The sequence below is a fragment of the Dicentrarchus labrax genome, unplaced genomic scaffold, assembly GCF_905237075.1.
Source record: "Dicentrarchus labrax unplaced genomic scaffold, dlabrax2021, whole genome shotgun sequence".
NCBI lineage: Eukaryota > Metazoa > Chordata > Actinopteri > Moronidae > Dicentrarchus > Dicentrarchus labrax.
Window position 1 is genome coordinate 3,678,098 of NW_026136713.1, and position 72,089 is coordinate 3,750,186.

Consider the following 72,089-nt stretch of genomic DNA (forward strand, 5'->3'; position numbering starts at 1 on the left):
TTATATCAGCTTCATAAAATATCTCCCCTTCCGCGTTGAGCCGAGAGAAATCTAATTGTTTATGTTATTTACTAAAATATAATCTTAAAAAGCATTTGAATTTGTATTTCTTTTGAGCTGTGAGTTCTGCTCTGTGGACCGGCGACGTGCAGAGGTCACAGTCCGGACCTGCAGCGACAGATGTTTGTCCATTTAGAGCCTGAGACAGAGCTGAGTTCCACACTGCATGTTTAATAGAAATGTAAATAACGCTTAATAATGCAGCACGTTTACAGTTATATAACCAGAGGAGCCACATCAGGTGAAAGAAAACAAATTTTACTTTTACGCAGCAAAAATGCCAGCCAGAGAATTAATGCTCATATACACATCAAATATTCTGCTAATAAAACGAGATCATTTCACTTCTTCATGTGACTCTTATTTCCAGAAGGAGACGTCAGTGTTTATGGGACGTTGCACAAGCTGGCGGCTGCTGGAACGAATATATAAGTAGCCTGTTACCTGTTATCACATATTTCGCCCCGTTTAATGAAACATTTCACACTGCAGAGAGTCAACAGCAGGTGAACTTATTCCTTATTTAACTTATTTGTTCAATGCAAGAATTCGTTTTGCGCACAAGATGAGGCCTACCTGGCGGTTCATGGTGCAGGCTGCCAAGGAAGTGACAAAAATTAGCACTTCACTGACTTTAAAGATAACGTAGACAGAGTGAATCGGTGACAACTTCAAAGACGTCGGTCATTGCGCAAAATGTCACCAAAGAAAAAAACAGAAGCGTCCCATTACGCGTTACGCACCGGACTCCCAGCAGACCTGTTTGGATGATGAAGGGTTAAGTTGTAAAAAGATGACATATCCTACAATTTATTGTCCTGGTGCTGCATTCAAGTGATACGGGGAAAATGGGAGACACGACTTTCCCGTTTTATTTTCGATTTCTGCTCAAGTCTGCTGTTCAGACTCTTACGCACCGCACTCTGCTTTATCTACCTTCATGGATTTTGAACATCACCAGAACAGAATATTCTCCACTTCAGCCAAATCAATCACGAATCATTAATAAAAAATCACCGAGCAATGCTGTTATGAGAAGCCACGCAGAGTTACAGTCTACTCTCCTGTTTTGGGTGAAGTTGCAGCTTAAATAAATATGTGTGGTTGCAACCTGCATGTCAGTTTAGCCTCCTGTGAAAACTTCGACCAAACTTGTGTTGAACTTTTTCCCACCCGGTTGAAAGCAGCATGACGTCGTTTACAGTGCCCAATCGTGAAACGGCTTTCCTCCTCTCCAGGCCAATAGGAGACGGCGAGGAGTGCCTGTCAGTCACAGGTGAGGGTGGATGGTAAAAAAAAAAAAACTGGGTGAAAAGGGCCGGAGACTGGAGCGAGCCCGGGCTGATGGCAGAGCTATGCGGAGGAGAAGCATCGCGCCTGCGGATGTAGCAGAAACTTTCCACGGCTTCTCCCGCGGGGATGCGACCAGGAACCAACACTGGAGGGAAAAACAAGTTAAGCGGCAGCAGGAGGGAATAGCCTAAAATGTGGATGAACTGACATTTACTCCACTATCCGGCCCGGTTAATTACTCAACTTGAAGAACTTCGCTTTTTTGAAAATGGCCGTTCGTGGCAACTCGCTGATGCCTTTCTCGATCCAAGCCATCCTGAACAAAAAGGACGACAGCCGACACTTGCCAGATTTGGACATGTGCTTCTCCAAGACGGCGTGCTGGAAAATATTTGGGGAGATGAACGGCGGGTCTCGGAGAGACGATGGGGAGGCTTGTGAGCCGACGGACCAGAAAAGCTACGACTCGGACTCGGGACTCAGCGATGACGACAGCAAGACTACGGCCGTGTGCAAGTCGGAGAAGGACGGGGACCCTGCGTCGGACGTGCCGGAGGAGAGTTTGCAGGAGGAGACGGACCACGAGTCTGCAGCTGCGGAAAACGCAAAGAGTGACAGTGAGCCCAATAATGCTACGGGTGAGTAGGACAGAAAGACTAATATGAAACTGTACACAGAGTAAAAATAAAGTGTGGCTCTCTGATGCACAACGACTGAATGCAACTTCTGTCTTTAAAACAGATACATCTGACTTAAAGCCTTTTAATACTGCTGGTACAGTTCTCCAGAAGCATAACGAGTGCTCTGATTGTGTTATTGTGGGATATCAGGCCTATTTGCAAAACCTCTTTGCATCCTGATAACCTTTACGCACGAATTGTCCTACTTTTACGCACGGTTATAAATGGATGCCCTACCGCATATAATCAAACTGTGTCACTATAGGACTAACTGATGTGGATTTATTGGAGTCCCCAGGACTTTAAATTCATGTATTCTGCATTTGCACGATTTAATTCTGGAGAAACGTTATAAACTACCAGAAACACGCGGTTAAGTCTGTTTAAAGGAAATAAACTCCAGCTCGTACTAAATAAACATCTGCACACCAGTTGTGATCTTAAGGTCTGAATAAAAACTCAGATCAGACATTTTCCACTTTAATTTGAAAACTACAGCATCCAGTGACCTTTCGTCGTGCATTCGTGGCAGATCATTTCTGACAATTTGCTAAAGAACCTGGAAACACTTTTCTGTACAAGTGTGCACACTTGTTTGCATTTTTTGTTCCAGTCGCATCCAAAAAACACACGTGATTCCAGCTGTGTTAAAACAACAAACAAATACAGGAATTTACTTGCATGTTTCATCTCTCCCTCCCTCCCTCCTCCCCCCCAGACTCCAGCACCCTGGACGAGAAGGGCCTGGACCAGCCCAAACAGCGGAAAAAGCGCTCCAGGGCCGCGTTCTCTCATGCGCAGGTCTTCGAGCTGGAGCGCCGCTTCAACCACCAGCGGTACCTGTCCGGACCGGAGCGGGCGGACCTGGCGGCCTCTCTGAAGCTCACAGAGACTCAGGTCAAGATCTGGTTCCAGAACCGCCGGTACAAGACGAAACGCCGCCAGATGGCCGCCGACCTGATGGCGTCGACCCCGGCGGCGAAGAAGGTGGCGGTGAAAGTTTTGGTGCGGGACGACCAGAGACAGTACAGCCCGGGAGAGATCCTGCGGCCCCCGCTGCTTTCCCTGCAGCCGTCCTACTATTACCCCTACGCCTACTGCCTCCCTGCATGGACACTCTCGGCGTGTGCGGGGAATCAGTGAGAACTTGATGACTGTATTTATTCTTTTTTTTTTTTGTTTGTTTGATTATTTTGCTCCCAGGAAATCAAACTAACTATATATATTTTTTCCTGACAAGAGGATGAGACCTGATGGGACTGTTAGTTTGCTCAGCGTCTCTGATTGAACTGCCTCATCGTGCTGTGCAGGCCAGACCAGGGGTTCCCAAACAGTTTTTTTTGTTTGTTTTTTTTACATCCTCAAATACTTTAAACCGACTCCTTCTTTCATGTAGTAAGAGTCTGTCCCAAGGAACCCTGTTAAAGAAGATATTTCTCACGATTTAGACAATAAAATCACAAGTGTCTGAACTGTAGCTGAGCGGGGAGACTGGACCTCCTTATTAAATGTCAATATGTTAACCTCTGAGGAGTGACACAGTAATAACATTAAAGTATTCCTCTCTTTACTCGGGAGCCCCTCAAGGACCTCTGAACCCCACTGTGGGACCCTGCGGCCTAAATAGACTGAAAATGTCACCTTATGTTGGTTTATATTTTACATGCGCCTTCCTACCTCTGCAGTGATTGGAAATAGGCATATTCCATTGACGTTTCATATTAACTGTCTCTGTTACAGGTTGTGTTTTTTTTTTTTTTTCTTGCTGTGTTTGTAAAGGTAAGATATTTCAGCACTTTTGACCATATACGTTACATTATTTCAATGTAAAAAAAAATAATGCATTATAGTGTGGGCATGTACAGTGTCAGGCGGTTTCTTGTGTCATTGGCCTGAAAGTGACGGTGACTAAACCAACTTCTAATTGAAATGTACATGTGTTATTTTGTGTTAAATGACTGTTTAGATCGAAAAACATTAAAACATATCAGGCATTACCACCATTTGGAGGCAATTTTATTTACAGGTTTTTATAATTATGTAAGTGTAGTATTGGGACAGATACATTTTTTTCTACTTGAATAACAATAACAGAGCAGTCCGATTTGACTAAGAACGAAAAGAATTAACAACACGTTTACTATCAGTGACTGATTGGCTGAGAAAAAAAGACAAATTCACTATAAGTTAGTGTTTTAAATCATAACAAGCCTTGCTTTCTCTTACAAACGGATACAAACTGGATGTTTTGCGCTCTTCTTTTCAGACCAAACGGCACTCAGCGTTTAAATAAATGAAAGTAGCCTGCACATAATACTTATAAATGATTTCTCATTTTGTCAATATCAGACTAGTTTCGGGCAGATTTGTGTGTTTTGGGAGCACGCACACGAATAACAATATAATAAAACAAGAAGGAGCAAACATGCAGTAAATCGAAACCCATTCAGTTTCTTTTTTAAGTTATTTTTCCCGCGCATTGTCGCCGGTAAAGCGGGTTTCCACAAACTTCCCCAAGATGTTCGAGCTGTACGCTCAGACCTTGTAGGTGTCATCTGGGCCACTATGACTTTCTTTCCCAAAACACCTGTCAAACAATGATGAATAGCTCTGTGACTCCCGGACAGGGCAAAGTGACAGCTACCTTGAAGGCTGCATGTCAACACAAGGAGAGGAGTATTCCGGGGTTAAGGAGGCCCATGTCACTGCGACTGAACTGAAGTCAAAAAAGGGAAAAAGGGTCTAATTTTGGGTTGTTGGCAGATGGCAATCAATATCTTTTTTTCACACAGAAAAACTAATTAAAGCTATTGTCTTTTTAATTTTAGACCTAATTCCGGAATTGAACTATTACAGGAGTACTTTGAGCTGTTCTTCTGTCTCCAGTAACTGCCTGAATGTTAAGTCGGGGTCAGCAGGGAGCTGCTGTACATCCGCCATCCATCTTTGGCCTTATACAATACCTACAACCATTGCAGACTTGCACAGTCTGTGCGAAGCTGTGTATCAGGAATAAAAAGTTATATGTGTAGTTGGCACTGACAGATCAGACAAAGAATGTGTGACAGATGTGCAAGACAATCACAACTGCTACAGCCCAGATGTCACTTATAAGCTTATATGTGGACAACGAAAGCACCAAAGTGTTATTTATGTGGACACAGCCACGAACATCTGTATTTTAGCACTGCGCAGTGACACTGCGCTTTTACGCACGTATTACGCGCCAACACTGGGGTATGCGCAGGGTTTGGTTAATCAGTGCCCCATCTTCTTTAACCTTGTATGGTAAAAAAAAAAAAAAACTGTCTTCCTCCCCACGAACGGCGCCTATATCTCCTAAAATCTGATCTCCTTGATGCAGGTATTCACGCCACCCGAGGCCATCTCCAGCGGCACTGATGCTCCTCATTGGCTGCTCTGAGGCTTAACGGACAGAGAGGGATACTGAGGAGTGGACCGTCCCACATAACTTCCTTTCATACCTGCATGTGGAGATATCTGATACAGAGGGACATATCGCGGCTCTTTCTCCTTTCAACCTGCGATTGTTAAAATGCAAACACCCCCATCGGTGTGCATGAACCCCGTTCCAGCGTCTTATTGGATTTTTTCATTATTTCACGTTTAGTGCGTGGGAAATTATTCTCATTGTATTTATTAATTAGGCTGTGACTGTAGACCATATTTTCACAGAGATTTTCCCTGGAAAATCAAATCAAATTTAAAGGGGAGACTCCCCCACAATATGTAGGCCTAGTTTATTTAAACACTATCACATCCATTCCGCACATTAAGAAAGTTTACGCACTAACCCATTGTTGGCCATATTATTCAACAACAAGTTCCAATTTAGGGATTGTTTTTCAGGCACAGTCTTTTCTACAAAGTGCCGAGTTTGGTAATTTTGCTATTTAAAAAAAAAAACTCCAGTTGCTGGAATTTTTGTTCATCCCAACAACCCATCTTCGTTTGATTTCTGTGTTAAGTTGATTTGTATTGTAATTTCTGGCCTAAACTGATCTGTGCTCATGTGAGTGAAGGACAGTTCAGCCGTTTGCGTTTGTACTGAGCAGTAATTACTTTGATTCGCAGAGACTCTCCACAGTTGTTACCGATGATAGAAAATTACAGACAGTATTTGACACCTTATACAGAGTCGAGGTATGCTGTTTACAATTATAGATTCAAAAAAAGGGCTGATAATGGACAGCTACTGTTTCCTGTCCTTTTTACAACAGGTTTTTGTGGCGGAGCGACCACAGAAAAAGCAACCTTGGGAAAGTTAATGGAATTGTAAAATGCCCTGATGTCTCCTTTAAATGTCACTGCAGTTAACGGTTTACCACCAAATTACACTGCAAAAAAACCCCATTTAACAAAATAATACATTTAAATATTGTAGAATACAGTTGGTTTTGATTGTCTACCTATTTCTGAATTAACAATAGATTCACACGTACGGGAACACAATAGAAACAAGTGACACGATCAGCCACAAGTTTTTTTTTCTTTTTTGTTTTTACAAATTAAATACAGATAATTGTTTTAGTTAGTCGTCTAAAAATACAGTATTTCTCTCGCTGCAATTTCAGATCATACAACCTGTGAGCCTAATACCGTTTCAGCAACCTGGCTGTGTAAGTTATAAAATAGAAATAGACGGACATCTAAAATGTGTATAAATGTGTGCCCACAGGTCGGTTTTCATGTGCTGAAACGATATTATTTCATTTGCACCACAACTTACAAATATCTTTTTACACGTTTAATAGTGCTCTAGTTTGCTACATTTAGGTCTTTAAGGACTACCTGACAAACCCGTATAGGTCCAAATAAAACCTCAATTCAGCGTTGGGATTTTCAGCGGCATTGTCTCAGATATGGATCATTTTTGCATAAACATCCCAACAAGTGTTTACATTAACATTTAACAATTTTAGAAAAATCACAAAATGTGATTTGTATTTTCTCAGTTTGGGAGTATTTTCGCGGATCAGCTGAGCCCAGACTGCAGCTCACCATGAGTGAAGCTCTTCATTCATTTCTGCTTAATCCATTCTTTGTTCCTGATGAGATCAAACTGTTTAGACGAGGTCACACCAGAATAAACAAGTGAAATGAAAAGAAGTAAATTGGTAGCTTTGTTTTTCTGGCTGCTGTCTCTCCGCGGCCTTGATCATTTCTGCATACATCTTTTTAAAAAACAATTAGGCTTAATATTCCTTTTGGGAAGCTGTCAATCACACCCTCATAAGCATTTTGTAGTATACAGACCTGACAGTCACTGCCACCTGCTTCAAAGTGGCCCAGGTGCAAATTCCTCCCCATCCCTCATATTACAGCGACATCCTTCCCCTGCACTGAAAAGCAAGCGTGAAAGACTGGCCTGTAAAACATACTGCTCACGTTTTCGAGAAATATTCCAACAATAGATGGAAGTTAGTGACAAAAAAACATAACCAAACATACTAATGGACTTAGTTTAAACCAGAAGATAGATTTTCTTTGTGTGCATACAGTACATACAATACATCACACTTCAGCTCACACAGTTGAGAAAAAAGTTGTAGCCTATAGAGTCAGTGAGATATTCTTCTTAGTGTCCAGTTCACCAGGTTGGAGATAACAGCTTCTAATGGGGAAATTATTGCACAAAATCCTCTTTGTGTCCTAATCCTCCTCTTTGGCAGATTCATGTTTAATAAGACTGTAAGTAGGCGAGAGTTCAAGGTCACTGACACAAAGATTTATCCTTGTAATTACCAATGAATTATTTGATTCTTTACTTTACTGAATAGTTTTGGTGCATATTTTTAAAGGATACTCGGTGGTGCAGTGTGTGTTTAATCTCCTGAACTCCAAGCTGAACAAACATGAAAAAAAAAAAAAAAAGAATAAAGTGTCTCATGCAGAAACATTAAACTTAATTCAACCTTGAATTGTGATTTCTTATTTTTCTGCTGTGGGTTTATACATTTTGTTATGTTCATATTGCATTGAATCTTGAACTAATTGGAAATAATTCACAAATACACTAGAGAGAAATGTCACTAAATAATTGTGTTAAAATGTTCTATTTCGTCACTTTATCCAAGCCATTAATAGTCATACTTCATTTGGTAAATACATCAGTGTGTCATCCAGAGCGATCACACAGCACAGCTGGTAAGATATTCCTTTAGACTGTGGCAAATCGGGACTGTTAAACTTTGACTTGAGTAGTGCAGAAAAACAAACAAACAATGAAATAGATCTATGAACAGGATGTTTCAGGACTGATGTTAACGGTTGAAAAGTTGATTAACACTGCAGAGTCTGTGACAGTTTAAGTTAAAAAACACTTGAAAGTGTTTATTGGCCATCTTCAGACTTTACACTGTTTAACAGCAGAGATCTGTGTTTTCATTCAGGTGAACCTAAATCATCATTATCAGCACTCCAGATGAATTTGATACGGTTTGACATGACATAGTGCCTGTGTGTGTAATGTGTGTAACTGTGTGTGTGTGGGATGAAAGACAGCTCATAAGAAAGCAACTTTTTAAAGCATAACGCAGTTGGGTCTTGAAAGTACATTATAAATCGTATATATTACAGATATCTGCTACTACTACAGTCAAACTGAGTTTCCAGATAAAAATGTATATACTTGCTAATAAGCTATTACACAGAATGATATTAATATATTATTATTATAAATTCTTATTAAATATATATATTTCTATACGTCTATTTGTGGAAGGACTGTAGGCACTGAACATACACATAAGGGAGGCACAGTGTGTAAGAGTGTGTGTGTGTGTGTGTGTGAGAAAGAGAAAGCGAGCGAAGGAAGGATGATTAATTATCACTCATTTAAAAAATCATACTCTATTAAATTTTAAATAAGACCTATGCAGTGGAAGTATAAAGATCGTTTACTCAAGTAAAAGAAGCAATGCCACACTAGTCTATAAAAAATACTCAGTTTCTTTCAGTGTGTCATATATATGATTGGATTATTGTTGCTCATGCATGAAGGTGTGAGCATCATTTTAATGTTTGTGGTCGACGTGGAGCTTTTAATTGCTTGCTATAGCCTACAGTTTGGTAGTTTATTTTATAGCAATACATCATATTTCATAAGATGATCATATGTTGTGTAAACCCTGCAGAGTAGGGCTAACTACTAACCTGGCTACAGCTGTCAAAACCCTGCAGGTGAACTGTAGTGGAGAGAGTAAAGTAGCAGAACATGGAAATACTCCAGTGAAATACATAAAACAATGTACCAAAGTGTGGCACTGAAGTAAATTCTTGTGTTTTTTTGCTCTGCCTACTTTCTGTTGTAGTCCTAATGTTTTTATACTCACACTTTGACCCTTGTAGCCATGGCAACGGCGACGCGTCACAGACAGGACGCAACCACACCGCCGGTGATTGGGCTTCCGGTTCTGACCTTTTCCCGTGAAGGCAAAGGGCTTCGTGGCCATACTGAAAATATTTGTAAACTTAAATGCCAAAACCTGGCACCCGGCTGTGTGTTTTTTTGTAGTCCGTACCCCCGTTTTACCCGAACAACCAGTGTTCGCCGAGGTAGCAGTGTGTGTGTGTGTGTGAGGGGATCATACCGAGCAGCGCAGCAGTGTTAGTAGAGTCAAAATGGCGTCCGCTTGCCCACTCCACAGTCGTTTAATCCATCTGTGATTAGCCTGATAACCAGATTCAGCAACCTGTGACCGTTTTCTACTGCTTCGGTTTCCCACATACACAGTTGGAGCACATTTCGGCGTCATGTCGGACTCGGAGGAGGACAGCCAGGACAGGCAGCTGAAGATTGTAGTGATTGGAGACGGAGCGTGTGGGAAGGTGAGACCACCACACACACACACACACACATATATTAACTTATAGTCAACGCTACTGTAGAAGATAGTCATTGAACTTCTGCACACTGTCAGTGTCTTATTGTTTGTTGTTTGTTGTCAGTGTTGTGCTGTTTACATGTTTACATTGCTCATCCTGACGCTGCCCAGTCACCATGGCGACCGACGCTGGTACATAGCTACTTGGACTATTAGCTAACAACATCCGTGGCTAGCGGTGGTAGCAAGACAACATGAGGGAATATGAATGGTCGTTTAGGATTGTGGCGTAAACACTTTCTTAGCTTCTACTTCGCAGTGTGATGTGTTTCTGTCTTGTGTTGTTCACGTTCAAAGGAAACAAATCCACACGAAAGACACATGCAGTGTCTCAAATGCTAATAATATGCATATAATGCTTATATGTCTCCATGAGTCAGAGACAGTGCGGCCAGCTGACAGAAATATATTGATGCTCAGTGTGGGAGACAATTGTCCATGCTTATAAATGTTAGCGTACAACATTACAAGGAGTTTGACTCCTGGTTTACCTTGCTCTCAATGTACAAACACAGACTGACGGCATAAATAAAGAGGACAACAAGCTCAGCAAAATAGACATAATGTAAACAAACAATAACATTTGTAGACAGTAGACAATAGTGCAAAGGATGCTGAAACAAATATTTTACATGCAGTTTTATTTCTGTACATGAGGTATACAGTGTATGCAGTATGCGCAGCATGGATTGATGTATTTGAATGATTATATTTATGTTTTAGAAAAGAAACTGAATTCCAGCAATGGAAAAATAAATAATAAATAGTTTACAGATGCAGTAGAAGTAGTCTCAGGGTTATTGTACGCAGATTATTTGTAAATGTACCCTTTTAGGACCCCAAGTTGATCACTATAAACAGTTAATTGTACATTGCACTTATTCAGTCTTAGCAAGTTACTTCTGCTTAAAAAGTAACTCATTAGTACTGGAAAGCTTATGTGGAATAGTATGATAGTTATGAATATCACTGGGGAGGGCAAGGAGACGTTGCCAGTATTTTATGTTAATAATTATTGGAAAACAAGAGGAGTGATGGTATTGACTTTTGTCAACCTAATACATAAAACCTATTTTTGTACAGACAGTGAAGATAATTGTTTGATGGGCTTCCTTTGTTGTTGACCTCATGCGATTCAATAGATTGGTCATTATTCAGCTGTAATGTACAGGAGGACTCACAAAATGAAATTGTGAGGAAAAGGTCCATGTGGTGGATGGAGGTTGATGAGGTCTTATAGTTTGCAGTGACAGACATGGACGTTAGAGATTCTGAACGTAGGCAGCAAACCTGACATTATATTATTTTTATTGCGTAACTGTACCATTACTGCAGTTAAGTAACTATTATTAACAATTTTATTGATATGAGATTAAACAATGAAATAAAATTAGTTAAAATAAGTAAGTTGCTGCCGTCAACATCATACAGAAAATCTGTGATGCGATGGTATGCCTGAGCACAAGTGTGAGCTTCTGGTAAGTCTCCCAGAACTGATAAGATGTACATACTGTATATTACATAATAAGCTTGTCTGAGGTTCCTCATCCACACTGATGTCAGGTTGAGGATGAGGGTGTTTATCCCAGTCGGAGCTTGAGACTGTTGAATTATTGATAGGGGAGAGTAGGGCCGAACAATTAATCAAAACATTATCAAAATCACAATATGGCCATGTCCAATATGCTAGTCGCAAGATAAAAGTCAAATGTGTGACAAAACAGCCTTATATAGGAGTACTGTGGTGCTGCAGAAAACATGTTTGTTTGCTATAGACCCCCAAAAATTTTACATTATCAGGATTTTAGCAGTTTTTTTTAAGTGAAAATTCACTTTGTGGTGCAAAAGTGATCATTCCCACATAATTGTGAATCGCAATCTATATCTGTCAAAATAATCGCAATATGGACCTGAAATAGCAACCAGTAACTGAGTTTTAATCACACATTGTAATGACTGCATAAGTACTAGGATTAATACACAAATCATGCAGCACAAGAACTTTTTGTAAAATTTGTATCTATTTTTTCTGTAGTGTGAAGGAAAGTGTCACAACCTACAAAACATTTTTCTCACTTTTGAATTTATCTTGGAAATCCAGTAGCCAGTTTTACAAAGTTAAGGGACGTGTAGTTTTGAGTTTGAGGATTTTAATCTGGCACACATCTGTTGTTCTAAACCTATTAAGTCTACCCAGCCCTTAATCCACGTTGCGTGTGCCATTGAACGTAGCTGTAGGCCTTGTGCCGGTGGTGCTGTGTTTTGTAGTAACTGAGCTCATCGGCTTAGACTGTGAAGAAATAACATATTGTTGTTTTGTTATACTTTTATCTGCCGTTCTAATCCAGGTGTCTCTTTTAAAGGGGCTCATTTAAATGATTGGTGAAAAGCCTTTAACAGGTAGTTGTACTGTACAGATACTTAGTATAGACTGGACAAAATGTACCACAGATGTATGGCCTACTTTTAAATTATGTGACACTCACTGGGCCAGTTTAGACAGACAATGAAGTAACACACATACGTAACACCTTTAAGGCAAGCGCACAACATCGACTTAAAATTTCACTTTTCAAATAGTTTATTTAAATGAAACGCTTTTTTCAATTGTTTGGAAAAGGAAGTACGGCTAGATGATGAATTTTCACCACATTTGTCATGCACTTTGGGGCTGCAGCTACTGCTCAGTGATCTTGGGGTAAAATGCTGCACTGTACAGTATAACACAGAGTATGACAGTTACTTAGCCTGGCTCTTGCAGCTGATGGTTGTTTTCCATCAGTGTACCTCTCTTCTCCTGGCCAAGGACCCCTGTATGCATTTGGCTTCAGAGTGAGGCCCCATTTAAGAAAATCATGTCTAGACAGCCCACATGAGAAATGTTTCTGCTCTGCTCTCATTTGATAATAAAATAACATAAAACTAACAATGGGAATAGAGTCATGTGTGGAGACTTGTTTTATGAATGTCTGAACAGTGAACAAATATACCTTTTGTCATTGCATTTTCTCTGTCTTTGCTAATTCTACACAAGCTTTAGGACTGCTGTTAGTCTCTGTTCCCTTTCAAAACCACTGGACTGACTCATTCAGTGTGTTATTAAAATCATCTCAGAGGTGTAGATGAAAAAGGCCTAACTTACATCCACAACAGTGGAATTTTTTCCTAGTCACACCAAACAATCATTTGCAGTAAAGCAAGGAGGTTGTCATGACAATTCAGCTATGTTTCTTCTTCAGTGCATCTCCAATCCCGGAATGAATGAGTGTGAATGTAAGGCAGGGACGTCAAGTGCTTTTCAGCTACACATCCCCTTTCCTAACTAATCTCTCCTTCCTCTGGGAGAAAGAAAATGAATGTAGCAGTAATGGTGAGACCCAATGAGAAAAATGAATGTTCTCATTCTGGAAAGTCGACATTTTCTTTTGGGGGGGGAGGGGGTGGCAGAGAACACACACAACTCAGTTCCCAGTAGATACGCTACATTAATAACCCTCCTCACACTGCTGCCAGGTGTCAGCTCGTCACTGTCTGAATGACTTACCTGCTTGTCTGTTTTGGGCAGAAAACAGGAGCCCTGCCCCCCATTTTGAGCAGGCACCACTGACTGACATCTTGAATGCCGTTTCCCCCCTTATTAATGTCAATTTGCTCAGCAAATTGCAATCGGATCAGTTTTTCTTGGACAGCAGTTTCGGTGGTATTTTCGCTTGTGGTTGGTTGTCCATTCAGAAATATAGGGAGATGTGGGAAGGCTTGTCCACCTGAGCAAGATGTTTTTAAAATATGGAGTCTCACATTTAGCCAGGCTCTTTAAGGTGCTGGGCCTAACTTACACACAGGTCTATTTTTCAACCTGAGCTATAAGCCACTCAGTTTTTCTAAATATTTGCTGTTCTCTTACCCATAGGGTAAAAAGGAACTTGAGGTACAGGTCTTACAAATGAATGGACCCAGCACCCCAGCAATGTTATTTACAGTCAGAATACTTCATCAGAATACCGACATTTGTATCTGTCTTAACTGTTTAAGGAGAATAAAGAGACAGTTTTGTTGCGATGCTGCAGAAATGCACTGCATCTCTCATATGAGTTGCATCACATGGACATAGTCAGCTTGCCATATTTTTTTCCCTCTCTCCCAGTTTCTTGTTTCAGTAGAACTTCCCCTATTTCCCGGCATTGCTATCATTGGTGACCCTGTGCTGTTCTCTGTTGGAGTGTCAGGATTACGCCAGCTTTTACATTCGCTGGTTAGTTCCAATTGTACGTTGGAAAAAAAGGACTACGTTGAGGGAGGAGAGCCAAGCTACTGGAATGCCAAGACAAATGGCCGACTAGGCCAACGCGAGCATGTGGAATAAATTTTTGCTGTCCGAGCTTGTTATTTCTGTGTTGTCAGTGATTGTTTGGGCTACTTAAATGGCCGATTTTCTCCTTGTTGCGTCAGTCACCTCTAGTAATTTTTCAGTCACTCTTGAGCCTGTGACATGCTCTGCAGGCTGAGATGAAAATAAAGTCTGTAGGTTAGTGAACTTCAGGTGAAATTAGGTGGATAAAACTATATTCTGCACCTCCAAGGAAATGTTGATCAAGAAATCCACCAGCAAAAGTCTGGATTACACATTCAGTAGGTTTATTTAAACAATTACATTTACAAAAATCAGAGCTGGAATCAACATAAAGGTTTTACATTAAAGTTGTCATCCACAATGACAAATCAGTACTTTAAGAAAGCCAAATAGAGTCTTGTTTAATTAAAGAAGATTCGGGTAAACCATGATAAGGTTTTTCCTAATAATATTACGTTGTTCCTCTGGAGTCATTTAATAGAAATTCAGTCTTATTTGAAACATTATTTGGCAAAACGTAAACCTTCTGAGCATGAATCGAGGTAGATAAGGGCATAAACTCAAGTGAAAGCTTAGTGGATTGAAAGAAAGAATTTAGTTTTAAATCCTCTAACCCTCAGCGATTGTCGAGTGCCACATTAAAATGCATTTGCTGCCACATGAACACTCAGGGAATCCCATTGCTTCACGTCTCTGTTGTGTTTATGTAAGCACACTGCTCTAAAGATAGCTAATAGACATTCAGCACTTCATTTTTTTCCCCATCCTCATCCATCAAAATGAATTAAACTTGGCATGTCAAGCCTGTGCTATGGATTCCCATGGATTTCAGGAGAGCCCCTAACATGCTATTTTTTTTCCTCCTCAAACACAACAGTGACAGTGATGGAGGTTTTATAATTTGTGGCAATTATTAGGTCTGCAGTCTGGAGACATGACACATACTCCGACACCTGTTTTTGTAATTCACGTTGATTTTCACTGTCAGGACCGTGGCTGAGTAGTGAGACAGCAGAGGAGGCAGACAATTACATCAGCGTACCTTCCAGTCAATCATTGATGGTGCTTAAAATGGATTTGTAATGATAAAATTAATGTCCCGCAGACTACTTCTGTACTATACTTCAAAGTTGCATCGCATTGTGATGTGATGTATTCTTAAGACATTTTAGGAAAAGAAATATTGTTGGTCAGTATGAATGAAATCAACTTTTAGTTTTCTACTTCTCCTCACCACCGAAATATAACCTTTTCAAGAAGTTCTTTAATATCATCTTTATTTTCTGTGGATGGAGTTTTGCAGCATCTTGCATCTTGCCCTGGGCCATGCTGTGATATTGACTTGTTTTTTATGTTTTGCATATATATATGTGAATATTGTTAGTTATGCAAATACTATGCACTGAATCAAGCTTTCTCTTTCGTCCCGAAAGCATTTAAAAACACTTAACTGCTTTAATTAACATATTTTTAGTGCTGTTGATTGCTGCGGAGGTGTTGGCACTCATTCTTCGTGTCTCTCCCTTTGTCTCCCCGTTTCAGACATCACTCACCACCAGGTTTGCACAGGAGGCCTTTGGGAAGCAGTACAAACAAACCATCGGCCTGGATTTCTTTCTGAAGAGAATAAGCCTTCCAGGTGAGACACCTTCATAATCTTTTGGGAGGACTCGCTTGTTCAGAGACTCAGCACAGATACGCGTGTTGCACAAGCACATAGTGGCAGACTGTGGACTGTTCATTTAGTAAGATTGTACTTAGACAGACTGGCTTAACTGTTAGCGGCTGTTTGTAACGCTTTAATATTGACTGTAAGGTTTCGGATGTGTGCGTGTGCTTAAGATTATCAATGTTAAAAAAAGATCCAGAATATTAATTGAAAGTGTTACAAAGAGGCCTGTTGTTCCACCGTAGCTTTCTGTCATATTTTTATTTCTCATGTTTTCTTGTCCTACCTTTTTCCAAGCAGAGTTTGTTCTTCAGGTTAACTCAGGAGCTGAATGTGTCTTTTCTGGTAGCTCCTCATTGTAGAGTGTCTGCCACTTCTCAGGCTTATTCACTCTGAAAGCTCTTCTCTCCAGAGCAAACAGCACATTTTTTTTTGACTCCACAAGGCCAATGGACAGCTTATGTCCAAACGGGCGAGCCTTGCTCATAATTCTGTGGGCACAGTAAAGAGTAAATACATTAACATTTTATATCCATATCGCTGATCCCCGAGTTCAACTGATCTTTGTCCTCCACCACATAAAACATTCATGTTCTTATTTGTTTATGTTGAACCCGCAGAAATAAAGCCACACTCTGTATCCCCCTTAGATCTGTAAAATAAATGTTTATTGACTACTGCTATATTTAGACGAAAGCACTCCATTTTTACTTCCTACCATGTGAAATGGGGATTTTCAGCATTTTAAATGGCATTTCTAAAACTCTGCCAAGGCCTAAGCCCCAGAAATCTGCAAAGTGCCTCCATTCTTTCATTACTAATAAAACAACATTAAGCAAGGGCAAATTAAGTGCTAAAAGTAAAAGTTATGCTGATTTGTGAGTTGGCTGAAGGATCCTATTTTGATTTTGTGTCAGTTTCAGCTTATGAGACTTAGGAGAACTAAAGCCCCAAAAATGTTGTGGTGGAGTCAGGATGAAAAGAGCCAACCATAAGCACAGGCTGAGCTCAACTCCTTAATGTGAACTCGAACAAATGCTGTTAATCGTCTGACTTCTCTTTCCAGTAAGTTTCTTTCCTGAAACAATCAGCGATCTTTCGAGTGTTAAACTGTAACCTTTGTTTAAATATAGTGTACATACGTCTCTATCACTGGGGCAGAAACAACACTGGGTCCAACACGAAGTTGTTAAATGGCCCATTTTCTGGAGAATTGGGTGTTGATGAGCTGATGAAGAGGAGGGTGGCTCAGCGAGCTGGGTGGTCCCAAACTTCGTTAGGAGGACCCCCACACTGCCTTGTATTGGAGAGGTTGTGTGGCTCTCCGGGTCTCTATGGGGCTGTAAGGGTCTTTTGCAGCAGGGGGGAGAGTAGCCTATAGCCAGCGTTGGCCCCTCTCACCATGAAGGCCCAGCTTGTCAAACTTAATGTACATTTTCCAACGCAGGGAGAGGTGAGGCGAGGCCGACTGGCACACAACAGCCTCCTCTGTGTGTGCTTTTTATAACAATACCTCTTCCAGATGTCTCTGCCAAACCAATGAGGTACAGGCGGTGAAGGGGATTGACTAGAGGTGAAATTTACTTGATAAATTCTGTCAAATCCTAACTCTTGGAAGCGGCTTTGTCCACATCCACTTCATGTCACACGAAGAGGACATTTATCTTATCAGCGCAACTTTCTTGTGACCTTATTATTGTCAATTTGTAAGGTTTGTCTATTGGGCTCACATTCGCTGTTTTTACTTCTTGCAAAGCATAAGCAGAAAAATGTCAGCGCTGTTGAGTCAGCGTGAATCTTTGAAACATAAATAAAGCTAGTGTCCAAGCATGGTGGAAGGGCGGGGATGGCTCTTTATAACACCAAGGGGCCGTTCTTCATTGCGCTCCTCAATGTAACTTTACATTGACACTGTATAGTCTGGATGTAGTGACTGTGAACCTCAGCGTTTCCTTCCCTCGTTTTAAAAAAGGGACTTATGAAGGGGTTGAGTCGTCCAGCCGTGTCCACAGTGTACGCTCTACTCCCCATCGCCGCTCCAGCCCAGCGCAGGGCCCTCATCACACCAACATAAACTCCTCGCTGTCTGGTCCTCCCTCCTTCTCTTTTTTTGGGGGGACTTTTTTTTTTCAACCACCCCTTTCATTTTCCAGAGGAAGAAAATATTCATTTGGATTTGGTTTTTGTGCCCGTCTTTCTCTCTCTCCCTCTCATTCACTCCTTCTTTCTCTTTCCACAGGCATTAGACAGGAGTCTTCTTTTCCTCTTATTTTGTGTTTAATTATTGCTGTTTTCCTTAACAGCACATAAGTCTCCTCACTTTCCTAACTTGGCAGGATATGGCACAATGCAAACAGCTCTTCCCAGGCTAATAAGAAGTCATTTTTTTACTGCCAGGCTATTGAGAATGTTTAAATTAGAGGGTAGGCGTACCTATTCATCCCCCTCAATCTCTGGGATGGATATTCTTGGATGTGAGGTGTGGGTGACCTGCCAGGCAAGAGCGCTTAGCATGAAAGATTAATCGCTGATTTATTGTTTCCATTATGTACATCAACAACGCTGACATTTATTATAGAAATCGCTCACCCAAAATACAGGTTCCAGTTACAGCTGACTCTGTATTTCCTCAGGATTATGGACTTTGTTAAAACAAACAAGTTAATGATTAAAAAGGATAAAAACATCCGGAGTGGAAACCCACAATTTGTGTTTTTTATTTATTTAATTGATTAGCATACAAAACCATTTTTGAGAAAAGAAAGTGGGAATCTAAACTAATCTAAACTTCTATGGTACCTTTTATAGAGCTGATTTGTGCACATTTTTTGATATCTGAGGTATTTCTGTCTGTTTTCTCCCCTGCAGGCAATCTGAACGTGACCCTGCAGGTGTGGGACATTGGAGGCCAAACGTTAGGAGGAAAAATGCTGGATAAATATGTGTACGGAGCTCATGTAAGGCACACACACAAATTCACATCAAATGCTCTGTTGGTACTTTAGATTCTGCCTAACAATTATACATTCATCTCTGGTTTGTGCTGTAGTCTTTTATTCCTCCAGCATGAAGCAAAAAAATGCAATCTGTCTTAGACTCCCGTAGCCTGAGGATGTGCAACCAACTGCTGTAGCTTCTTGTGGACGAAGCACAGGAAGAATTAGTTTCCAATTCTCTAATAGCCCTGTAGGTGACCCTGTTCAGGTTGTTTTCTATTATAGTGTCGGCAGCTTCATTCAGAGCCTGCCACCCTCTCCTTCTGGAGCGTAATTCATTCAAACTCACAGAGAGTGAAACAGGTCATAAGAGCTTTGAAAATTTCTACTTTTTTACAGAGTTGATACAGTTTGGTGTTTTTATTGGCAGACTAAACACATGTTGATAACACAGTGCGCTGTAGGTCAATACTGAAAGCATTTTATTATTCAAAGTAATTCCCACAATTTGATAATACTCAGCTTATACATGAAGGAGTGTAGGGAAAAATAGGCTACTAATTGATCTATTTACTATCATTTAATGCTTATACTCAACGATGTGTTCATTAAAATGACAGCCAAACTCTCTGCAAACACTGCAATTTGTGTCAGCGCATACTAGTTTATACATGTGCCAGCAACATCAGTGTCCGCAGGTAGCCGTGTTGCTATAGTCAAGTGCTGTCTGTCACCTCCAGAATGTCTCTTGTTTGAAGAGGCCAACTTAAAGACCACAGTCTGTCTAATCCAAGACCCGTACTTCAGCACAAGATATAACATTTGGGCACAGAAACTTCATCATATACCAACTATATGCAAGTGCACTTTTGTCATGTATGTCTATAGATGCTAGACAAACATTTTTCTTTTCCATTGCATGAATCAGCCTGGCTGTAAAAATAGTGAAAGTGATTTGTTGAAAAAAATTAAATGTTTTTTTTTTTTTTGCCAATGTCTGTGCCCTGCTCTAAATTCTACCCTAATGGTGGTTCTGTATATCACCCATGTCTACAGCACTTCCTTTTCTGTCTCTCTCCTTCTCAAGCAAAATGCCACATTACGACACTTTGCCTCGGGAGTTTCACGTCAGCGCTGTATGGAACTTTCACACCTATTGTTCAGCACCGTGCGTCCTGTAATCAATCATGGCTGTTCAGGGAGACTCACAGTAATTGTCAGAGGCCTAAGCTGTCGTCACCAGCCTTGCGTGTTGTGACAGTGCGTGTCTTACCGAACAAAAAGCAACAGACACCCCTTCAGTCGTGTTGCATCATGCAGTAAAAGTGGAGACATTTACCTTGGCTCACGTTAATTTCCAGCAAAAGTTTAAGCAGTGATAGCAGATAGTTAAGCTGTGAGATAATTTGTCTTGAATTATGCCAGCAGATCTTGTATCTGTGTCTACTCTTTGATTAATTTATGTGTTCGTGTAAACAGCCCCTTCTGGCCTGAGTGTTTGCTCAAACGTGGGTCTGATGTTGTTTCATGAGTGTTTCTGCGCTGCATAGGCTGTTGAGGATTACATATGGAGAAGGAAAATGTCTCCAGGCAGACAACCTTCATCAATTAGCTCAGATAGCAGATAACTAAACCTCTATTCTGCACCAAGCTTCCAAAACTGGAAACTGTTCTGTGTGAATCTGTCCCCCACTCTAAGAAGAGGAGCAGTGCCACCTACTGTTCCCTCGCTCCCTCAATATTACTCATGTTAATGTGAATGAATGTGAAATTAGGCTGTCCACTCACTTCCAGGATTGTGAAGGTGAGCTGTTCAAAGACATCAAAGTCTGAGGGCTGTCTTGTTCCTTTACGTTTTTCCAATGCAGGGGGTTCTCCTGGTTTACGATATCACCAACTACCAGAGCTTCGAGGATCTGGAGGATTGGTTCAGCATGGTGAAGAAAGCCAACGAGGAATCTGATATCCAGCCTGTTGTCTCTTTGATTGGGAACAAAAGTGAGAATTACACATACATAAACACACAAACACACATAATCCTTTTTTTATTTTGAAAAACCAGTATAGTATATCAAGTTTAAAAATGGCTCATTATCAAGTCTAATAAGTAGATGCAACTGAAAATAGGTTGTAGTTTTTCTCGATTCGTTTTTTTGGCATTTTTCATTTTGCGTGTCTGTGTTTGTGTGTGGAGGAGTGAGTGTTTGATGGTAGCAGACGTGTTTGTTAGAGCACCAGATAACTGATCGGTGTGATAAGCCAGTTGATAAGGGGGCGATGGGAATGCTGATGTTTGTGAACTCTGGGGAGTGACTGACCATGATTTAAGATCCCGGGCCAACGGACCTAGGGCATCCCTTATCTGTGCCCCCCCTCCCAGTCAGTATCCGTCTGCCACCCCCCCCCCCCACCAACCCAAGCCTGCGCTCCTGTCCCGAGTCACTGGTTAAGGAGAGGAACTCGACGTTAACCAGACGGCTCTCCTCCTATCAGCCTGCACCCATCCACCCATCTCCAAAATAAAGAGTAATAATGATGACTCTTTTTAAACATCCCCCTGACAGATGTGGAGTCATGGCTGCCGCCGTGTTATTGTAAAGTGGGGCGTCAGTGTGTGTGTGTAATGGGGACTGTCCACCTTCCCAGGCCATGATGAACGGTCAACAGAGTGGTGTCTGCACACAGGAAGCTCTCGCTAATGTTACTCAACGGAGGACCACAGGTCACGGTTTAATTCGCCTGTCTAGAGCCGATTCTCTTGTCTTCGCATCCGTTGCATCTCCTAATGCCCCGGCTTTAACAGTGGGCGCCTCTGTATTTAGGCTAGGTTTTGGGTGTGTGGGTGAGTGTGTGTACTGTAATATTTAAGTAGTGTTCATCCTGCTGTCAGTCCCCTCTCCCCCACACTTGCACAGTCATTCTCCCCCTAATGGCTCTATTGCTGAGAATGGCCCATGTGTGTTTTTTCTGTTCCTACAGACTGAAAAAAAGAAAAACAAAATCCCACACAGATTGCCCCGCAAGGAGCAATCAATTACCTTGCTAGACTTTATGAATCCCTGAACCCTCCCATGGACTACTTTTTTTTAGGGAGCTTGAAGAGTTAGTCTAACTATGTAGCTGGAAATGTCCACACCTACATTTTTGTTTTACCACCCTATCTGAGTTTTTTTCTCTTTCTGAAGAGCTTCTAATCTTTTGCAGCATTTTTGCTTTTTCTCCAACTCGAATACTTGGCACACATTGACAATAAGCTGAACATACGAATACACAGCATTCTTTCGGGAGTGGAGTTTAGGTTTCTTTTGAATGGTTCCCATGATGTTGGACTGAGTGAGGCAACATGTTTGTGACAACCAAAATAGAAGTACAGACATAACAAGGAGCTTATAAAAACACTACAGATTTATGTCTCTGTGAGGACTTGTCTTAGGGGAAATTGTGGCGTTTTACCACTGTGATTTTTTTTTTAGCGTTTCCACTTAGATAAACTTAAGGTGAACACGGGCTGGAGATGTCATACACATAGTAGTACTTACTTCAGTTTCTGGTTAGAGCAGTATGATTTCTATATCTGCAGCTGAAAGTTTTTTTACCTGCACTAACATACCTGTTACAGTATTATACAATTTTAAGTGTTCTTTTTAACATAGCGTCAACATGGAGGCTTAAGGGAATCAAATGTGACTCTGTTTGGCTTATTAACAGTACATGTGCAACCATACACATTGAGCTTAAATTTCCTGAATTACCCTGTGCCTGCCTTCCAGTTTAATTTGAACACTTCTTTACCCAGTGTACGGTAATTGAGCTTATGGACCAGACTGGTTCATTAATGATGCTGTCCCCTCCTCTCCTTACCCTGGCCTGACTGCCCTCCTGTGCCATGTCACTGCTGGGGAACAACCTTTCCTTTCTTCAGGCTTAGCATGGCCGGCTGGGGTTAAGTGTGCTTGTTAAGCACCAGTATGCTGCACCCCCATGCCCTCTACATGCCGCCCAGAGCCTTGTGTTAAATAATGGCACCACTTGTAACAATTCAGAGAGGAAGCCAATGAAATGTTTTATTGAGGGCACACAATTATTTATGCAACTGTGTGCACACGCAGATACACACACAGAGCAACATGCACTTAGGTAAAGCGACACACTTGTGGAGTTTCTGGGAACACATGGGTAATGGAAGAATGCTAAGCTCTTGGTCTGTCTAAACATACTATAACTGTTTATTACAGCACAGCCTGGTGTAACACCGTATGGTACACAGGAACCTCTCAAGAGAAATGTTGGCCTGTTGCGCAGTCATCTCCTCCACCACTCAAGTGTTTCATTTTTAGTAGACTAATAAGTGCTGTGTGTTTTGAAAGGGCTCCAAACGATAAATTCTGTTGCTCTTTACTTAACAACAGCTGCATTTGGCCTGTTCACGACAGGCCTTTCAGATCAGAGATTGTCTGAAGTCACTGATATAAAAAATATGGTGTGCCATATTTGCAGTCTTAATCCATATTTTGCTCGTTCTTTGTTTGTTGTAACATACACATATTCTCACTGAATGGGACCATCAACATTTTAAAATGGCTTATGTTACTGTTCGTAATTAGAACACATATTTCTTTGAAAACATTAAGCTTGTGTCGTTTATCAAACCAATTTGTTTTTATTAAGTGGGGATCGTAGGACCCCTGCTCGTTCCCCACCCATCACCCTTCCCATTGCTAGCGCTCTCTCCCTCAGGAACTCCAGAGCATCCATCATGGGCTTGTACAGCCCTTATTTGGGTGACTTAAATGGGTTCAGTTCTCTTAACCCCTCCTCATCACTCATGGCTTTTTGCTCAGAGGTTCTAACACTGTTCACTGCTGATCCACTCAGGCCTGCCCTGGGAAACGTTCCCTTCTTTAGGGAGATAAGGTCCCCGCATGAAGACAATTTGTGCACTTAATTACGCCTTACCTGTCTTTCTCTTCTGCTCTGTTTCTTTTTCCCTATCTTGCGCCATCTCTCAAACACATTTGCACATTCATTTTCATCCCTTTGCAAACATTAACTCTTTCAGTCACACACTTAGACCTACTCTTAACGCTTATCTCTCACATGTGTAGACTAACACTTCTGCTGTAGCTGCTTTTACTTACAGTAATGTCTTTTCATTGGCTCCACGTCTCTGTTGTGTTAAACAACATGCATGTGTTTGCTTTCTGCACGCTACGGCAGATCCCACCACATACCGTTACCCGTCGCACTTCTCTCTCCCCAGTTTTCCATCCAGCCATGTGAAAGTTAAAGCAAAACATGGATCTCCCCTAACTCTTGATTCTCGTGAAGCATGTCCTTGCCACCAACATTGTTGGTCTTGAGTTGTTTGGCCTCTTGGCAAGGCCTCAGGTGGAGTTGAAGCCTTCCCCCTCCCCAGCTCTCTCACCCCCATCACCTCCCTGCCCCTGTAAAGCTGCCACAGTTCCTGTCTGTTCAGTGCAGGCCTGCACATTTCTTAATAGAGAGATGCTCAGAAGTCCAGGAGTGCAGAGGAGCTCAATGCGCTTCTGTTTTTGGTTTAGCTCAAAAATGTTTTTCCTGGCTCAACCCACTCGTACTTAGGTCCTCTTACAACAAACTAAAAGGTCCTAATTGCCCCCAAGGGAAAGGTTTAGCCACAATAGACATGTGGTGGGACAAAAGCCCAGTACTCTTACCCCGGCACCCTCACCCCTCCCCAGATAGAAGGGATGAACACGTCAGCAGTGTCTGTTTTGCACTGTGGGAAGCGCAACCACAGGTTCGACACTGTAAAACATTATATATACAGTATATAGACCTGGTAAGGCATGGTGTATGGTTGGGTAAAGACCTGGAATGTTTACAGTTTACAGCAAATCCAGTGTTTCCTGTTTCTCTTCACATTTTGTTAAAGGTAAAAGGTCAGCACAGACGTGTGTATCAAATTGTCTCAGTAACCACACTGACTGTAGTCTGCTGTCTTTCTGTAAGTCTGGAAAAGATGGGAAATAGAGATTCAGGTTACAGCAAGGATACGGAAGAATGAATGAAGAATTACAGCTGTATTACACTGCGGCTGATAAGTCGGTGTAAAATCACAGCTGCAGATGCTGAGACGTGTGTCCAGCAGTGATTAAGAAATACTTTTTTATGGTTTGTTTAAGGCTACTCAGGTGGCTGATAGGTGGTCTTTCCCACACAGAGCAATGCAACGACTGCCAAATCTGGTGCTCCTTGCAAAATGAACTAAATTCTAACAATTAATTGTAACAACTGTTTGACCCAACTTTGGTCCCTACTCTCATCTCTCTTGACTCTCATGCCTGTCGAAACATGGAAAGTCCTCATTCATTTTAGCCATCCATAAAGCAAATATTGTTGCACATGCAGTAGATGATCAGTCTTCGCATACCTTCTTGTGTGGTAAGTCATGGGCCATTTGAGTTGCACAGCACAGCTTAGCCACCTGACCTGAGTGCAGCCTGGAACCCTCATCACGCTCAGGCTGTACTTTATTTCTGTGCTGCTCCACAACATTGATATGGAGGAATTCCTGGAAAGGGGCCTTGCTGACACAGGGTTGGGTAAATAACCGATTGATCTTGATCCACAGGCATATATTATAAATATATGTGAAATATCAACATCGTTTTCCCTCCTTTTTTTTTTTTTTTTTTTTTTTTTGCTAAATCTACTTTTTTGTGGCGTGAAATATTACATCACTGTCTTTGCACCCTGTTCCTGCTTCAGGTTTTTAACTTGGTCGATGTTTGCTCAGGCAGTATGAGCAGAACACACTTTCCATGTAACAGTTCACTGATGTGGCTTGAAGTTGAATATGTTGGCCAGTCCAATGCACCATTGCTCATTGGGAGACTTTATAATTATGAATAGACTTATCGTGATGCGATGCGTACAATTACGAAGGCTCCCCTGTGCTCCGTATAATTATTATAGCTCATAGTTACGCAGCCGGCTCACAGAGGCATGTATTACTGCTCGCCCATAAAAGACCACTTAGTTTAACAGCGACAGGAGAGCTTGGAGGACATGGCCAGTGAAACCCCGGGCAGCGTCTTGTGCGGTCGGCTCAGAACTGGGCCTTTTGTTCACTTTTCACGAGTCCTGGGAGCCCGTTAACCCAGCCTGCATGGCCCTCGGCCCCATGTTTTACTGTAGCAGTGACAGCCAGGCACTCCAGCTCTCTCCCTGCCTGTAGAGCTACTGCTGGACACTCTGTTTTACATTCCCTGACCGGGGAGGAAGACCACATTGTTTTACTAGCCGCTGTGGACGATCTGATTATGTTCGAAAGTGTGAATGCATGTGTGTGTGCATGAGCGTGTGTGTTTGCACGTGTGTGTGTCTGCACATCGTTTTCATGAAGAACGATCAAATGACAAGATGAGCTGTGATCAATGAGCTGTCGACAGAACACTTCTGACCTAGTGGAAAGCGAGTCCCCTGACGGTCCCGGCCCGCTTCAGGCCACCGGGGCAGGGGCGCCACAGCACAAAGAGCGCTCTGTCTCTGTCAGGATCCCCCAGAGAACTCCTGCACGGGCCCCGCTCACCTCGACAACACCAGGCTACTAACAGCACTTCATCTGTCTGTACTCACTCAGAAAAGTCATGATAATATTATTAACTTACCTTCAAGCTTTAACATACTAATAATTATTTCTAATTATTCCATCACAAGTTAAATTCTCATACTTCCAGTTATACAATGTCCTGTGTCATCAGTAGCAGTATAGAATTGGCTACAGATTGATGAGGTAGTAAGGTCAAAGCCAAACGTAACATTAGAATCATTTTCAGTTACATGTACTTTTGCATTAGATTTGGATGTTCCAGTCATCAGAAAATAAACTTTCCCTCCTGTAAGCAATACCTATACTGTTAGGGTCTAATGAAATGTGCAAGAGTGTGGTTTGCATAGTTACTTGACTTCTGAATGACTGCATAGTGTCTTAAGAGTAAAGAAAACAGAACTTTGTCTGTGACACTTCTGTATGATACTGTATGATCCCCTTATTGAAGGGGAAAAGTAGTTATTGTTTGCATTTACATTACGTTGTCTATATTTTAATACACGTACAGACTTATAACATCCTTCATATTTCAAAACGCTCAGTTTTTATGAGCTCTCTCCAAGTCATGTAAACCAGTTGGTCCCAATCATTTAAATGCTTCACATAAATTCCACTAGTCATTTTGTTTTACTAGTGCTGTGGAAGTTAAATCAATGTCTAATTCAATCAGACATCACACGGAATGATTCATTTTATTTCTACTGACTTTTGAAGCTAGTAAAAGTTTCCCTGTATCTTGTACCGGAAAATTAAAGGGTAAATAAAAAGTCACTTGCAATTAATCTCACCTGTTCGCTATCAGACTGTAAGGGAAAATGATTCTGCTGCTTTTGCAGTTTAATATTAGTTTAGATGAATATGAAATTTAGAAAGTGCCCAAGTGTCCATAAACTTATTTTTGTTATTTGTTTTTGTTGCTTTTTTTTAGTTATCAAGTTGGTGGTGGGATAAATGACATTGTTTAGTAAGACAACATACTAACCTTGACTGATTCTTCACTGTAATGTGGGTGACTTGGACCTTAAAGGCAGGAGTTAGTGACAGTAATGTGCCTTTTAAAGGTAGCAGTGTACTAATAAAGGAAGAGCGCCACAAGCTGACGTGAACAATCCAGGTCTTCAAATATCCAAAACATTTTGCGAATGTTTTTAAGGAAGGAAAAGCATTCACCATGTTTGAAAGGAATGTATAGATGAGAAACACTGAATGTAAACAAAACCATGCTTGTTTTGAATGAAAATTCTACAATGTACGTTTTGAATAGAAATCATTTAATTTTGGGGAATATTAAAAGGGTTAAAATACACTGTCTACGCTAAACAGTTTTAGTCGAGTCAAGTCACATACATGTACAGATCCAAACATTTTATTTGAACCTTTATTAAACCCATAAGTCCCACTCATAGACATAAAGAAAACGTTGCAGACAACACAGCACAAAGTCAGGCAACAGATAAAACAATAGTTGAACTGAGACAATTAACAAAGGAGTCATTTATTATACCATAGACATTATAATGTCTTGAATCCAGCCAGAGATACCAAATTCCTCAAGTAAGTTTGCAGAGATGTAACTCTGTAGGAGTTATGGACAGAGATGGACAGCCAGTTGCTGTTGCATTCATGTAAAAGGCTGCTGTGAGTAGAAGCACCTTTTCTGCTTCAGAACTGACTACAGTGTGTAGCAGTAGAGACTCATAAAACCCCACTGAATGTCTGAGCTGCAGAAAAGTTCTGGGATGTTTTCAAACTTAGTGGTGCCTTGTGAACAATTTGCTCAGACAGTTGTAATTCATTTCATTCGGAGTTGGACTTGGTTTGATAATCCTTGCCCTCTCCACAAGGTTTGAATTGGTTCATGGTCGTCATTGAGGGGAAACTGAGGCAAACCCTCTTAACGGGGTCTTAAAGGCATAGTGTGAGGTAATGTTGGAAGTGATAGGTTCTCCCCTGGGGTTGATTAGGCTCAACCCTGTAACTTTCACTTAATGTGATATGACCCCTCAGAGCCCCAAGTCTCTGACAACACACACGCCCTACCATTACTACCACACACAGACACATAGACACACACACAGTTCACACATTCCACCTTCAGCCCTCACGCTCCCCACTGCACCAACTGCTGTTTAGTTTAAAACAAGGCTGCCGGCAATTAACTGTGTTATGTCAAGCATATTCTCTGGCTGTTGCTCGCTGGGTAAACTGTTCCAATTGGTCCCCAGCAGCCGACTCGGTAGAACAGTAAGTAGGTGTCTCTGTTATCACAGCATGGTTTTAAAAAGCCCACTGAGGATCACACCGTGCAGTGTAGGATTTCGGGCTGGTTAGCCAACGTAGAGCTATTAGCTTTTTGTTTTGCCATGGCAACATGTGTTAGTGAACTTTAAAGGAAAAGTCCATCCTTGACTTCTCACATTGTGCACATTTGGCCGGTTACTGTGTCAATGAGAATAACAACTGAATGTGTCTGGAAATGTGAGGTACATTCCCAGGAACTTTTTGATTCTGGTGTGAATTTTCCCCCTTCAGTGTAACTTTTTAAGGAAAAAAATAACTCAAACCTGAAATGAAAACTTTCATTTATCAGTAAAACCAGTATCTTATGGTGGCTAGTATCAGCTAATGTTAGCAAACTTTAGGCGCAAACTGCCCATAGACATTTATTTTGTTGACGTTAGTATTCTGCTTTACTTGTGATACTTTTAAACTATAGTTTAGCACTAGCAATATCTAGTAATTGTCACTTGTGGCCACAGCAGCAATTATTTAAAGTTATGAAACATGTCTGTTACTTTACCTTTCTCAAAATGAGCCTACGTGACAATTACGGGATAAAAGAGTCGGAGAAAAGAGTGAAGTCCGTAAACTCAGTAATGTCAGTTATGAAGCAATATCTAGCTTAGCTTAGCTAACATGTTAGCTACCATTTGCCAGCTGCTGGTTATGGCAGACCAAATAAGGCTATAACACCAACCTCTATCATTGAACTTAACAAAGGTGTGTTTCCATTTTTAAGCGGAAGAATGTGTTATTTAGTCCTTAGAAAGATACAAAGAGTACGTTTACACGTGCACATTAGAAACACGCTTTTGATCTTTTTTGGGTTATGACATTTACATGGAACATGAGAAACCTGGTTAAACATTATCCAGGTTTCTGATCGTGTGTGTGCATGTTTGTCTTGGTTCCTCAACATCTCAGCCACTCATTTCAGAAACCTGGATAAGGTGTTTACATGCCACAGTATCCAGGTTTTTATCAAAGCACTCCAGGTAACATATCCAGGTTTCTGAAACAAAGATAAGATGTTTGTTTACATGCGCAAAACATAACTGGGACACTCCAAAAACCTGATCATAGCCACTTGTGCGCATGTGAACACACTCACAGTCTCATTTTAGGTCATTTAGTCCAATAATGATGATGATGATTTATTGTTAATAGTTTTTCAGTTATTTAATTTCAGTCATTGGCAGTTGGTGCGCTATATTCTTTTCAGGGAAGGTGATATAGCAAGGGTATTGGTTTAAAAGCATGCTCTAGGCAGGTCCATCCAGCCAAAATTCAACCTCCTTGCTAATTTTAAGTTATTTAGTGACACAGAAAACCTTTCCAAGTCTGTCTGGTTTCAGGATAATCAGGTCTGCCAGTGAGAGGATTCTTTCCATGAAGGAGCTAAGCTGACATCCCCACAGACACTAACTTGTGGAGAAGAACATCCATATTTTCTTCTCATTTGGTTGTGTTCCCATTTATGTAATAGGTCACCGCAATAACAAAACCGGTTATTTACACTCAAAGCCTAATTTATCCGCCAGATATTAATCTCTAACTGTTGTCTTGTAATTCACCGCAATGACAGGCAGACCTTTTAAATAAACACTGATGGTGACCAGAGCGAGGGAGGGCCATCGCTCTTGACGAGTGATGATCCCTTCCACTATCTCTATGCGCTCTGAGGCCTAAACAGTTTATTTCGTGTTTGCAGTCACTTCCTAGGGGTTGTTAAGCTGATGTACAGTTTGACAGGAACGGAGGGAAACCAGATCATCGGAGGAAGATTGTTTTGACCTGATAAGTAGAAATGGGTACATTAGGGAGAAAAATGGAGCAAAACACTAAAACTGGGGGATTAGTCTTGTATTCAGTTTACACAGACAGATGCCACATGCTGCAGGATACTTTTGTGTAAGAATGTGGACCCACCTACAGTATTATTTTTGTGACTTAAAGGAGCTAAAAACACAAATCACACACGGTGCTAAAATTGAGTATAGTTTTTGTATGCATATTGGTGTAGTTATCCATTGGAATATATGTTGAGATGAAAGCAATATCAAGGTCCATTCAGTGGATGGGGCTTTCAATTATACCATATGATATTAGCAATTGCCCAGTTGTCATGGAATTATAGATAATTTTTTTCTGAGCACTTTAACATAAAGTGTTCAGAATCAAATGAACATTTAAACATCTACAGGTCTATGACAGCTGGGCAAAACTTAGTGTGCTGCCCAGAGACTACAGATGGAAGGTAGCTAGTGACTAAATCTGCAGCCGCTACACAACTTGAATCATTTTTTTACTCTTCTACTGACAGTTCAAATACTTTTTTTAGTCCGTCCTCTTTAAGTTCATCCACTTTCAGTGCTTTTAAAGTGAAAATTCATCTGCCTGCAGTTCTTTTGGAAACAGAAATTTCAAATGCCTTTAGTAAATACACTTAGACACCTCATTCTCTTTCAGCACTTCAACTGCTTTAAGTGTTTCAACTTAATGCAACTGGGATACAACATCTTACATGCAGACAATTAACATCAACACTTTGCTATTTGCAGTGTAAGCAAGCTCACTTAAATCTTCAGAAATCTGTCCTGTGGCCTACTTACATTATAATTCCCCCTCCCGTTGATGCACATACCCACAGGCAAAATTCAGACTGGTACACCTTTTTTACTTACAGTAACGTGCCTTCCTCAAACCCTGAGCCACTATGTTAACGTTGGCTAATCTGACTCTGACACATGATTGATAACCTTTCCCAAGTGTGCAGGATCCAAAGGATTAGCCGTGTTTACTTCTAGTAGCATGCTGGGTACCTCCACTGTTAATGATGGGAATTAATAACCTGCTGACGCCTATGAGACAGCTATGTTTATGCACAGGCACAGACATGACGGTCTGCCCTGGACATTGAGTGTCTGCCCTTGCCCAGAAAGGTTTGTGTTTATATGTCACTTATGATGATGGTAATATTCATTTTGGTCTAAAATGATTCTTTCCAAATGTGTTTTTTTTTTGTCGCTGAGGATTGGCCTTTAACATTTTTGGGTCATATGACTTACTGAGATATTAATAATACAGGATTAGTGCAGTGTTTACATTTCTTCCTCGCTATGTATCTGTCTCTCTCCCTGCTTCTGGCTTTATCCCCCCCTCCCTCTATCACACACACACACACACACACACACACACACACACACACACACACACACACACACACACATACTAAGGGGCATGAGAACAGGGTAAATCCTTGACAACTTCAATGAAACCTCACACAAAGAGTAAAACTCGGGGGGATGAGAGAAATGCAACACCGTACAGTAGCCTGACCTCCTCCAGCTACACAGACATGTATGCACCAGATACCGGGCGTGGCCGCCATTCTGCACAAAGCCAGAAATAAAGAGCGAAGCTATTGCTTTCAGCAGCAAGACCCCCAGGTGACCTTCTTCATCGACCTCAGCATGACCCCATAGTGAGGAAGGAGAGAAGCAAAGCGCCCGGTATCACTGCACAGGAGTCGAATGCTCATCACAATAGCTAAAAAAGAAGGCGCTGTCATTGTGTGCTCACAGTAAATCAGCATGAAGTTGACAGTCCCAGTTCTTGGGCCTGTGTGCCCACCTTAAAGGCTGGCACACTCATAAGTCAAACTGTTTTCTCCATCTACACTCTCACTGTGAGTGTAGCCTGAAGACTTGGGTCATCCATGCATTGTTTCTTAAGTATTTCTCCACAGCTGGGCTGGTTTGTCTGTTTCAGGTCAAATAGAGGTTCATGGCTTCGGGGTTCAACTGTACTAAGCTTACACTGAGGAATGTGTCGCATCGAGCTTCAATACCAGCTGGCAATGGAAGCTTGGGGCTTGGGGAATTGATCATTTCCACCCTCAAACCCCCTGAAATGACTCCCTCCGAAACTTAAACAAGCTCAAATTTGCCATAGCTGCATCCACGTACGCACATGCATCCACGCTTTTATGCATTCACACATAACCTCACAAATTTGAGCCTCCTAGGGTGAAAACTGTGGCCGCCGAAGGCTAGGGAAATGTTTGTGGACCAGCTGACCAACCGACAGAGCGAGCTATAGAGCCGCTGCTAAAGAAATACAACAATCAGTAGACTCTGCAGCTGGGTTTGAAAGCAACATAACAATTGAATTATGCTTTGTTTTCTCATGCCTTTACGTGCACTATTCTTGTACATTAGGCAGATCCCCTTCCATCTTAACTCAAGTGTAAACAGTTATCTTTTCTGTTTATGTTCAGATACGTGACAGTTAACCCTGCGAGAGCACTGCATAACCACCGTATAAATCTATCTATCTTTTGTACGTTTTCTCACATGTCATTCTGTGTTTCGTCCACAGTCGACCTGGAGCACATGAGGACAGTTAAGGCTGACAAACACCAGCGTTTCTGCCAAGAAAACGGCCTCATAAGTCAGTTTGTATCAGCCAAGACGGGGGACTCGGTCAGTATCCGCTGATTAAATGTGTCACAATGACAATGTGAAGTACAGAGTGACTTTGCTAAGACTTACTGTCCTATTTTTTTGTTATCTTTTTCTCCAGGTGTATCTTTGTTTCCAGAGAGTGGCTGCTGAGATTCTCGGTATAAAGCTAAACAAAGCAGAAATAGAGCAGTCCCAGGTGAGCCATAATGACATCAAGGTCTCTTACTCAAATTTCACAAAAATGTCTAAGCAGCTGCCTCATAAGCCACATTTCAAATGGCTTATTTGCTGCTAACTAGGATAGAAAATGTACATGTTTTAACTCTGCCTAACCAGCCACTTATAATGGATTGGTAAAAGAGTGAAAGTAAATGCTGATATTTTCGGGTTCCTCTTGCCTAGCTTTATGTGTAATGTTACGCCTGAACCTAAGGGAGGTCGCAGTCAGTGTGTTAGGTCAGTGGAGTTCACCACACACTGTAAAGGACCTTTTGTTGTGTAAACACGAGTTTGTTACGTCTGCCTCCTATGATAGTCTACCTGCCACTGACACAGCCCATCTGTAAATAGACCCACATTGACCACATTAGTGCGTGAAGTCAGAGGTTAAAGGTAGGCAGTTGTAGGGGTGAGGAGGTTAGGATTGGCTGTCTGATTTATTTGGTTTATCTCCCACCGTTTTGGGCCAAAACAGTCTCAGCTTGCCAGCCCGACCAAGGTGCCCAATGGTGGCAGCTGTAGGATTTACAAGGTCACCTCCCCCAGAAGCATTAATCCTGGGTCTGATATGACCGCTTGGAGCCACACTGGCTGGGTAGTGGTGGTTGATGAGCCTGGGGGCTACAGAGAGGTCAGGACCCTCAGAGAAGGGAGAGCATGTAAGGGAAGGACTGGCCAAATTCTTAAGCCCCTCTCCCATCACCAACACTACTGCTGACTAACTGAAAATGGCCATCAACTAATGGAGCTGTCTATCTACTTTCTTCTTCCTCCCCTCCCTTGATAGCTCTGTCAATAAAGCAAAGTGGTTTAATCCAGGCTAATCAAGTAGGGTGAGTGGCTGGATCCAAGAGACTGAGACTACTTGTGTGTGTGTGTATATATATATATAAAAATGTGTGATGCAGTTTAATGGAAAAATACAATTGTAACAGTAAGACAATGGTCTTATTATGGTGGCCTTAGCTCATAGCAGAATAAGGAAGAACAAATTGTGTCAAATGGACTCTAAAATACATATGGCAACAAGACTGCATGTACAATACCTAGACAATTGTAAAATGTGATTATGAGAGAGACCTAATTGCGTCATTTTCCACCATATATCCACCATATATGTGTGTCATCGGTAGTTCTGCAACAAAAGTTGTTTCCAGAAATCTCAAAAGCATAAAGATGTGTGGCTTTGCATTAGGATATTTTTTGTTTTGCAAATTCTGATGATCTACTGAACTTTATTTTTACCATATCATGAACACACTCAATACATACTGCATGTCTACTGGTTTGGTCTATGGCTGAAAAATAGTCAGAAAATAGTAAAAAAGTTGCTAATCACACATTCTCAGAGCATTTCAAATATTTTGTTTTGTTTGAGCAACCGTTCAAAATCCAAAGAAGTCTAGTTTAAAATGAAAAGCAGCTAAATCTGCACATTTAGGAAGTTTTGGAATGTTTAAATTATTAAAAATAGTCTTAGTAAAATGAATTGACCAATTGTTTCAGTTCCAGTTCGGTCTACAGAAACGTATTCTATATAGTCAGACAAACTCTTTAAAAGACAATATCGTTTTCTAATGTGGAAATGGATATAGAGGTGAGGCTCTGAGCAGGTCATCGCTCTGGGTCTAGCCGTGGGGCCAGCGAAGCCTCATTATCAGCTGTCAGCTTTAGAGAGCTGAACATGAGGGTCACAACCCCTGACAGTATTATATCTGCCTGGCAGCCCTCTCCGTCATGGTCCTCTGTCTGTTGGAACAGATAGGGAGGCCACGGATCACTCACCGACTCCGACACCAGACTTCGGCAGCTTGTTAATCAGACAGCCAACCAGGGCCAGCTATTCAGCCATGTGGTCTGTTCTTCGGTGGTTATGGGAGTCCAGCAGTCTGTTGCACCATTAAGATCACATGTAGGCTAATTTGAACTTGCATTCCTACTTAGGCCGAAGCTTATGTATTCTGGAAATTGAACAGCTACCCCATATAATGTTCCAATGTATGTCTTAGTCAAAAAGTATAGCTTCAAAATGCTGTACGAGGTGTAAAGATGATCATAAATTAGCTAGACTTTGCACATTGGTCAGAAAAATGGAATAAAGCGACTGGAGGACCCAGAGGAACAAATACAGCTTGCTTTACATTGGCAACATAAATAGATTAGTGTACCAATAAGGGATTCATCATGAAGACATGTCTATCGTTCTCTTAATGATCAGGGATTCACATTAGACATAACTTTTATTTAATATTTGGCTTTATTAAAGAGCATTCATGTTTAGTTATAAAAAAGCTTCATACTATCAAATGTGAACAATTTACTGTTGTGTCACAATTAATACTTTATTCATGGAGTCAGTTTTGAAAATCTAATAATCGTTTAAAATATGTATTAAACAATAATGCAACATTTTCTGGATTCTGTTAAAAGTGAGTTTTGCTATTTAGGGGATTTGTATTATTGAATGAACAAAAACCATCACACTGGGCTCTGGGATGTCATATATTATATAGTATAGTCAAGTAATTATCAGTTACAGCCTGAATTTACAGCCTTTTAAGTTTATTCCTTTGTTCAATGTGAGAGATGTGAGAGTTTTGGGTCCTAACTTACATTGTTGGCCATGTACTCACTATCTGTACACACTGATGTCATGCTTCACTTTTGTTTTTTGTCCGTTTCTTACATTTCTTGTTCATTTCTCTCACCGCATGACCCTCACCTCATCCTCCTTTCCTATTCATTGTCCTCGCCCTGCTTGACTCTGGTCTCTATTCTCCATCCTCTCCCGTGTCTTGCTCCTTGTCCTTTTGCTTACCTCCATCTCTCCCCTGCTCTGACGTGTTGAATCTGCTCAGAGGATTGTGAAGGCTGAGCTGGTGGACTACCCACAGGATGAAGGCCCAATTAGACACGAGAACAACCAGCAAAGCAAAATATGTTCCGTTCAATAACTGGAAGTATGTCTCCATGTAGAACTGCCATAGATCTTAGACAGCAAAACCAGTTGCTTTGTAGTTGTAGTACATATCACAGTCATGCTGGATGTATTGTTGTCCATGGTAGAGAAACCCTGCAGACTAATAGAACCTAATCACCCCCCTCCTCTGTTGTTATGTAGTGTTAGAACAGAGTTGACAGTATTTTGCCGAAGTGTCTTAGGATTATAAGTAATGTGTGTTTTGCTGAGTTGGTTGAGAGTGATATAGTGAGAAAAAAATCTTTATGATGGTAACAAATATGACCGCCTCCTCCAACTGCCTGGGCGGGGTTGCACAAATATTCTGACCAGCGCCTTAAAACACGGCATTGATTTTGAGCCATGTACTAATAAACGTTAAAGGAATAGTTTTGGGAGACATGTTTATTTGCTTAATTGCCAGATCAGATTGAATATGCGTTACATATGAAGCCAGCAGCAAGCAAGACCTCATAGAAGTCACTGCTCCTGACCAAGAAATAGTCCAGCCCGCAGACTTACTCCATACCACAAAAGTTTAATAAGGAAAATATTTCGATCCTAGTTGGGTCTGGGTATGGTCAAAATGTTTGCTTTGAAACTGCACCCATATTTATACATTGTGCACATCAATATTGATAAGCTTAATGGTGGCAGGTGTGGTTAAATATCACAGCAAGGGTAATAAACATCCCAAAACAATTAACAATACAATAAAGTACATAGAAAAAGGTATAGAGATAAATAATTGATGAATTGATGCTATCACTTGATAGCCTTGCACAAGTGATGTGTGTCTAATTACTTTCCTTCTTCAAGAAATAGGTTTTTGCATGGATTAAATAAACAAGATATCACATGTTCATTAGTGAGCTTTGGATATACTGGTAGGTGGGTTTTGTTACAGTCATTGTGCTAAGCTAACCAGCTGCTGGCTGTAGCTTCATATTTACTGTACAGACATGAGAATCAATAGTCTCTTCTATTTACATCTGTCTCCGTTTTAGGGGCTCAAAAACGCCTGTGCATTTAAAATTAAAACTCTTTGCAAGATAGTGAAGTTGACTATTGCTTTAACAAAGTGCATATTTTTTTAAATTTGCAGTATATAAGGCTTCATTTTTAACAGCTAATCTTATTTATTCTCATTCTCACTCTCTAGAACTTCTTGTAAAGCTGTAAAAATGAAGGAAACTTAATTTAATATGTGGCCTCATGGAGGTTACTAGAGCCTTTTTAAAATGAAGCTTCCTAAACTTCTGCACATTTTAACACTGTAAAGATTTGACTCTTTGTTCGTATTGTTGTGGCAGCTTTTTGTCTTTATCTGTCTTTCCCATCTTTTCAGCGTGTGGTGAAGGCGGACATTGTGAACTACAGTCAGGACACCGTGGCCAGGACAGTCAACCCACCTCGCAGCTCCATGTGTGTGGTGCAGTGACACCCTCCAAGACACATACGCACACACGCACACAGTCACACAGTCACACAGTCACACTTAAAGATGTAAAATTGTTCTTCAGTCAGTATTCCTCTTTCAGGATTTTTGGTGTGACTGGATGAAATGTGGTCAGAGTGTGTTCTCTGTATTCCTGTGTGTCAGTTGTTCGGGCGAGATGAAGAACAGACTGTGTGGTTTCGAGGCCTTGGCCTGTAGTTCGGATATTTAGCAGGAAAGATCTCTTGGGTGGTTCACCAAAAAGGAAACGGGACCTCCGTTTTTTCAAGTTTACATGCAGCTATCATTTTATTTCTGTGATTCATCTTAAATAAATATAAAAAAGACTTGATTAATGTGTTAGTATGAAGCTGGTTGTCTAAAAGAGAAAGACAATTGGTGTAATCAGTCACTTCGGTAATTGAAAATATTTTTATACATGTATAAGTATATTTGCTTTGCCATTGCTATTAGGCATATTTGTTTGAATGATTAGATATGCTGCTGTATATTTCTATCGATATCACCATCAATACCTGTTAAATCTCTGTCCCTACGACTGCAGAGTGGATTGGGTGTGAGAGTTAATGGGACATGAACAGGGAGGTGAAACCAAATGTTCTCCCATACAATTTTCTGATATTCTTTTACGTCTGTGGTGCTCCTCAGTTGACCAGGAGGGAGATAGGAGTTAAAATGCTGTAGTGGACTGAAATGAATCTATGTTTTCAATTTGCCAATTAGGGGCTTACACTAGCAGTGCTGTGTCGTGAACTGTGTCCTGTTATTTTTACATAGAAATATTTACATTTTACAATCTTAAATCAACATTTACAGTTTATATTCTTTCTTCTTCTTCAGATAATATCCAAATAATTTACATCCTTCAAATAGTATCTCCATTCTCCAGATATTTCTTCTGGAGTCTACATTTGCATTTTGATCATTTAGCATTACATTTGTCAAATTCCCGGATTCGTCTTGTTAGAGGACAATTCAGACGCTGTGTTGATAGATGAATATGACTCAGGAAGGAAGTACCTGAGTGTCAAGCTGAGCATGAGCTGAGCTGAAATGAAATGTACAGCTTTTTAGTAGAGGTCTCTACATAGCCTTATTCAACTGTCCGTTATAGAACAGAAGTTTGCATTGAAGAATGGCTATGAGGCATGAAAAGCTTCATAGGATCTTCATTATGACCACATAATAGCCTGTTTGATGTGTATTGTTAGAGACAGCTGAGATATTGTATGTCTAATCAGTTTTGTCATAGTAGTTTCTGCAGTACATGTTGGCATGATGGGTTTTAATATGTGTCCACTTACCAAAATATCTGCCATATGTGTAAAATATGTGTTTGTACAATAAAAGCAACCTCTGCTCCATTTCAAAGCTCCTGTCATTGATTAGAAATGATCAGAACGCATTCTGTTAATTATGATCATGTAAACAAAATACAGTTTAAAGTGAATGTTTAGTTGATGTTCTACAGCGACACAGATTTGTGTTTCTAAATAAAAATGCTACAAGGAAAACAAGAAATGATCTGTGCAGTGCAATCTGTGAGTACATCATTGGTGTGTGAGATTACCTCACTGTCTCATAATGGATGATTATTGATAATTGATTTTGCCTAATACTGAATACTTTGGCTGGTATCCTTGTGAAACATGTACTAAACTGCATTCTATGTGGCATTAAAGTTGACTTTGGTGAACCCTGTAGACATCCTTGAAATGTTAGTTTGAGAAGTATAGTTTTACAAAAATACGACCTCTATGAATGTGTCCAGGCCTCCTCATTACTCAGCCTTTGTTAGCTTGATACCACATTCGGGGCCTTGGTTTCATTGCAATTTTTCACTCCATGTTGCTAACACAAACTAATAGGAACAGGCCCTGGAGGTGCTCATATGAACGACAGATGATGGGAGTGGGACTATAGCTGATGAGGGCATTACAGATTAAGGATCCATGTGTTGAAATTTAAGCATAAGGACTGAAACTTGACTACCCCAGCAGATCCCCGCTATACAGACTAACCTAAGTCTCTGGTAGCTAATAAGCCACCTGGTCTTTGTTCAGTAAATCTTCACTGAAACAGCCCCTAAATCCACTCTGGACAGATGATACAAACGGCTTTATAAATGGTTGTAAGCTGTATTAATGAATCACTTAAATAGTCCAGCCTTTTGTTGCTGTCACACAACTGTAAGAGGGTTCTGGTTTTGGGTTTAACCCTTTTTTTTTTCTGCTGAGTCAATGTCACTGAAACCGCCGGTGTGTTTAGAAGGATTAAGTGCATTCAAAACCACAGAGACAAACGCAACAAATGCTGTATCTTTACAGGAATATCTTGCATTTCATCTTCTTCTAGGTGTTGATAAATGTTACTGTGTGTCTGTTGCAGCACCACTGCAAACAACACTGAAACTTAATGGAGAGTGAGGCAGCACAGCTGGGGTCATTCCAGCCCACGTGCATTGTCTCGCTTGAGTGGACGTCTTAGGAATTGTCTCTGCTGAATTTTTGTCAAGAGCTGTCACACACGCTGACAGGTGAGACTTGCCCTTGGCTTTGCCGCTGTTTAGACAGGTGTTTTTGCAAAGAAAACAACTGCAGCCCCGCTTCCAGCTTAGACACTCACAACACCGACGTTCCTCTGAAGACAGAAGGATATTGCTGTGCGGATAATGCCTGGGAAGGGTGAGGCTTTTGACAGATTGGCAAAAGTCAAGGGTGATTTGCGTCAAAATGAATTTGTCTACCTGTTTCCTCAGTAGCTTCATGTGAATCATTTTGTGTGTGTTAGTCGGTTTTGGTGTTTGCTCACTCTCCATTTGGGTACACAGACCAGCGAAGATGCAGAAGTAAACAGACAAACTGTACTATGTATTTGTTCATATGCAGTCAACCACTGTGACACATTAAATTTGCTCACTACTTTGTAGTCTCAGAATAAGTTTTGGTCCACCATCAAACCAAAACACTACTTCCCTCTGAAGGTCTTTGCCTCTTCTCTCAGCTTTCAGCCTGTGTTTACTTGAATTCAGTGGGCACAAGATCTGCTTTTTTGTATTTCCCTTTCCTCTTCCTCCCCGTCTGTGTTTCTCATTGCTGAAACGCTGTGATGACAGTGTCAAAAAACCACACACGACAAGCTGGTAAGAGGGCCATAGTTGTGGGTTGTGCTTTTTTTTGCGTGGGCAGAATGGGGGCCAACACCCTCGTGATTACCCACTCACCCCTCTTCCGTTTTCCACCTGTGCAGAGTGCCAGACCCACAGCGCTGAGGGAGTAGGCAGGACTGAGTCAACCCCTCTGATGAGCTCCAGTCCCCCTGGTCCCCACACTGGCTCCTATTCTCTGGTAGAGCACAGTGGGCCAGCCAGCAGCAAGAGGAGTGACAGGCAAGGCAAAGGCAGGGCCTGCGCTGGGCCAGAGCTGGCATCCAGTTATATTCCGAGCCCCCGAGGTGAGCCAGCAGTGCTTAGTTCCCAGGGTACTTCAGAGGATTGCTGTCCTCTGTTGTCTGTGGGTGTCCCTAAGTGTGTGTGTGTGTGTGTGTGTGTGTGTGTGTGTGTGTGTGTGTGTATACAAGGATGTGTGTTGGTAGATTGTGAGAACTCTGGTTGTCTCGTTTGCAGACTGCAGCTTGTGTAGACTGTCCTGGTAGGTGCCGTGTGTCTGCTGCAGCTGAAAGGCACATAATTTATTTTAGGGGCACGGATGTGGGCATTCAGAGGGGTCATATTTATAGTCCGTTGGTCTGGTGAGAAGACCTGCCAGTAAAAGCACAGATTCTGAAAAAGAGGCACGGGGACAGAAAACTGAAAGTCTTTCTCTCTTTAAAGGCCACGGATGAATGCTATTTTCAGTGGGCTGTAATGAATAGCACTTAAAACTGAATAGCTCTTGTATTGGATTTTAGATGCAGAGGGAAGGGGAGTAATGAGGGAACAATAACAAAGCCTCTCTACAAGGCATGTGATATATTCTTTCAGTCTAACAAAAAAAATGAAAAAATCTGGTGGTGTTAAGATAAGAAATTACATTATCTAACTTGCAATTAAATCCTCACTGCTTTTAGGCTTGGAAGGTTGAGCTTGCTAAATTTACCACAGCTACAATTGATTCTACTGGTGAGCCCCCCAGTAAAAACCACCAGTGCTGAAAAAAGAGCTGAAATTATACATTTATTGACAGCAAATGAAATATGTAATTATCTGATTATCGATTAGCTGTAATTTTCCAAGAATAAATGAACAACATGCTGTTCCACATTTACAAATAGGAGGATTTTCTGCTTTTTTTGGTCATACATAGTAAAGTGTTACTGTACCTACAATAGGCATGCAGTTTCGATTGCTAATGAGTTCATTAATTAGCATTTTCTTTCAGTGTTTTGTAATCTGTAATACACTGTTATTTTATAATTTTGTGGCTTGTGTGTGTGAGTCTGTGAACTTAAATTTAAATTTGAAATATTTCCCATTTTTCCCAAACTTCTACAATCTGACATTATGTATACATAATAATGAAAGGCCAGAGGCTGTCTCATTCCTAAGAAGCAGATTATGAATGTACTTGGCCTTTTTTAGAGCTGATAATTGACACCTCGTCTGACTTGCAGACCCGTATAGATCACGTGTTTGATAAAGGATCTACTCTGTTAGAAGAAGACACAATGATATTGTCATGTAAAAATGACAGTAATGATCCAACTTGAGCACTTACCTTCTTCTGAGCACCTGAATTCATCCTGTGCCATCCTTCAACAAAGAGACGGTTACTGGGTGGGACCAGAGTTGGGTGTCACTACTTACCGCATCTGTTGGAAGATAAATATACATAAAAGAGTTTATAAGCACAGTGAAAATATACGCAGGGAGGCAGATTACAAGGTCATTACTCAACTCGGCTCCCTCTCTGTCTCTTTTGCTTTGTGATTCCTCCCTCATTGTTCCCCAAAATACTTTGGATACAAAACCTGATACGAGAGCCATTCAGTTTTTTAAGTGCTATTCATTACAGCCCACTGAAAATAGCATTTATCCAAAGATGACACTTCGAGGCCTTTCAAAAGACTACTTAGGAGATGCTGCAGTGCTTTCAGACACTGAAGTGTGAATACAGATGTAGACGTTCCACTGTGGCATTTCTTGAGGTGGGAAAGTATTGCTCTGGGATTATGTAAGTGCCTCTGTGGAGAAAAAATGTCTATGGCCAAAATGAATTGAGCATTATTGCTAATTACAGAGGGTATATCCCTTCTGGATTTGCGGAAGTATGCTAATTCCATGTTGATCTGTACCTCAAATTATGTCCCATTTAACATGCGACAGAGTGGAACTTTCACTCCATATTTGACTGGAAAATTCATTTAGTGTGGAGCCTCAAAAATGAGTCAGTCCTCAGCGGCCTCTGTGGAGAAACAATAGTGTGTGAAGATGGCATGTTACACAGTACAAGTCCATGTTTATTGACATCCATGAATGACTGCTTCAGGTGTTCATTTCTCTGCAGGGACGACAGCTTGAAAAGAAGAAAATCTGTTGAAATGTGTTGAAAATGTGGTCTGTCTATCCTGTCTCTTTCCAAAGAACAAAAGGCACAGGAATATGAATTGTTCCACCAGGTGTGTTTGGAAATGACGTGCTTCATGATCTGTACAGAGGGTACATATCATCAGTGAACCTCCACCATGTCAACTTTTCAGGAATCAAGAAAAACAGCTTTTATTTTTAGCTTGACGCATTGCTCATATTATCCAACACGATTTTAACCGGCCAAGAGGTTTGACAGGATTCTCAGCCCAAAAATGAACAAATGAAACGCTACATTTATCTGAAGTGAATATTAAAATCACCAGAAGTTGAAGGTGATGAGATTTTTGTTCAATATTTGATGGATGAGGCAAATGTTTTAGGAAAAAAAAAAACCCTCTTCTCGACAGTTGTTAAGTATAACTTGGCCAAGAGACCACACACTGAACATGACCAGTCAGCCTGTGGACTTTCACAACTTGCTTGATGTATACAAGTGATCGATAAGGTTCCAACTTCACTGTTCCACTTGAAAGTGAAGGTGGGCTCTGTCTTTTTCTTCCTGTTTCTTTTCACAGTAAGCAGGAAGAAGGTGTGTGTGCAGGAGGCGACAGATGAGATTAATTTGGTATAATTCTCGTGACCCAATGATGAAGGTCAAATGGTTGGAAGGACTCTCTGTGCTCATTTGGATCAGTTACTGAACATGCAGGAGATGTTGGCAGATAGGTAAGAGAAGGCAGCTCTCTGGGTAGAGTGTGTGCCCGATGTACGAAGTCCTTACTCCCCAATTTTCCTGTCACTTGGTAATCTATTTCTGTGTACTTTTTAATGTTTTCTGCCGGCTGTTGTGTGCCCAAATACGTTGATGGGTCTAGTCCAATTTCCCTGTGGAGACAATCAAGTCTGTCTGTCTGTCTGATTAAGGCAATAAAAAGCTCAAAGACTATCTTCAAAAGAAAAAGGGAACAGAAGGTTAAAAAAAAAAGTTTGACATGTTTGTCTTGTGAGACGTCCTAGTTAGTTGTCTTCCATTGTGGTTTCCAACGCGCAAATGCTGTCACCAGTGTCCCGCGTTTGTTGTGAAAGAATGGATTACAGACGTTATCACATCGATATCTTGTTGTCTGTAGGCATTCAAACTGAAAACACCCCTGCACTGATAAACATGGGGTTGCGTTGTTGGTCGTGCTTCAGGTTCCGGTGGGATTTACGATCCAGGAGGTTCAGTTTGAGTGGCTTCCTGTTGAAGGCTTATTAGACACTGCACTGCGGTTTATAATACTGAGAGACAGGATTATACAACTGGACATTATCACGGCTGTCATCATTTTATCTTTCATCACATAATTCATAAACAGTAGTAAATGGCATTCACGTTACAAAGTTACTACCAGGATTGTGTTGCACGTATTGGATTGGCCTCTGGCTAGTTGAGCCAGATTCAGGTTTTTCTTTTGCCAGACAACCCTGCGTTTTTCATTTTTTTTGGTTGTCAGGATTAATGTCGGTCTGAACTGCATCTCTTCAGAGCTGCATCCCTGTAGCTGGTAGGAATTGCATATCTTGCTGAAGGGCACCTCAGCAGGGTGGATTTTGGCTGTCAAGGGGAATTGAGCACAGACCTTCTGGCTGAAGGACTGTGACACCAATCACAACACCACCCTGCTGGTCCAGCCAACAACAATATATAGTCAAATGTGGGACTGGCACGATACAGAGCTGCACCGAAATGTTTAAATCAAGGGATTTTTCTTCAAATGTTTGAAAGAAATGTGCTGAGACAGAGCTTGGGTCATTTCTTGGTGGTAACAGACAATGTTCTCTCACTGGATTGCCAGTAACAAAAATTGTACACTGGAAAATGTAGCTGCCTTATATTGAGAAGCACGAAAGCATTGATATAATGCAAGGTGACGTTAGAATTCCTTTCTCTGTCCAACACAATGTGGGCAGTGTGGAAAACCTGGACGGTGTGATTTTTTTCAGAGTATCCATCACAGCGTCACAAACCCTGCAGGTCTCACTTATGGTACACAGCACTGTTAATCAAAACCAGCCTGTTCTGGGGGCTCGAAGGTCATCAGCCAAGGAGAGGAAATTATTGATGGAAATAAAGGTGCTGGACTGCCTCAGAGGTTCACTCTTCCAAACATGCTAGATGTGGAGTTTCTAGACAGGCTGTGTTACGAACAAGGCAGAGTTGTTCACATCTGATTTAAGGGCTGCTTTTGTCATGACTTACGCCAAAGATGGGCTCATGCTTTTATTGGCTGTTTAGTCTGTTTCCATTTCTTGACCCGCATTGAAAGTCCACTAAAAGTTAATAAGTCTTTAATGTTTTCTTACTTTGAAAATTGCCTATGGACAGAGTGGAGCCTGTGATTTACTGACTTCAACCGCTTGAGCTGCACATCAAGAACATTTTTTTCGGCCTCATATTATAACATATGAAATCACTTACAAGTAGCTACTAATTCACAGTGGTCTGTCAAACCATTTTAATCGAGACATGGAGTCATTACCGAATGTGATGACATTGCGTGTGTGTGCGAGGTATGGCAGGCTGCCATAATTTGGAAAGAGAAGTGCCGCAGAGAAAAGTGTCACAAAAGAAGAAGGAGACCCATGAGGGTCAAGTTCCCGTGTGCAGGCTGTTGTGTGAAGTGTCTGGTGATTGCCAGGCTGTTCTGAGGACGCTGCTGGACAGGGAGGTGAGAGGCAGGTTAATTACTATACTGAGAGGGAAGGGTGAGGTGCTTTACATAGCCCTTTGTGGCCTGCGGTCTTTGGTTTCCAGCCGGAGAGGTTTGAGCAAAGGGTGCTGGTGAAGATGGCAAAGGGTGATGCTGCACGGGCCAAGTCCATCCTAAAGTCGCCACATCGATCACTGATGACAAGCGCTACGGGTCCCATAGGACATTCTCAGTCATGCTGATATACCACGTATGTGCAAACCTATACTCAGAATAATGCAGAGTCCACACATCCGTCAGTAAGATCCCTTTTCTATAACTTAAAAAAAGAGGTGTGATTCAGAGATCTGGAGGGCAGGCTACAGTGCAAATATATAAATATTATAAATAGACAGTAAAGGATCCTTGACTGATGTCCACACAGTCTGTGTTAGAGTGGTGGAACAAATGGTTAAGTATGCCTGGCCTGTTTTCAAATGTGAACCATATATCCACATCATTTTAATGATGTTTATTTTTTACAAGACCAGACAATAAGTCTTGTGTTTGCTGCACAGTCACCTGAAATGTCTGGAAAATGACCAAGTTGTTAAATAGCAATTTCATTTAAGTTGTGATAGAACTGTTGTTGTATATAAAACGCTGCATGGATTTATTTTACTGTGAAAAATTGGTTTTTTAAATGTTGTAAAGTCAGTAAGTAATGGGCTTTATTGGAACATGTAGACACTTCTGTTATCTGACCTTAAAGGCAGAATAGATACTATAAACAAATCCAGGATTAAGATCTCTAGTTTGTCAGCTTAAAAAGAATATAATCAGAATATAAAAATGCAGTCTTCATCATTGTTGAAATAAGAAAGGCTATCAACCGACTATAACTGATTTTTTAAAAGCATATGGGGGACTAGACATTGCCATATAACCCCTTTTGAGTTAATGTGACTTGTTAGCAAACAGCTCATTTGTACATACAGCAGTTACGGAGCAACATGAGGATTTATTTGCAGTCCAATATTCAGTTTTTTGGTCTCCACTATAACTCCTGAGGGAACTATCCTGCTCTTTAGCTGCCAAATGCTCCACTATGTTCACCAGCTAATTTCTAACATTGTCTGTCTGTTGTTTGGTGCTGAGCAGGTAGTGTACAGTGAGTTTTTGCTGCCTGCTGAAGCTGAAAACAATGTTAAGAGAGCAGTGAGAGTGACCCAAGGGGATTTCCAGGGGGAAATGCAGAAATGGGTGATAATTCTCCATGGGTTTACCACTTGGATGGACCACTTTCACATGTAAGTAGTCCCGTGACCCACTGCCAATATAAGAATATTGACAGCAGATTTAATGTAACCTTTCAAGAATAGACTAAAGTAAAATACTCCATTAACATGTTGTGGTATGCTACACCACAAAGCACAAAGACCTAGTAGAGAAAGAAAGTCTATATGGCTGCATTACTACTACAGCATGTGATTAAAAAAAAGCTCCACCACGTGGGATCGCGGTTGATTATTTGCAGAGACTTCATGTTTAGTAAAGAGCACCTGCCCATTCTATACTAAGGACCCATGGCAGCACACCTCCCTTTCAATTTCTCAGTTTTTGCTCCACTAGCACAAATTGTCATTTTCCTCACCAGCTCTGTGTCTCACTCACTTGTGTGCACACATGGAAATATCATTAATACAATCCAAATGGTTTCTTTTGGATATTTACTTTAATCCTTATTTTTGCCCCAGGCTTCATGAATCCCTTCATTATTTTTCCAGTGGAAGGCCAAAGGGAGGAAACACTTGATTTACAGTCCCAGAAAGCAGCTCCAGCCTGTCTCTACAGGTAGATTAACAAAAGCATAAATGCTGATATTTACTTTTTACTATTGGAGTTCCATTAAAGGTTTGTATGTCTTGAGACCACTATGTTATGTCTCGGTTTATTTTCTTGCCCCTGAACACAGTGCAGTGTTTTTTGGTGTTCATTAAGTAAATGAACAGGTGTTTCCCCCCTGAAGTCTTCATACACAGCTAATGAGCCAACTTAAGTGTGTTTAAATTATTAGGCAATTAGGGACGGGAAATGTAGAAAACGCTGAACACAGGAAGACATTAGGTGTGTGTACACGCACGGCTAACTGGTACAATGTGGAGTTTTCATGTGTGATTCAGGAGAAAATCAGCAAGCTTTTTGTGTGTGTTTTCAATACTAAATGTATCATTAGTGATTATACACTTATGAATAATGGCAAACTTGAAAATGATGTTTGCTCTGCTCAGACTTGACCACAGCCTCATTCATGTTAATTAACCTCTTTATTAATGTAGAGCTAATGAATAAAAATAAGCTCTCTGTGAGGGTTTTGGTAATTTGTGGGGCGAAAGTTGGGGAAAAATAAATACATTTGTGGGGAAACTTAATTTTAGTTTTGTCTTCAGGTATATTAATGCTATTTGTCAATGAAGTTTGGAGCCACAGATGATTATTGTTGCAATGATTTAAAACTTGTTACGTATGTTGTATAACTTATTATGTATAATTATTCTACTTGTTAATACATTAGAAGTTCTGTGTTAGAAACCAGTAAGGCAGTACCTTTGTAGGTCGGTTAGTACACCACTTTGGTCCTGACTGAAATGGATTGATACATGTTGTACACACATTCATTTTACCCCAGATGATTAGATTTGTCCAAAACTTTGATTGAAACCTGAATCACTTTGAAACAAATCACCAAATTACATTCTCATCAGCCTCAGCCGTACTTTGTGTTTAACAAATGTTACAATGCTAAACTAAGCTAAAACAACATTACACATTATATCTGCTGGACATCAGCATGTAGCTAAGCATTGACATTGTGAGCATATTAGCAGGCTAACATTAGCATTTAGCTCAAAGTACCACTGTGACCCACAGATGACAGCATGTAGACTTAATCTCTTTTGAAGTCTAATGTGAGTTTTCTGTCTGTTTTAACTCCCTTTTATCCCAATGACTGTAAATGTTTATTTCATTTTGCCACTTTCCATGACATCGCTGTCTATCAAGACTAACAGGGCAGAGTTATGTGATTGGTTGTTTATGCTTTTTTAGATAAAAGTTAGAGCCGATCACGAAGTTGGCTCTGTCCTGTTTGTTTTAATAGACAGGTGACTCTTTAAAATGACATTTTGAAATAAAAATCACCTGCAATAAACTCTGAAGCATTTCATCCGCTGTCCTATTTGATTTAAACTTCTGGTTTCCATAGGCGACAACTCACTACCTTTAGTTTCATTTATGGTTATATTATGACATTCTCCCACACAACTAATACCTGAAACTCAAGCTGATGAAACCTTGTGTAACCTAATTTTTTTGCAGTAAAATGTTCCACTTAGTTCAGCCTGTAACACGAGACATTTTCCGTGAAGTACTTCATTAAGCTGATTTAGTTCAAAGAAACACAAACAAAACATTTGACGTACACGCTGACAGGGAACTGCTGGTTGGCACTTCGTCAGCTTGCTGTGTCTCAATAATTCACCACAGTCACAGTTGGCGTATGAAAAAGAGAAACTGTGTAGCGCTCTGGGAGGAAAAACCTGATCTGTCTCCTAACAAGGGGGAAGTGTGAATATGACAAAGCCTTCCCATCTGACACCCAACCCAACAAACAGCCATCTGTCATCATTATAAGTGGCGCCTGATGTGCTGCACTTAAGAGGCACCTTGAATCTTTTATGCTCCACCACCAATTAAACTGGGACAATTATCTTCTGAATTATTGAGTCAAATTTAGAAACCTAATCACTTATTCATAAATGGACCCATAACTGTGTTTCATAGTCAAAGGGGGCCCTGATGAAGAAGCTGCAGAGTACCGTCCAAAGTGTCCTCACTGTGTTACTAATTCATATATTTGGATGAGCTAATCTTGTCCTCCCGTCAGCTCACTGCCAACATCTTCCCCCTTCAGCAACGCCAACTCTTTGGTTATTCATATTCCTGGCCTCGGACAATAGGAACCTCTTCAAACTCCATAACGGATAATCCTCTCACGGCAAAAGTCACCTGTCTCAGGTGTATCGAGGGAGAATGTCAGCTGAAACATTATCGCCATGATGGACCCTGCGAAAAATATTTCCCTCCTTTTTGTTCGTTTGACAAGACTTAACACCACTTACCGGCTTTCTGACAGGTCCAGGAGTTATATTTTCCAGCATTATGTTCAGGGGTGTGGAAATTAAATCATGCAACAGGGGATTTGATGACACGTAATGTTCATTTTAACAGGAGTCATTAATATCTGTGGTATCCTGTGACTAATCCCAAAACTGGCACAAAGAAACGGGGTGGAGGGGAGTTGTAAGAGGAGTTTTCTGTATCCATCTTATCGTCTGCCTTCCTTCACCAGAACAAATTCACAAGAGAGCAGTCTGAAAGACATTAATCCCCACTGGGAGGAATGTGAAGGAAATCCAGTAAAACAAGTTCACTGTGGTCTGCAACAAATGTCATTTTCATAGGTTTAGAAATGTAAAAAAACCTCTTTTTTTAGAGCTTTTGTTTGCTCTGGCAGATGAGCACTGATTTACCGTCACTGTTAACGTTCATGAATTTCCACCACGATGGTTAAATTGTTTCCCAGTACTGCCACGACGATGTAAGGCATCTCTACTGCAACCTCTACTACAGTTCCTTCACATCTCATCATATTCTTCATTTATTCAACTTTCTTTTGTATCGTCAGCGTTTCATCAGTGTAAGAAACATAAAATCACAAGAAATAGTCCAGAGGTGTCAAAAACAATCTACAGTCATTCATTGTGTTACAGCAGACCAATAGAATTAGTCTGAGGAAGTCATTTGAAAGATGAGGTCATTTGAAACTCTTTGGCCAACAATTGGAACAAAAGTGCACAGTTATTGGCTTTTTGTGCATGGTAAATGTAGAGCATGAACAAATAATGGTACAAACAAATGTCTCCAACCCATGTGCAGCTTGGACAGAAAGGAACAAACAAAATGAGAAAAATATGAGTGCAATGGTGCGACGTAAACTATCAAAATATCGGGTGCCAAAACATGACATTTATAGTACATTACTGGCTTTTTAAAGAACATTTTAAGAGATCAGACAGTTGAGAATTGACAAGGAATTAAGGGAAAGACAGATGCACAAAGTCCTCCAGTTGGAATTTAACCAAGGTCGTTACAATCACGTGACCAGCATCTTAAAACCCTGGGCCTCCAGGGATTTCATGTGAAATCAGCAAAGTGCAGTAATAGTTCAGACAAACAGCTACAAGTGAAAAATCTACTTGAGAAAGCAGAAAATACACGAACAATGAAATCAGAGAATTAAAGAGACTATTTTATATTTATACATAAAACTATAAATAGTCATTTGTTGCTCAGTGGGATTTATTTTAATCTTAAACTACTTTTTGTTTGCGGGTAGCACAATATCTCTAAAACTGTATTCCTTGTGAAACGTGCACAGATCGTTTTCTCACACACTGTATTTACAGTTACAGCAGAATCTTGTGTCACCACACAGTTTAGGGACTCCGCCGCCGGCCGATCCAACACCAGCAGCCCACCGGCTGTGAAAAGAGTTACCCGTCCAGGTCTGGCTGTGCTGCTGCTGGTGACTGACAGCAGGTTTAATATTTGATGAGGGACTTGGGATGAACCAAAGGTTGGTCTCTCAGAGTGTGTGATGCAGGGAACACCCAAACCTCCGCTATTGTTACCCCACCTCGTCCTTGCCCTGCTATTCATAGAGCGGAGGATAGGGTTCTGCACTCCCACTCTGAGAGTTTCACCGAAGAGAGAAACACAATGAAGTCAGAATAACAAAGGTTGCTGTGCCCTTCTCATCACTATCATGTGAGCTCCTCTATAACGGGATTGCAGCGTGATGGACAGTTTAAATGGAGGAGAGGGCTTGGCTAAGTTTTCTGCAGATATTAAACTCCTCATCCAGTTGCAATTCACATTACTCTAATGCACATACACTTATACCCTACAAAAGGCCTTTACAAACAATATTAAAAGACATAGACACTTGTTTTAGAATATATTTTTATATTTATGTGCTAAGAATCAAACATCACTACTGACAAAATATAGTAGAAATACTGAAATACATGTGCAGAGCAATTGGTGGATTTTAACCAGCTGTTATTTAAAATAAATTAATCCCAAATCAATGACATGCTGTTAAAACAACTGTCAGCAATATACAGTACAGTATAAAGTACTGATGAATGAAATACACTCTATGGTCTCTGTTGTCTTAATAAATGTAGTTTAATAAATCACTGGCCAGAAACAAAACTCACAACACAGTGGTCACGTGGCTTTTTCCTTGACAAACAATCCTCCCAACAGTCTGGTTATACCCCAGAAAACAAGGTCAGAAAGAGGCTCAACTGAGCTTTCTTGTCTTCTGCTCTAAACACCAAAATCAAAACCAGTTACCCAAAACAAGCATATCTCAAGAAGAGCGTGGAGCCAAAAAGTGCATAAAGGTTGCAGTGAGCAGAGTTATTCAACAGACTGTGTACAAATACATATTCAGTCTTTTTTTCTGCAGTCTTGATTGAGTCTTTACAAATATGGTGATTTTCATGAATGTCTTAACTTTGAGCAACAGTAAATAATGTTTTCCCTTCTGACTTTACTGTTTCACTTATTTTCTATAGGTAGGTATTTTAATCTATGTATAATCCTTTGTACAGATAGTGTACTTTAAGGACAAAGTCATTTCCTGTCTGATAACACAGCTTTTCCTCTGGTACTGCAGCTTTAATGAGCGTTAATGTGTCGCGTCTTCAACTAGAGTTCAGCTAATTCCAGATTCGTTACACCAGCTTCATAGTGTTATCTCAACCACCCTTTAACTACCACCCAGCTCGGGGACCCCTGACCTCTGACACGGTGCTAACAATACCACCATCACTCTCAGCCACTGCAGGTATAACTCACAGCTCAATGTAACAAGTTCACGCTCTCCTTTAAAGGTTGATGAAAGGCAGTTAGGGAAAAGTAGAAAACTTCCAGCTGAGATAGAAAGAAGTCCAGAAAGTTTCACCATGAAATATTTTGAGCATCACAACTTAAAGATATAGACAGTAAGAGTGTGCAGTGATACTGTTTCAGGTGATGTGTACTTTAATAGTGCTCTATGCAGAAGGCAAATAACTAAATCTCTGTAAAATATTAATTAGTTAATAAACAACAGTTTAATTGATTCCTCATGAATGAACCAGTGTTTAGTTTTTCTAGATTTCATAATGACATTTGTAAAAAAGAAAAAGAAATATTTAAAATCAGTTTAATTGTAAATACAGGACTTGTTTAGGGATCTTACAGCTTACTAGATTTAATTCAGTATGGCACAGCGCAAACAAAATTATTTCAAAATAAATGATCATATTGTCATACATTATTTAAATGTAAAGCTTATAAACATGAAACTTTGCTCAGTTTATTTCTGTTGTTTTGATGTTTTATTTCAGTGTTCTTACAGAGTAATGTAGCATTTGGTGGAGTAACATTATATCAGAGAGTGATGATAAAGTCTTTCTCCAAGTTAAAGCTGAGCTAATGCGTAGTGATTGTGATGTACCTGAGCTCAAAGACTGAGGTGAAATATACAGTATCATATATCATGCAGGTGTCTCTGTGGCTCAGCGTGAATCCGTGGGATTTAGTGCCAGACTTAGAGGTTCTCTGTCTTCATACCACCTCTGGCAGCGTGCCTGAAGGAATCAACAGCTATGCCTTTTTTTTTAATGACTGTCAGGTCGTCCATGAGGGAATTTTGGCAGGTTGGAAAGAAACATTGAAACTGATCCTCCTCTTTTTGCCTTTTTCTGCTCAGCTCTTAATCCATAAACCATCCCTGAACAGGCCCATCTGGCATCTGGTGGCCTCCTCATTGACTCCCTCAAACCTCAACTCACAGGACGGGCAGCAAACAGACTCTGGGGCTTTTCTTTTCTTTTCTCTGCGCCTGTGATTTCGCTCTACCCGTCCGTATTTAAGGGTGTTTCACTCTCTTTCTCTTCATTTCCTCTTCTCTGTATTTTCCCCTGTTTCATTGACACAGTGACTAAATAATGAATTAGTTTATCTAAAGTTAATTCCAATATCCACTCAACTTTTGCAACAATTATTCCATCTGTGGAAGATTATTCAGCAACTCTTTTAATAATAATTAACTGTTTTAGTCAACGTTCACTGCCTCCAGCTTTTTGTCATATATGATAATAAACTGAACATGTTTATTATTTATTTGTTTTGGACTGCTGGACACAAAAAACAAGACATTTGAATACTTATTCTTGGGCTATGGGAAATCAAAGCAGACACTATTTTCTAACAATTTCTAGACAAAACAATTAGGCTAATTGATTAATTTAGAAACCAACAGCAAATATATGGGAGTTGTTGTTTAAGGTTGCCATTTTCTTTGAAAAAGGATGGAAAATTTCCCAGCTAGAGTCAGTATGTCTATATGGAATTGACATATTTTAGGTAGTTTAGTGTCTCGATTACATGATTTGTCCTTTACGGAGCACTGACAATATCCTCTTCACAATTCTTTATTTTTAAAAATGTAAGGTGTACTTAAAAATGCACAATAATTTTGGGTGAAATATCATTATCAGATATTTTCATCAGTATTGACCTCAAAACTCAGTCGGACTTTAATACAAATGTGCTGTAGAAATGGTCCCTTCCAATGCATTGGTAATGCTCTGAATGAACTTTATAGCCATTATCAACAACAACTAGAGGTGAGTATGAGTTTTTTTTTATACTAATGCTGATTTGATACCTGATAACTGTACAAAAACATATTTATTGAATCAGATGGGTTCAATATCCAGCCCTGATCACAACCAGTGCGACCGACATGCTATGATCTGACATTTTACAGTGACAGTGGAAACAGCCGCCATGTTAATGTGCCAGCATGTGTTCTCTCATAAAATACAATATTATTGACCAAAAAATACATAAAAGCTTTTTCAAGTATGTAAAATAGAAGCTAGAATCTACAATTTCTTCTTAAAACATCAATTTAAATACTGTGTTGAATGGTAGGTAAATAGAGCAGACATATATAAGCTTTCTTCTAACAATAAAACAAGATTATAAAGTAGGTGAGTTTCTGAGAACTACAAAAGTTAAATGCCATCCCCAATATGACAAAACCATCACTCTGATTTTATCTGACAATGGTCTGACAGCAGAAATGTCATATATAAAGTGAATACAATTGATTGACAGCGAGCGAGAATCTTCTTTCAAGATTATTTGATCTTATGCTCCCCTCAATAAGACCATAATTATAATCTTTAACAACAACACTGGGGTTAAAGGTGATGACTTTGACATCTCATCATGAGCTCACAGTGGTCAGGTGTGACTTGTTTTCCTCATTAGGTTTTTTTTTTATCCCTTTTCTTCTCCCAGGAAACATGCTAGAGTCCTACTGCTTTCTCCTCAGCGCCCTCAGAAAGCCACAACACAAACAGCGGCGGCCATATCGGGCCCCAGCTGCCGACACGTCTGCTCAGCAGCGTATTTATTTAAACCTGCCGCTGGCCCTGGCGGTCCTGCGCAGGCCTTGCCGGGGGCCTCCCCGGCTTGTTTGAGAATCCATTCACACCTGCGCATTAAATTACTGACACTAATGTTACTAGTAATGCTTGGACCGGCTCCCATTTTTTGAACCCATAAACCTGCAGGAGCTGAGAAATATTGGACATGTTGGTGCGGAGAAAAAGGTGACAGATTCAGACAGGATACAGGGGGTGTTTTGTTAGATAAGTACGAGTCCGTCTGTCCTCTGTTTTTATTTTCTAGCTTCACAAATGTTTGTGTCTGGCTGCGCTTTTGTCGCTTTGGTGTGATTGAATAATATCAGATGATGTCATACACGCATGTGTGTTGGCAGTTGGGTTAATATGTATATTTTCATTGTCAGTGGGTGAGGATGACGTGAATATGAGGCGTTTGGATTAGACTCTTTAAAGCCCAGCGCTCTGACAGTAAACCAGAAGACACTGTCGCCTCAGGGTGGGGGGTGGGTGACACATTGTTTGACTGTTACCTGGTTGCTAAGGGCTCAGTGGCTTTTGAACTTGAGAGGTGTGGAGGCATGAACACCTGCGTGGCCCCCCTCTCAGAAAACGCCTGGATACCTTTCACCTTGTCTCAGTCTGCGGCACTCAGTGAGGGGCCGAGAAGAAAAGAGCTGTGCAGCGGAGAAAGGAAAGTATCCAAGAGACGTCTCCCAGGTTGTCAGTCTGGGGTCAGAGGTCAAAGGTTGGCATGGAGGGGCTATGTCAGGTGTTAAGTGGAGCAGACAAGGCGATGTAGGGCTTGTTAAATGCTTACCTGGCGACCTGCTAACCTGCAGCCAGGTGGGAACACAAAGCACCAGGGTTTAGTACAAGATTATCCAAACGGATGGAGATCAGAGGAGACAGGCCTGATATGGTGAAAGGTTTTATTAAGAAATAATAACCTTAAACTGAAGCTAGAATGATGAGCTGATTGATAGAAAATTAATAATCAACAATTTTGATGATTGATTAATTGGTTAAATCAAACTTTCAGATTCCAGCTTCTCAGATGTGAGGAACGGTGGAACGTAACTAAGTATATTATTGTACAATTTAAAGGAAATTTTTTCTCAAATATACTTTTGACTTTGCTTCACTTATCAGACAGTTTTACTTTTTACTTTTCAGATTAACATTTTACATACATAATATATAATAAGCTTCTTCTGCATATTTCATATATATATAATATTTCTTTACATTTATGCTGTTTACTATACTTTTACTTATACACATAAATTAAAAAACAATTTAAAGACACTACCATTCTTTTATTTTCAGACACAATGAACTGATTAATTGGAAAAGTAATCAACATATTTTTAGATAATGTAATTGGCTGATGTTGGGTGAAGCTCTCTCATTCAGACATAAAATACACAATAAGGTACAACACGTATTTGTGAATATTAAACAGCAGTTTGTGAAGGCAAGAACTTCTGAAAAACCAAAAACAGCTTATCATTTATCATGAGTTTTGATAAATCAAAATCAAAAAACAGATACATGATATTTATGAATTCTTCTGTTGAATTATTTTTACAAAAACAACACTTTGGGGTTGAGTACTGTATGGAAAGTAACTTCAAGTTTGTGATGCTCAAGATCTCCAAACTGCCCATCTGACCGATCTTCACAAAAAACGCCAAACTGCCCTGGAGAAGTTGAGGATGCTATTCTTGTATCTGCAGGTCTTTTGTTGCAAAATTCCCTCTCTTTCTTCCTAATTTTTTGTCTCTAAATGGATAACATGTGCTTCGAATACCTAAAAAAGAAATGAAATAAATCAAACCTTGACCAAACATCTGTAAAATGTGTGCGGAAAGTTTGTCAGTCACAGGGGACACGTCACTCTCCAGTTTCCCTTTACACGGTGTTCGTGTACATGCTCTGGGCAGTTTAAATCACAAAGGAATTACATTTTAAAGGTTAATTGTGGCATCGCTGCACTAATCCGCAGCGTCAGTGACATGCGATCATCTGAGCAAACAATCTGGGCCCAATTTAATTAGAATGCAGATTACCACAGTGTGATACTGGTCACACAACGTCCTATACTGGGATGTTAATAGCAGAGTTTCTGGCTGTGTCCCATGAAAAGGCTTATTTGCTTTAGTGCTGTGTGTGTCTCTCTAAGCCGAGGGACAAGGCGAGACAACGTTAATGATGATCGGTGAGCAGGGGTGAGGAGGGGGTTCCTCCTCCTCAGTGAGGTTGAGCATTATGTGGCGCTGGCATTCAGCTTTCTGTCCAACTGTCTATTATTTATTGATATCTATTCATGATGTCTATTGTCCTGTGGGCACAGCATGGAAACAGACACTGTTGAAGTGAGAAGGTAACACTTGAGTCCAACTCTGCTGCCTGACCGTGAAACTATGAGTGTATACACATCAACAAGGAAATTAAATATAAAGAAGAAATGTCAACCTGGCTTCAAAACTTGAAATAGAAGCTGTCCTGTTTGTTAGATATCAAAATATATCAAATGCCATCTATAAATATGGATTCACTTTGAGTGAATGAACTCAGAAACCAGTTGGTTCAGTCAAACACTTCTGACAACAACACCTGGGTCAAATAATATGTGCAAACACCTTTATGTGGCTTATTATATTTAAGTCTTTAGGTACCAGACTGGCAGGTTTTTAACAATACAGTGTGCACCTGTAGGTAATCCCACAAAGGTCTCTGATTCATGTGCAAATGACTTGTGTTAAATGCTTTTCCAGACCTACATCCAATTATCTATGCAAACACTTCAATGTGGTTTGTTTTTAGTAGTATGAGTACAAATGTTTTCTCAAAAGCCCTGCATCTATCTCTAAAATAACTTCAACTTTGAGTCATTTCCTCTCCTTCCTATCAATAAATCAATGGAGCAAAAGTTACTACTTCTGGCCATCTATTACAGTATTATAGCATATGGTTTCACATGTAGAAAAACAGGTTTAAAAATGAATAATGCACCAAATTCATACCCTGCTGATGTTATGTAACTTAGAAATATTAGAAAATAGTAATTTTTGCCTCTTAAAATAGCAGGAGTGAAATCTAAACATTTTTTATGGTTTAAATGATGAATGAATGATGAAGACAGCAGAACAAGTAGATACTAAATATGATGTAGGCACTACAGGATGATTTTTTTCATCAACACCAAAGATATATTCTATTATTTCAACTGGCTTAAGAAATAGTGCCTATAGCTGCAGTAAATGAAAACACAATCTCCCTGGGGGAGCATGCCCTCGGACCTCGCGAGGTTTGGGATAAGCCCTGAATGTTTACAACATCTGCCTCACCACTATTGAAAGTTTCTATGTGTTACAGGACACAGTACAATGAAATAAAACAGAACCACAAACAATAGAGTGGATTCAACACAAGAACATTACAACATCACGTTTACTGTTTTTGTCATTGGCATTGTAGGGGGACAGAAAGTGTTGGAAAAAAAGATGAACAATAAATAAAATAGCTTGAAAGGTTAAAAAGGCTGTAGCTCACGATTCATAAGCATCAGAAAGTTCCTGGCTTAATTTCTATGGAGGTATTACAGGCCGTAATACTGCAATAATGTTGTACTTACTGTGGAGCTTAAAGGTCCAGTGTGTAACATTTAGGAGGATCTATTGGAAGAAATGGAATAAAATATTCATAGGTATGTTTTCATTAATGTATAATCACCTGAATTTATGTATCATTGTGTTTTTATTACATTACAATAAACCATTTTAGGTTTGCCATAGAGTCCGCCATGTTTCTACAGTAGCCCAGAACAGACAAACCAAACACTGATAGGGACTTTTGCGTTTTCATGGCTGAGTTTCAAATCCACCATAGTTTCTGCAACAAGCTTCACAATCTGTTCTCATTCCCAGGTCGTCAAATACAGATGCCAGCGGTATTCAGCTAGTTAGTCAAACTTCACTGCTAGATGCCACTTAACCCGACACACTGGTCCTTTAAACTAGCAGATTACATAAAAATAGTCGATTAATCTATTAGTCAATCGACAGAAACTGTTATGCAACTATTTTGATCATCAATAATCATTTTTGAAGCAAAAATATAAAACAGCCTCTCAGTTGTTTGTCTGTAAACTGAAGATTTGTAGGTTTTTGATTGTTAGTTTGTTAAAAATATCTATATAATAGGATCACCTGGGGCTTTACAAAGTTGTGATAAATACTGAGCTGAAAAGGCCAATTGATTAATTTAGAAAGTAATTTGCACATTGATCAATGAAGAGACCAATGGTTAGTTGCAGCCCTACTTTACTGCACTACAGGAGAATTGTGCAGGTATTTACCACCTCATATATTATATAATAATCCATTTACAAACACTAAGCAGTTGTTTTCTCATTCATCTGATCAGAGATCTCTTCGCAGTAGGCCACAGGTGATCTGAAGCTCATCTGGTTCAGTTTTTGATCCGATGCTCCGTGTCCTGTTCCTCTAAATGTTACCAACCGTCTGATCCAGACTCCGGGGGTTTCTACTAAGTGAACGGCTATTGTTCGTGTGATTGTGGCCCCTGCTCTTTAAAGTTCTTCAAACCAGGAAATGTTTAAACGGGGCTAATTAGCCGTTATTCCCTGCAGTGCGTGGCTCTGGCAGTTCTTCTCTGTGGCTGATCTGACAGGAGTCGTGCCCTCTGGGGTCCTGCGTATCAATTATGGGGCCTTTCACCGCTCGCCGTTTTGGAAACATTAGACAAGCTCAATCCTGGTTTGTCCCTCACTGCTGTTGTGCATAACTATGACTTTGAAACAGTTGTGCCTTCTGTAGGAAGGTATTAGACTAAAAGGTGATTTTTTTTCCTTCCCCCAGTCACTGCAGACAACAGCAGAAATTATGTTTCATGGGAACACAAATGATGATGGGAAAAAGAAGCACTTATTGAGTCTAAATGCAAGTAAGTTAAGTACAGAGACTGTTACAGATCACTTTGGTTCACACAGAGATGGTACCTACTACCAGGGCTTGTCAATGCCAAACCTGACCACACACACACAAACACACACCAGACACACACACACACACACACACACACAGACACACAGACACACACACACACACACACACAATTCCCTACAGACAGTGCTATACTCCCTCTGCTGTCTCTCCTCTGTAAACACAGCTCCTCCTGTCTGTTTTCAACCTCATTGTTCAAACAGAAGTCTGCATCAATTTTTAAATCAACCCACTGTCACTGTTTAAAAGAGGTAGTTACAGCAGTAATTTCATTCTAATGGCAGGAACATGCTCATCTGGATAAATCTACCTGATCAGGTGAACTACGAGAGGAACTTTAGACTAATAATATTAGTGGACACATATTTGGCCATACAATACTGAAGTCAAAATGTATCTCTATTTTCTCAAAATAAAAGTCAGTGAATTTATTTTTCAACAACAAGATGCTCGTTCTTTTCCATCACAGATTCATTTAATTTATTGTTTGTATCAAAGTACTGAAAATAAAAATGAATCCTCAAGTTACATCTTTTATATTGAACATCAAATCCTTTTTGTGTTCACATACATATTTTTCTTTTTTGGATCATCATCCGCCTGGTTTAGGATTAGGTTAGGAGTATTTATTAGTATTGGTACTTGTCACTTTCTGTACCACTGTATTTATAGCCTTAGATAGTTTGCCTGTCCCGACATTGTCCTTTAACACTCAAAAATGACATACAAAACAGACACAAAACAAATACAAACAAATAAAATAATACTCAACAAAGACAACATGACTGGTCCTTCTTTAAAAACTATTCAGAATTTATGTAGTTAATGTATCAGTTTTATTTAATTTATGTCTCTCAGTACTCATGCAGAATGGCCTTTTTCAAAGTATATTTTGCTGACAATACTTTGGTACTTTTACTTAATCTTTTAGTGAAGGATTTGGTAACAACCGAAGTTTTTTAAACTGAAGACTAAAAAAAAGTTGTTCAAAGCTGCATTGGATGTGCAGTGCCCTCGGCTTAAAGTCTGGCCTGATACCTTTGTAGCATGTAATTTTTCATCTTTCTCTTCCCTCAATTTCCTGTCATCTCTTCACTACCAACTAAAGCCAAAAAATATATTTGTAGATGTTAAGTTGTTCAGTTTTTGAAGTAAAAACTAAAGTACTAGCTGTGTTGAGAGTGAAATAAAACAAGCACTGGTGTGAACACGACAAAGCACCGGTTATTTTTTTCATGAATAAAAGGCATTGTGCGGGGAGTTGTTCCAATTTTAATTCGTCCTTGTGAAAAAAAAGTGAGCCTCAAATTATCTAAAATGTAAGATAAACAAGAGTCAGACATGTGTCACCTTTTCACCAATTATCATTAATAAGGGCCGCATTTTGAGGGAGAGGCTCGAACAAAAACACTCGCCGCTGCTCCTCAGTGATGAAATTAAGTTGTCATTGGAGCGTCTGCCTAAATCCTGCACGCTTACGGGAAAAATAAAGACCATTCTGAGTTCAGAGTGCCATGTAACATTCAATTACAATTTAACAGACGGGACTCTATTAGTCGGTGTCCATTTCAGGGTTGGAGGCACGAGGTCACGACCTACTCCTCTGTAAGTCGTGGGCAGGTGGTTATGTTAGACTCGATTTTAAAAAAGTAAGACCAAACAGAAAGATTAAGTCCAATACAAAACACACCTGGCTGACACAATCTCCACATCATCCTTTACTGGAGTTTGTCTGTCACACAAACACACACACACACACACACACACACACACACACACACTGGAGTGGAAATTCAAGCTGACAGTCAACATCTCAAATAAATATATTTCTCCGTCTTTTTGTTTTAAGATATTAAAGTAATTTCTATAATTGTTTGAAACAAGTCCACTTTTCCTAATTCCCATCTGTGTCCTTGACAACGGGGTCACAGCCCGAGTCCTCTCCTGGCAGCTGCGCCAGATGGTGAAGAGGGAAAAGAAAGTGGAAAGAAAGAAAGCGAGAGGACTTCTGCCAATGTCAAACAGAGAATTAGAGTTATATCCCTCTCTTTTGAGTCGGCTCTACCTGTCCGCTGCCCACAACATGACAAACTGATAGCCTCAGGCAATAAAAGTCAGCAGCGGAGGCCGGGTGAAGGGCTGGAAAAATCCCTACCTGTTAAAAAGTTCTTTGAACTCCTAATTGTGCAGAGCCCTTGGCAAATCAGGGGGTGTTAGGGAGGAGACCTTGTCCAAACAGAGAAGAATAAGACGACTATCCTCGGTGGCTTCACAAGAACACGAGTCAGGACAAATAACAGCGATAAAGAGACTGATGAAAGATGGACAGGGGGAGATGTTTGTTGTCTTTAGACACAGTTTGTCCTTCACTGACACTAAACAATATGAGAGATGGACTACAATATATGGCACTCAAACACTTATGTGTATGTTGTGCTTAAAAAGACTTTGGGAAGCTTTAGTGTGAACAGCTGCATTTGCAGAGTGAATTTTATCATTTCAGAGAACAAACTATAGAGGCTTTCACACTAGTACTGACTGTTATTTATATGTATATGACGGTTTTATTGTTTGTATATTGAGTAGATTATCCAGGTCAAATAAAGTACATTTAAATAAAGTAACATAAGTCATGTACAGCACCATTATGTGGTTTCTCTATACTGTCTATTTCTGTATATTATTTGTAATAAGCAGTAGTAGAAATTGTGTTTAGTTAAGTACTGTACCGGTAAAAACATTATTTCTGCAATTGTTAAAAAAAAAAAAAATGACTGGCTGTGTTTGAAATATTGGCTTTGAATTTACACTGAAGGATGATTGTGATTGCATGAATTGGGTCCATATTGAGAGCCTGGAATATATTGCAGACTGAGATTTGTGCTGACCAACTATTTGAATCTTTCATTAAAAAAAAATAAAAAAATTCTGAGCAATAAAATATAGTCCAGTACATCTTTACACATTGACAAAGGACCTTGTGTGACTTTGATCCACACTGTTAAGGACTGTTGAACAGTCTTTGAGTCAGGATATGACATGCTTGGACCTCTGATGGGGTTTAATCTGTATATTTGTGTGAACAGGTGTGCCTGTGCTTTATGTGCTTTGGCAGTAAATATGTAAATTAGACCACCTAGCGTCCCTGCATCTTTACCACGATACTAAAACATGAAAAAGCATCACTAGGGACAGAGCAAATAAAGACTGCTGAGTTAATGGTTACACATGAGACTCTGTTTTCATTTATCAGCTGTGAATAAACCCATTTAAAAAAGGAAAACCTTTTCAAAGCAACATGATGTGAAAACAAGACAAACTTAGATCTCCTGACATTACTACATGAGAGTGGAAATATTCTCAGTATATCCTCTATAATGTAGTCAAGGTGCTCAAAGTTGAATGACTTGAATTATTAATTATTGAATTATATTTAAAATACATTCTGCCAAATTAATCAAGTGATACATTGTTATGTCAGGCTGCAGGCAATTATTAATAATTAGATATTTTGACTGTCTGGAAATTTAAAACAAAGGCGTAAATAATTCAGCTAAATAATCTTGTTTTTGGTGAATGAATACAGAATGTGGCATTAAAAGACAACACAGGAGCCACCCCATAGTATTATACACTTCTTTGACTTAAAAAAATATTAAGTTAAACAGTTAAAAAGAAGTCATTGTAGGATATCTTTATGTTTCAGGAGGCTAATTCTCCATTTAATTATTGGCCTGTCTGTCCTAAATGCACTGGATAAATGTGGTGTGTTCTCAGTGCAGCAGGCACCTTCAGAGGCAGCACTTGGGGACTTTACAAGAAAGGGGATGATAATGTTGTAAGTAGGTGTCAGAGAATATTCCATAAATAAACAGTGTGTGCTAACTGGAAACATTCTCCACACACACACTCACACTCGTTAAAATAAGGCTCTTAAAACAACACCAAGGCTGTTGGAGTCGGCCCACAGGAGAAGCAAACCAGTATAGCTCGCCCTCTCTCCTGTGACAAAGTACTTGAAAGGTAACATTATAGGGGCGAGCTCGCAGAGATAGAGCAGACTACAGTCGTCCCCGTAAGACGTTTTTCAGCCACTCTCTCTGTCAGCGTCCTCTCACCCAGTTGCTGCTCGGCGCTACAGGAGTTAAATCTGTTTCTTATCTTGCAGAAAGTCAAATGTAACCAAACAAGTGCAGGGGAAAAAAAGTGGGTACCGGTCTGCACGTGTTCAGTCCCAATAGAAGCATGAAAAATAAACAGGCGGCAGGACTGACGACATCCTGAGCTCCACTGGGGATTCCTGAAAAGGTCTAACCACTCCTGCTGGGGCTTCGATGTCAAACTTAGGAAGAGGAGCTTGGAGAAATCATTCTGCTTTTCTTTTACTTGGTCTGAATTCAACCAGATGAACCTCCATGAAAAGAAAAGCACATTGAATATTTTTTCCTTTTAATGTTGTTTTCCTTTATTGGAGAGCAACAGTGTTATTCAGTCGTGTAGCCTGTTTCCCATCTAAAATGAATCATTTACACATTTTTTGTCATTTAAATCATACACATCAAAATTTCGTTAGAAAGGCATTAATATGACAATAAAGTAGGGATGCAAATAAGGATATTTTTCATTATTGATTCATCTGCTGATCAATTATTTGTTTTGTTTATAAAATGTCATAATAGGAATGGACATTTTTAACCCAAGAGCCCAAAGTAATGTGTTGACTCATCTGACCAACAGTGAAAAAGCAAGTTTCAGCTCTACAATGTGAGACCTTTACAATGTGAGACCTTTTATCATTTTCCTTTTCTTTCTTTTACAGACATATACAAATAGTCTGCTTAGAACAATAATCTGTTTCTGATAAAGTATAATTTCCACATTATTTTCTAATAAGACATCTACTCCTTCACAGACATTATTCTGCAGAGTGTATCTCAAACATCCAACAACAAGAAGAACAGGAAGAAGAAAATATTTTTTGTTACATTGAGATTTTTTTAAAGATTCAATCAATTAATTGTCTGGTCAATTAAATGTCAGAAAGTAGAAAGCAATGCCCTTCACAGTTTCCAAAAGCCTCAGGTGGCGTCTTCAAATTGCTTGGTTTGTCTGACCAACAGTTCAAAAACCTAAAGATAAAGAATTTTATCAGCACATCCTACATACAGTTGAGAAACTGGTATTGCAAATTGAAAAGTGACAAAATAAAAGTAAAATTAACCCATTATCAAAATAGTATATTAGTCAATTCATTTCCTAACAATCGATTCAGCTCCAAATAGACTTAAGATATGCCCATTTTTTTGTCCAGTTTTCCACTTTCTCCTCTATTGTGTGTGTCTCTTTCTTTCATACACACACATACACACACACACACACAGGCGTCAACCCTGTGACTTGTCATACTCCATTACAGATGCAATCAGCCAGCGTCTCCTCCTCAGCAGCTGGCAAAAGTCTCCTCCATTCATCACTACAGCTCTTCTACTTGTAGACCTTTCACTATTATTAGTGTTAATACAAGGCCAGAGGACATGGAGGGAAACAGGCCTGGCAGCGCTTAAAAAACCCAAATGTCAGAATATGACATGCTGCCAGCTGCCGGTGGCTTTGATATGCCGGGGCTGGATGATGCTTATTTGATCGTTTCATTAGAAAATTTGGTCTAGGTGTCAAAGAGGTTCCCTATGTCTGTGCTGCAGCTATTAGGCTCAATTATAGCTGCCAGAACGAGGGAGAACTGAGCTGGCTCTGTGCACTGCATTCAGAGTGGCCTTAAAGAGCCACTGAGAGAGTCACAGAAATTGCTATTCATAACACTTAATGGCTTATGAATTAAGTTTTCCTTCTAATTATTCATAATCATACATTCATACTCAAAAAAAAAGGTAATCACATATTTGGCGTCGGGGAGTGAACTTGGTCGACTCTTGTTGGGAATTTTTTATTCAAGATGTATCAAGATTTTGACAACATCTACACATTATAACCACATATATGGTTTAATACTCATGATTGGAGCTGAAATTAGTTCAGTAGTTCCCAATATGAGAGACCAGACCTCCCAAAGGACTCGCATTATAAATCTGAAGGGTCTGCAGATGATTAACAGGTGATTCACTGAATTAATTTGATTCAATCTAATTTATTTGTTTCATAATGTAAGTAATTTAATTAATAGCTGGCTACATTAACACTGTGACTTCAGGTGGCTAGCTGCCTCTGGCTACCTTGTAGTGAATTTAAAATGAGAAGGACTGAAACAAGACGCCGATCTGAGGCTTGTGTTTGTGGACGAGGAAAGAGACAAAGGCACGGGACTCGACTCAACACCGGCACATACTACGTTCGATCAGTCTGTTTCCAGAAAGCTGTCTTTTCACACAGACAGCAGGAGCAGATGAACTAGTGTACAGATGTTTCTGTTCGATCTGTGCAGAAACTAATTATTAAATTAAATAAGTCCTATTTGGTTGCAGCATCAGTGCGGACAGTCCATATTGCACATATTTTTAAATGTGATCCCTTGCAGCCTTAAAGGTCGTTCTTGGTCACCTGTCTTGAAGTTCTAAATGTGATATGACATTATAATAATAATAATAATAATAATAATAATGATAATCATCATCATCATCATCATCATCATTATCATCTTTTGCTGTTTTGTCCAACTGTTGGATTTGATGCTTTCCTTTGTCATATATGACAATTAACTGAGTATCTTTGGCCTGCTGCAATTTGAAGCTTTTTGAATACATCACTTTGACCTCTCATTGTTCACAGTTTTATTGCTCTAGACAGACAAAATGATTTTTAAAATGCAATTGTTAGTTGCAGCCCTGTTGATGACCAATCACAAGTAAACATAATACACTGTTACATGCTGATATATTGCATGCAAAGTTGGATAATTTATCTGCTGAGTTCACACTATTTACAATACGTGCAGGCCTGAGGAATAACAGTCAGGGCCATATTACCATTTCATATGTCCATTTTCAAAATTGCCCGTATGACGTATGCGCACATACATGCAGCTCTTTTTTATTTTTTTGGAACCACTTACAGATTAGATGTAATAGACATGCCGGGAAATGTGCCGCTGAAGGAATGTCGACCACATGTTCAAAAATAAATAGACCTGTGAGAATTGAAACAAGCACTCATAAGGTTAATCAAACCTAATTTCTTCATGGCTTCTCTGCTTTGGTCCGCCAGCATTTTCCCTGTCATTTTATTATTTCTAGATTTCTTTCTGGGCAACAGTAATCCAGGCATAACTAGGCCCTGCCACACTAAATTAGCTGCAAACAGATGTAGAACAGAGTGAGAGTGTGCATTTCCCACCTTTTGCATAACACTTTTTTTTTTAAAAGGCTGCATACCAGCAATGTGTGGGGAAATTAACTAATTAGGAAATGGAGGGGCTGGCCTCAAATTACACAAAATACTTTTCTCCTTATGCTGTGTTCCTGTGGTCGTGTGGTGGCGGAGAAGCGTCTCCGTATCCCGGAACAACTCTAACCTCTGATGTGATTAACTGGCTGGTCAGAACAAAAGACATGAAAGGTCAAGAGAGAGAGAAGAAGTGAGGTCTGAGCCTTTTCCTCTCGGTTTTTTTCTTCTCTCGGGGTGGCGTCTCTGGCATGGCACGGACCCAGGCAGAAGGAGTGTTAAACCTCTCAGCCTGTGGGGAGAAGAAATGACAGGACTCCCTCAAGCTCCCCTCTGTTCTTCTAATGGACTCCTCCGTCGACATGGCGGGGTTAGAAACATCATAAGTTCATATTCCCCCGCATGAGACTTTTTTTTTTTTGCCTTTCCCCCATTTAGCGGTGTTGCCTTTCAGATTCCTCAATGGCTCCATCTCTTTTACCCAAAGAATCAGAGTCCTATCAGTGAAATCAAAGGCGATTACACAGCTCACTAGTCATTTAGGATCTCTGTGGCTGTGGTAAGTATGTAATGCAGGCCGCAGCCCCAAAGTCTCTGTTTATTCAGTGAAAGTGCTCTGTAATTTATTTAAAATAATCTATTTTAACAAATAAAGAGGTCATTGAGTGAGCGCATTGCTGCAGGCGCACATTTAAATACCTCTTTAAGAGTCTGACTGGCTGACAGGCTGCTGAGCTGGCTGGACCCAGAGGACGCAGAGGCAGGCCTCCTGCTCTGAACAAAGTGATTCACCAAAATCTGAAGAGCAACATCACATGGTTAGTGAGAGAGTACTTGCCCTCTGTTGATCTCTGAGCACTGATCAGCACGGTGAAGCCTTTTTTTCCTCTTCTTATTGAGATGTTTGATTTACATCCAGATCCAGAGGGCTTGTTTGAAGAGGGGGTGGGCTCAGGCCCTCGTGGATGTTTTGGGGTGGGGGTAAATATGATGGATGGGATTACAAGGAAACCCTCTCTGCGAGTTTCGAAGGGCTTGAAATAGAGCTGGTTTTTCCTGCATACCAGTACATCTCCCCACTTGCTCTCTGTGGTGGCTTCAGTAGCTCAGGTGCACTGTATCTACGTTATGTCTGCCTGTCTGATGAGATCTGACTGCACCACAGAGCTGGACGCATCAAAGGAAGTCAAAGAGAGAAGGCCAGTCCAACTGTAAGAGGCCCAGTTATATAAATGGAGCCAAAGTACTTTGCTTTATTTGGACTTGTTTGGGCTTATTTGTTTGTACACCACATGGCTTCATACTTGGCGAGATTCAGAGCACAGTTTTTCCTCCCACTTCAAATACCTACAGTACGCAACTTGTTGATGCTGAGTTATAAAACAACTTATTTCCATCATTAAATCTTATACAATATAGTTTTCTGTTATTTTAGCCAACAATAGTTTCATCAAAGACTCCATTAAATTCAATTTATAAAAGTTTTTCCATGCCATATTTTGGCACAGCTGACCTGGACTGTGAATGCAACAGGCTGGCTGACTGACCCACCTATGAATCACATACATTCAGAAGACATGTGAGGTTCAAGGGCTAACAAAGTGGCAAATTTTTGAGCATATATATATGCTGAGGGGGGAACGAAGAAGACTGACATTTCACCAAACTTCACTACAAAAACATCAGCGGACCATGACTGGCATCTGGTGCAATAAGTGGTCGGTGTGTAGTGAGCCTCTTCTGTTCTGGCCAAAGAAAACCCGGTTTAGTGTAACCGCCGTTTCCTCAAGCAGCCTGGAGTCGAGAGGAGAAGCAGGAGAAAGGGTTCGAGAGGTTTGCAAGATGTTGTCATTCCAGTATATAGCTTTATCCTTATGTACGACATCCCTTTGTCTAAGAAAATCTGGAGGTATTACACTTTGTTTTCTTGAGTCTCCATCCATTGTCAGTCATTTTCTGCTATCTGCGAGTTCATCCTCTCCTTATGCTGACAGATAAGGTCTGTGTAACCTTCTGAACAGTGAATAGCACCGTCTGTGTTGGCTGACATTGTGGTTTGGGTCAGTGAGTCAGGGTTAGGCTGATGGATTACTTTACTAATGATTTTGGCCTGAGAGTGAGCGTGTTTTAAAAGGCAGACATTCGGCGAGTCAGTTTGAGTTTCATACGATGTTATGGATTGGTGGAGTTGTGTGTAGAGCTCTTCTTCAACGGCCAAAATCGACCCTTGATTATTTAATGTTCTTGTTTTACAAACTGGGCTTAATCTGCAGAGCAAAGAAACAAGAAATTCAATTGGCACGGCTAATTTAAAAACTCAGAGTAGGTTAGATTTTTTTTCACAAACAAAACCTGCTGGCTGAATGGTACGCGCTCTCACCGTAACATAATATACTGATTCACATTTGAGATGTTTGCATGTACTGTACCACCAGCGGAAGATGTCCTCTGTGATTGAGCCCACCCAGACTGCAGTGTTGTGAGGGAGCGTGCCCCTTACCTCCCATTGGGGGCAACAAGGTCCTGTGTCCACATTTCAAGCAGGGCTGTCACTCACAGTAGGGGAGAAAGGGTTCTGTCTTGGGGTCAACACTTATGTTCTCCAGCTAAGAAAGCAAGGCTGGCTCTCAGAAGACAGGCAGCAGTTCAACACAGCATGCTTTGTGCTGCATCTATACAGGCGAGAGTGGAGGAGCTCAGGGATGAGCAGAAGGGAAGTGAAAACTGACAGTGAAGAGAGTGAAAAGGAGTCAGTAACGTAGGAAAACCATAGTGAGGGCTGAAGTCAAATGTTTTCCATATTGTGCTGATAAATCTAAGCAAAAAGACAAAAAATACCAATGCACCTGTATTTCATTTTATTCTTATTATACACAAATTAATTGTTTTTCAAGCACGTCAAATATGTATTCCTGTTCCGAATGGCCAAACTCACAGATAGTAGTAATCGTTAGTTAAAGCCTAAAGTTGACTAGTCGTCACGTTTGTATTATTTATTTAAACACTACTAGGTCCTCCCCCTGTCCTTCAAGCTCCCAGTCCGGGTACAGACAGCCAATAGGACTGCTAATACAGTAAGCTCATGCAACAGTGCACTGTGTTGCAACAACGGCCATATACTTTCATCCCAAGGTACAGCTCCTAAACTCAGTTTGATAGTGTTTTTGTTTTTCTGCGACTTTTCGACTAATGAAAAGTGGATCATCTAAGACTCTTGTCAGCGACTGGCAGGGAAAAATGGGAATTTTGGGATCTATAGCAGTCACAGGCCTGTAAATGTAACCCCATTGCTGTCAGAATGAAAGGGTCTGCATGGCTGCCTACCTGCCTACCTCCCCGCAATCTGCCCCCCACCCCCCTGCACTCAATACATATGACCAGATTCTCCCACAGGCAGATATTGCTAAAGCTAGTGGCACAAGAATGTCAAAGAAAGACCAGCCAAACAAAGCCTGTACCCACAACAGTTTGCACTACCAAACAAAGAAAGAAAAGAAACACAGAAGAATATTCATACATTCTGTCATTTTTCATGTGGTAGGAGGAGTAGGGGACTTTTTACGGTACATTACTTTCTTTGGATCATTTCCAGCAGGTTGCAGCTCTTCTCTGCACTTGCAATGATGATGTCATATCTGTTTCACTAAAGGGCAGTTCGTCTGGTGCCAATTTGTCCATCTTTGAACCTCTAATTGAGTTAGCCAGGATTAGCGTGCTTAACAGTCCTTCTATGAGTCTCAAGCAGATAAAAGAAGAGGGGAAGAGTGAGAGACGGAGGGCGGCGGATCGACACATGTTTGGGCCGGTGTCACCTCTTAATGTAATTTGGCACATGGTGCTATGTGCTTCTTCTGGTGTAGAGTTTCTTTTAAGTGGCTAATGCCTGCGGTGGGTGAGCACCCACGGGGGACAAGAGAGGTCAGTGTTTTGGGTGGAACGTGTGGAGAGGGTGTGGGGGATCTTCCTGTCATTCACCGCTCATTCCTCTGAGCCCCG

At 40.4% G+C, this 72,089-nt stretch overlaps 2 protein-coding genes and 1 long non-coding RNA gene across 5 annotated transcripts in view; 2 read left to right on the forward strand and 1 right to left on the reverse strand.

Moving 5' to 3' along the window:
- LOC127374818 (uncharacterized) overlaps positions 1-931 on the reverse strand; it is a 14,933-nt gene extending 14,002 nt beyond the window's left edge. For both annotated transcript variants that reach the window (XR_007887276.1, XR_007887277.1), the window contains exon 1: positions 637-931. This is a non-coding gene — a long non-coding RNA (uncharacterized LOC127374818). The remainder of the gene's footprint in view (positions 1-636) is intronic.
- Positions 932-1,354: 423 nt separating this feature from the next.
- Positions 1,355-4,036, forward strand: nkx3-2 (NK3 homeobox 2). Its single transcript, XM_051420921.1, has 2 exons — positions 1,355-1,991; positions 2,752-4,036. Exons 1-2 carry the CDS (start codon positions 1,622-1,624, stop codon positions 3,174-3,176), a joined length of 795 nt encoding a protein of 264 aa, XP_051276881.1. The 5' UTR covers positions 1,355-1,621; the 3' UTR covers positions 3,177-4,036.
- Positions 4,037-9,427: 5,391 nt separating this feature from the next.
- rab28 (RAB28, member RAS oncogene family) lies at positions 9,428-39,569 on the forward strand. 2 transcript variants are annotated; one of them, XM_051420559.1, is made up of 8 exons: positions 9,428-9,884; positions 15,834-15,930; positions 18,829-18,917; positions 20,765-20,894; positions 33,151-33,254; positions 33,355-33,432; positions 36,314-36,415; positions 37,763-37,860. In XM_051420559.1, the coding sequence occupies exons 1-7, from the start codon at positions 9,810-9,812 to the stop codon at positions 36,407-36,409; spliced, it is 669 nt and encodes a 222-aa protein (XP_051276519.1). In that variant the 5' UTR covers positions 9,428-9,809; the 3' UTR covers positions 36,410-36,415; positions 37,763-37,860. The 2 variants fall into 2 exon arrangements, with proteins under 2 accessions (XP_051276519.1, XP_051276520.1); XM_051420560.1 differs by lacking the exon at positions 36,314-36,415 and having other exon boundaries at positions 9,430-9,884; positions 37,763-39,569.
- Positions 39,570-72,089: the final 32,520 nt, after the last annotated feature.

Bases quoted from the DNA above. Each gene is read 5' to 3' on its own strand.
- nkx3-2 (XM_051420921.1), top strand. From the start codon at position 1,622: ATGGCCGTTCGTGGCAACTCGCTGATGCCTTTCTCGATCCAAGCCATC. The intron at 1,992-2,751 runs GTGAGTAGGACA...CCTCCCCCCCAG, and splicing joins TGAGCCCAATAATGCTACGG to ACTCCAGCACCCTGGACGAG.
- rab28 (XM_051420559.1), top strand. From the start codon at position 9,810: ATGTCGGACTCGGAGGAGGACAGCCAGGACAGGCAGCTGAAGATTGTA. The intron at 18,918-20,764 runs GTAAGGCACACA...TTTCCAATGCAG, and splicing joins AATATGTGTACGGAGCTCAT to GGGGTTCTCCTGGTTTACGA. The intron at 33,255-33,354 runs GTCAGTATCCGC...CTTTTTCTCCAG, and splicing joins CAGCCAAGACGGGGGACTCG to GTGTATCTTTGTTTCCAGAG.